We start from the raw sequence: 64,318 nt of genomic DNA, 5'->3' as shown, positions 1-64,318 counted from the left end.
TATTAAAAAGTTGAATTTGAATAGTTGTATAATGTAATATAAACGGTGCTGATGAGATATTTTGATTCTAGGGAAAAATAGGATGAATAGTGCATTAATATTAAATTTTTAAGTAAATTACAAATATATTATTATTATTACATATATAACTAATTTATATATAAAATATGAAAACAAAAATGTCGAAATTATATTACACATTTTATTAATTTATATATTTTTTTTAACTAATAAAATATTATTTTTTAATTTAATACAAAACAATATACATTGGTATGGTGAGGTATTTTCTATTATTTGTTTTTATTTATCTACCATATTGCAATCCAGCTGGCCGAACATATATTTTGAAACCAAATGCTCAAAATTAGTAACCCTTAATCCACATGGCTTATCAATCGGGCTGGACCAACCTAGTAGCAGCCTATAAGCACAAATCCAAGTGTAAACTCAATCAGGAAGGTGAGACGAGAATTATTTAATAAGTTGGACGTTGAGATATTTGCGAGAATGTCTGTAGAAAGAAAATTTATCATTTTCTTGCCGTTACAAATAATGGTTGTAACTCGGGATGTCGGCATTGAAAGTTTTTATGGATTTGATTGACAATTAACTCAGAATCACCAAGAATATAAATAACCTTAGGCATTTTTATCCAATAAAATACGAAGTCTTATAATTAAAGCTTCCTACTCTATTTTGTTATGTGACATTCCAATCTTCCAACTGTAGGATGTATAGCATTCTTTTACCGAAGGGGTTTGTTAAAATGACTTCTGCACCAGAACTATTTTCTTGTTGCGGAACCATTAAACATCATCGTCCACGGTACAAGATTAATATACTCCGCAGCCGTTGGTTCTTCCTCGGTTGGCCGGTGATGATGGGTGATAAAATATGCCAGCTTGTCCTTTTACTGATTTTAATAGAGTTTAAATTAGTGCGAAATGGATTAATTTGACCGCCCATTTCAAAAGTCAACCGTTAAGGATATGTCGATTGATTAATGTCTGACATCACAAATTACTAGAGTTTCCCGAGGTTAGATATAATGTCCCAACTTTGTACATGTATATATAAGGGCATAGCATAACTTTTCAATATGGGAAAATCTGACCTCTGTGCTACTCAAGGTTTTGCTCAAGTAATAAATGAACCGTTTTGTATTATCGTCTGCATCTTGAGCTAACAAAGACCCAATTGTGTCCTCTGTAGCCGAGATATATAATTTTAATGGCTTGTCATCCTGATGTGGGATGAGGACGGAAGGTGAAGACAAAGCCTTTTTTATTTCTTCGAAGGCTTGTTGTTTTTCACGTCCCCAGACGAAATCGTGTTTGTCTTTGATTCATAAAAGCTTAGTGAATGCTTTCATTTTTCCAGCGGCGTTAGATATAAGATGACATAAAAAATTTATTTTACCCACTAAGGATTGGATTTCTTTTATGTTCCTTGGTGGGCTAGTTTCACATACGGCTTTAACTTTGTTTTTATCTATTTCAATAAAAGTCCCAAAAACTTTCGGGCAGTGATGCTGAATGCACACTTTGTGGGATTCATTTTAAGATTATGGCAGCGCATTCTAATGAAAGATTGCTCCAGGTCGGTCAGGTGGGAGTCAAATGTGGATGACTTAACTATGTTGTCGTCTATGTAAACTTCAATATTATGTCCGATGAGATCATGGAATATCGTGTTCATGGCGTGTTGGTATGTGGCACCAGCATTTTTTAGGCCAAAAGGCATGATGACCCATTCGTAAATACCTAAAGCGCCTGGACATTTGAATGTAGTTTCAGATACATCTTCTCTAGCTATAATAATTTGATTATAACCAGAATATCCATTAATTAATGATCAAAATTTATTCCCTGCCGCAACATCTATTAATATATCGGCAATAGGCATTAAATATTCATCGTTAGAAGTAGCCAAATTTAGGTTTCTAAAATCTATACAAATTATGAGTTGGCCATTTTTCTTTATTACAGGTACAATATTAGACAACCATTCGGGATATCTACAAGTTCTAATGAAGCCGACAGCCAAAATTTTTTTGATCTCGGCCTTGAGCTTAGGCATTAGTGCTGGATCAAAACGCCTTAGTGGTTGCATATGGGGGCGGAAACCATTCTTGATCGGAAGCTTGTGTTCCAACAATTCCCTTGCTAAACCTGGAATTTTTTCAAAAGACTAAGCTAAACAATCATCATATTTATGTATTAAAGCGGTGAGCCGTTTTTTTTGCTCTTGTGTTAGCAAACTACTTACCTTAATAAGACGTGGTTTGACATCTGTTCCCAGGTTCACCTCGTCCAAGGGATCTTGAGCTTCTACCATATGGTACTTTTTTATGACACGAGAAGGATTATCATCAAGCCATTGTTTATTTGTGGCCTCAGTTTGGTGCGTAGCAATCAGTATGTCGGCCAGAGATGTATATTCGAAAGTATTTTTCAGCCGTTGGTACAATTCTTGAATTGCTACTAACATATTAATTTTTAGTTGTTAGGGTTGGTCTCACTTTGGGCAGTACATACCATCTTAAAACCATGAGGCATAAGTTGGCAAAGGTCCAATGGTCTGGTCTCCATGGAGGCCATTCTTATGACAGACTCTATAGTTTTTAGATATAACATCGATTCGTAAGCTTCGGTGTTGTATCCGAATGGTTTTGGATCTACGTCCACCATTTTGACCTTGTATCCATCCCAATACATTAATTTATGATTTAAAGTAGATAAAACACAATGAGCCGAATGAATCCAATCCCTTCCAAGTAATACAAAATATGTAGCGGGTGCATCGACAACAAAGAAGACAAATGACATCATCTTCGGTCGACATCAATCTCTGCAATCAACAGTCCAAGTGGCTCTGTGTGCTGACCTACAAAACTTGTCATTTTAATATCTGATTTCAGAAGATCAGCTTTAATCTTACCAATCTTTTGCAGTGTCAAACATGGCACAACATTCAGGAGTGCTCCATTGTCCACAAATACCCTATCGATGGGCCTACCATCAAGATGAGCCTTAATGTATAATGGTTTTAAATGGCTGGAAGAATCAGAAGAATGTGGCATAAATATATTAAAGGATGGGGAGTGGAGTCGGGTATCTAAGTCGTCTGCGGCTAGAATTGCCTATGGCTCTTCGTCTTCCGCCCATGTAGCGATTTCGGGCTGATATTTGTTGTAGGTTGGAACGGCTGCAACCATAGACATTTCGATAGTTGTGTTACCATCCTTAAATAGAAGGTCGTCCAATTGGAGTTGTTCCTCTGTCGTTGCAATGTCTGTGTTTAACTTCTCGAGATATTTCTCATCTTCGGCGGTCAACCCTTCTAGTCACATTGCATCCAAATCTCCCTTTGTGATATCTCCAAATTGGATCACAAATAAAGCAAGGTTATTAGGATTGAAAGGATCTTTGCCCGTGTCTTATGGTGTCATATTTTTCACTTATGAAGTTTCAGTAGAATCTTCCTTCCACATTGTGATGATAGGATTTTCGCTCTGTAATGAGCTGGCCTGATGGCCATTACTCATATCGCTCTGTAGATTTGGTAGCTATGCTATCAACCGATGTATGCACACTTGGTTTTCGGATTAAATCATTAGGTGGGGATTTTGATTTCTTTGGGGGCGATGTCCGAATACTGAGATGTTGAAACTCCCATTTTCTATTATCCAATACGACAACCATAACACCTGGTCGATTTTGATTTTCTTTGATCACTTTCTAGGTGTCGGGAGAAAGGTATAAGAATAGAACCAACAAATTTTCCTTGATGTTCCCTTCTTCGGGTTGCATATCGTCTTTGCAATCGTCGTAATTGTGATCGAGAAAGCTCAGGATATTGCAATTCCAAATCACGCCGGGACATTCTGCTTTCTATAATGTCACATTTCCCAATAGAATTGACATGTGTCCGTGGAACTTGTGATCGCGGTTGATACGCCTCCACATCTATTATATAATCGATATTATAATTTCTATTATTGGCAAACACCTCAACCACTGGTTTGATGAAAGTTCAGCGTTGACCCCGACCCCTCTAGGCAAAAGGAGTGTGATAATCATCATCCTGTAATGGTTTTTTGATGTGTGAGTTGGTGAAGCCTCGGCACGGACTACGACCTTTTTGGTTAAAAGGCGTTTGATCATTTCCATTCCGCGGAGGGTTTCTAACCTGCGGATGTGTTGTCTAGCGACGAATGTCGATGCCGTGATGATTGTTGATAGAACGCTCTTGTGGCTTACCGAGATAGATTATTCGGACAGAGCCATTATCGGGGTGAGAGCTTATTCTGCGTGCATCCACCATAAAAATAATTTCGGTAGTTGAGCGGTGGTTTTGAAATATCAGAATCTTCAATTTTCTCTTTGCCTTTGTTATCTCTGCATGGTGACCGTCCCCGGGGAGGTCTATCATCTTACAAGGATTATTCTTTTGGTGAGGTTAGTTGTACTGTTATAGTGGCAATTTGAACCTTTGGAAAATGTTCATTATCCACTTTCGTACCAGCAAGCTTGACACGTCCATTCTTCAGTGATTTCAGTTTGATTGTCTGGAAATGCAGACAATTTACAGTGGCATGTCGAAATGAATTGTGTCATTTACAATAGTTCTATTCTTTTATTTCTTGAGGCGAGGCCATTTTCTAACCCTTAGGAATTCGTATCAGGCCATCTTTCAAAAGTTCATAAAAAACGGCATCGGCCTATGTAACATCAAACAAGAAATTTACATTTTGGAGTTTGGGAACATCTTTACCCTTCAGGGGTTTAAGGTTGGAGCAAGTATACGGTTTACCTAGTACTAACTCTGTTGTTGTCTCCTCAATAACATCCGGGAGTTCGTATCCATCTACAGCCTCTTCTACTTCGATTACGACTACCTGATGTCCAGCCCGTTTACCTCTACTATCTTTTTCATGGAAAAGACGTTCTAGACGTGCAGCCTTAGCCGTCAATTGTGCCAGATTTTGAACTTTATGAGCCGTAAGCGTGTCTCGAACACGTGGCATCATGTTCCTAATTGCAATATTAGCAAGTTAGGACTCACTAATGATCATTGGCCGTTAAGCCTTAGTCTGTCTTAGTTTTTCGATAAAGGATGTGGCCGATTCTCTAAATTCCTATTTCGTTTCCATAAGATTTGTAAGAGTGGTTATCGGTATGGGGCTGTAAACTCTGTCATGAAATTCCCGCTCCATTTTAGTTCAGTTTTGAATGGAGTCAGTATGGAGGGATGAATACCATCTAAAGGCAGTTCTTGTAAGAGTTAACGGAAACAACTGTAGTTTGTAAAATTCATTAAGGGGTAATTCTCCAATTAGGATAGTAAATCTGACCACATGTTCAACAGACGATTGGCCATCTTCTCCAGAAAACATTAGAGATTCTGAAACTCTAACTTGTCGAAGTAATGGATAATTGCGTTTTACCCATTCTGGGAAAGGCTTCCGCTAGGCAAGACCGTGAGGCCCTTGGCCTTAGGCGCCAAGGTGTTGGCGTACTGCATCTTACACCATTTGCACGACATCTGGATGTTTTTGTGCAGGTTGTACCATAGGTTGTAGGTTCCACTATGGTGGTTCCATAACAATATTAGGTCTCTGAGCCGCGGGTGTCTGAGGCTGGTGAATGTAGGGCTCGGCTCCGGGGAGGTCCGTATGATGGAGTGATCCGTTGTTGATGAATAGGCTGTGGATATGGTTCGCCATTGTGAACCAGCGTCGGAAATAGCTCTAGGCATGTCCTGTGTTTTTTAGGTGCACTATAAGTTTGGGTTGAGGTGGCATCTGTAAATAATGGTACAGAAACTTACGGCCAGCATTGGGCATGATTTCCAAATTCAACCGAAGTAAGTGGCCGTAATTGGTATGTTCCAATATCGCCTTCGATCTACGCAGTCGGTGGAGTTGTACTTGCTATCCGTTAGGCTGTAGTCAAAAAATTGTGGATGAGTTGTTAGCAAATTCCTTCGGATAGTACTGTTATACTATCGTGGGTGGCCGGGTTTAATGCTTCCTGGCCATTAGATGGCGCCGGCCTTTCTACCCGAATCGGAGTGAATCTTTCCGGGATGGATGCTGGGGGTGGTGAAAGACCTGAGGATGTCGTTTGGACGACATCGGTTTCTTCCGCCAATATTACTGTTTCAGAACGAGCCATCAGACGGCACACAAGTCTTCATAAACGTAATTTGGTGAATTCAGAATTCGTGAGGAACAAATTAATTATTCCACTGGGCGCGCCAAAATGTTACTGTGGGTTAAAATTTTCCAACCGGATGATAACCAAGGGCTTCTTTCTGAAAGATTTATGAGTGATTAAATTTTTAATTTGTATCAAACGCAGTGCCCAGACGTTTGATAGTAAGAAACTAGGGAAGAAGAAAAAAATGTGAGAAATTGAAAATAAATGGCAGGAAATAAAAAGAAATAATAAATTTGATTGAGATGTTGAATTTAGGTTTTACAATGATTACAATGCCTATTTATAAAATCTAAATGATATGTGCGAATCAACGCAGCCCTCTACTTTATTAACAATGCGAAGAGATGCAACTCTTCCAAACAGAAATAACTACAATTAATTTATTTTCTAAATTTCTAAATTTAGAAACCAATTTCTAAAATAGATCTGATAAAATAAAATAAATATATTATTTTAATATTGGGGGCGCCTCTCTTCTGTAAAGTACGCCTGATTTTTGTAAATATATCTGAAAATATATTTATCCTTCTGAAATCCAAATTCACGCCTATCTCTTTGTAAATTAAATATGACAACGGCCGAATTATCTATAATATATCTGACCGAGTTATCTAAAATATATCTGAAAATATATTAGCCTTCTGAAATCCAAAATCACGTCCCTACCTTTGTAAATTAAGGGCGTGTTTGGCAATTAGCCCATAGCTGTTAGCTGATTCAATTAGTTGGTTTGACTAACTGATTCGATTAGCTGTTTGTATTAAAATGTTTGGTAAAACAACTGTTTGATATTAGCTGTTTATACGTAAAATGACAATTGAGGATATTTCTATTTTATTCTTGTTTCTAATATATTCAATTATGTTTTTTTGAGTTTAGAATGTTTAAAATATTTTTGTTATTAGTTATTGAAAATTGTAAAAGTGTTATAAAAATATTTATTTTTATTACAGTTAGATTTAAAAAATATTATATTTTTATTAAAATATATAAATAGTTTTTTTTATTGAAAATTATGTAAAATATAAAATAATAAATTTTTCGTGTATATATTTATTATGTTAGTTATCGATTAGTTCATTATATTTATAATTTTCAATAAATTTAATTTATTTAATTTATTTTTAGTATAAAATATATATATAATTTTAATAAAAAAAATAAATTATTAATATTTATATTTTTTATTTTATGTTGATTTTAATAAATTTATATATTTTACAGTTAAAATAATTTTTATATAAAAATTAATTATTTTAAATTTATAAAAGTAAAATTATAATATAATAAAATATTCTAATATAATTAATAAATAATCAAAATATATTTATTTGTGTAAAATGTATAATAAATTTTTAAGGGCATATAAGAAATAAAAATTTTTTTACAGAAAAAGCTATTTCAAAACGCGGGTAAGTTAGCTTTTCAGAAATTAGCTTTTTGGGTCCAAAAAGCTAATTTACCAAACACCTAAATTAGCTTTTTGACTGATTCAATAAGCTAACAACTCTTCAAAAAACTATTTTCCAAACATCCCCTAAATCTGACAACGCCCGAATTATCTAAACTATATCTAAGAATATATCAGCCTTCTGAAATCTAAAATCACGCCCCTCCCTTTGTAAATTAAATCTGACAGCGCCCAAATTATCTAAAATATATCTGGCCTTCGTAAATATTTCTGATTACGCCCGAATCTCCCAAGTACACGCCTAAACCTCTTGAAACATACGTCCATCCTTTTGTAATCAATTCACACCACCTACACAGCTATTCTAGTGCCGTTCTTTCTATCCCGACAACTTCTACATCAGCCAGAGCAACTTTCGCATTAGTGCAAACGACTTTCGCACCAATCCAAGCGACTTCTGAAATACTCGGGTGATTTCTGCATCAGTCTGGGCGACCTCTGCATCAGTTCAAACAATTTTTGCATCAGTCCAGACGACTTCTGCATTAGTCCAGATAACTTCTGCATTAGTCCTCGCAATTTCTACGTCATTCTAGACGACTTCTGCATCAGTCCAGATGATTTATGCGTTAGTCCGGACGATTTCTGCATCAACCTGGACGTGATTTGCATTTATCTGTGACCCGAAAACTTATCGCTTCAACTTATGTTTCCCTGGTATAATTTCGATTTTTTTATTATTGATTCTAAAAATCCCTTCTAAACTAAGATGTTTGATCCCTTTCTTGTTTATTCTTTTATTTAGTTTCATGGGATAACAAGTTTAAAAAGTAATTTTAGAATTAAAATTAAATTAGATAATTATGAGAAAGAAAAATATAAATTAAAATTTAGAACATTATTTTAAAATTTAATATAGTAGTCTCTGTTTACTTTATTGTCCCTATTTGTATATATACTATGTTAATTTTGAAATGAAATAGATCATACTTCCACAAAAAATAACATTGGTCTTACTATCCCACGTTGCTGGCGGATTCACTTGATTATAGTGAGGTCATATGACCCCACTTGATTTCTATATACATACATGTATTTATATATATATATATATATATATATTAATTATTTAGTTTTTTTTTTTAATCCAAATGCCCAAAATACGATTTTAATTATACATTCTTTTATATAATCATTTCAAGATACTTCTATTTTGATTTGATGTAATAATTAATTATGTAATATAGTACTCTCTGTGTCCCAAACACTCTGCAACATTTTATTTTTTATTTGTCCCAAACTCATTGCAATATTTCTAAATTTAGAAATAATTAATAATATTTTTATACATATTAATTTAATATAGACTTCACTTTATCTCATCATATCACTTAAATAAAAAAAAAAATAATCATTTCTCTCTCCAATCACATCACTTAATATCCAAATTATTTCAAATTATCATACTTAATACTCCCTACCTAAATTCTCGTGCCAAACACAAATATTGCATGGTGTTTGGAACGGAGGGAGTATTTTCTAATCTATGGATCGGTTTGGGTATTGATTTGGTCAATTTTTTCAATTTTATTTATTTGGACTGCAATTTAAGTTGGCCATTTGCATATTCAATTTTTTCCACTTTAGTTATTGTAATTTTTCTTTAATTTGTTTTTTTTTTTTTTAATGTTAAGATTACCGGTTTGTTTGTTTGGAACTTTAGATTGTGTAGTATATCTATTCGAATTGCCTTGTATGTTTTATTAAAAGAAAAAAAAAATGCCTAAGTGTTACAAATGGTATAATTTTTTACATATAAAAATGCTTAATAATAATTCATTAGATTGTGCACCCACTTGAAAAAGTGATTGGATCTGCCATTATCCGACATATATTAATGAACAAGTACCGCATATATCTTCTTGCACGTGAGAGGGCGTGTTGATTGACTCTTATATGTAGATAAATTAAGGATATTCGATGAATACTTTCGTATCGAACTGGAAAAGCAGCATGGATAAGGTGTTGAAAGAAATAATTTCAGCATGATACCTAAAATCAAATTATGTATAATTATATTAATTAGATAATGTAATGATATAAATTAACATTATTATTTTTTAGTTATTCAGCTATGTGCTGAAATTATTTTTTCAACATTTGATCCTCTCCCCTGGAAAAGTATAAATTAATAAGCGTGTAAACATTATTTGCTATAAATAAAAAATACATATTTTTGTTGACACTAGATAATAAATGAAACTATTGACAAAGAGAGCCATATATTAAGTGCATCTCCAATGCAACGTCAATTTTGACGTTGCAACCCCATTTATGCCGCCGACGGTCTCCAATCGGGTGCCAATTGCAATACCATTTTTTGTGTTTGCTACAGTACAACACCATTTTTGGTGTATTTTTTTTTTTTTAATTTTTAAAATTATAAATTTTACTTTTAAATTTAATTTTTATTTTTTAAAAATTTTATTTAAAATTATAAAAATAAAAAGTTGTTTAAAATAAAGGAAAAAATTGAATATTTGAAGAATAATAATGAAAAATGGAGTTACGATGGGAGTAAAATTACTGTAAGAACTGCATATTTGGAGTTAAAACTGGATAAATGGAGTTGATGTGTTCTAAGGAAGAAAATTAAAATAAATACATAATGCGATAATTGTAATTAATATTTTTTTGACAAATAATGTGAAAACATGCTAATCAAAGCGATGGTCTCACTCGAACCTTTGTTGCCATCTCAAAGGCATATGCAATTTCAATGAGCTTCCCCTCACTACCCTTCAATCCTCCAAAGCAAATCCCAAACGGCATTCCTCCATCGGTCGCATACCCAGCGGGAACGGTCACCGCCGGGTGCCCACCAATAGCGAAGACGGGGCACGCCCTCGATCCCGGCGTCACCATTGCGTCGAGTTCATGTTCCTTCATTAACTTCTCAAACCCGTTGCGCGAATAGTTTTCCAATCTTGTTAGGACAGCCTTCTCGTGCTCTCCTATGCCGTCCGTTTGCTCGGCTGCTATGAACGTTGCCTGGTCATAATCCCCGAGCTTCTCCTGAAAATCAAAGTTGTCCAAGAAAGACAACATGAAATCTGTTTTGACGATGTCTTGGAAAGACACTCTCTTTATCCATCAAATATATAATTGTTTTTTTTTTTTTTTCTACTGTTTGTACCATGATTATTTATATACTTAATTTATCAAAAAAGAATTTAATTTATCGTAAGTACGTACCAAGTCGGGATTGCTCTCATTGAAGGCAATCGCATTTAAGGATGTCTTGAAGTCAGCCATCATGATCGAAACCTCACCGCTATGATGTGGATCGAGGATTGATCCAACTTGAGCTATCTCCAAGTTGTCGATCACTTGTCCTCCTTTTTCCCTGTATTTCTTATTTGTGTTAATAGCTATTATTTGAGTCGAATCGAGTCAAATATTTCATCTTTTAATTCATATTGAGTTTTTATATAAATACTTTTGAATTTTTTTATATTATTTATGATAAATAATTTTTTCTTAAAAAATATTGTATCTCAAATCAAATACCCTTCTTTTTATTTAATAAAATATCACAGTAAATATCTAATATTTTACCATTCTTAACACTATTAAAAACTTCTATATAAATGGAGACATACATAATTGAATTTGACTTGTATCTATTGTATATTTAAAATAGACACTATTAGAAATATTTAAAATTGTCTCGAAAAAATTATCTCAAAATCTATATATATATACAAGAAAATTAATTAAATATTTTTGAAAATTATCTCGAAATTTTTTTTGCGATTGTTTAACCATGGCAATCTAGAAAGTCGTAGATTAGCGAGACAAATTTCTTTGTCAGAATTTATTGAAAATGCATATAACACTTTATATTTTGTCCATTGTATAAAATTTTTCATTCGTAACTATAAAATTTTTATTAAATATCTTCAACATTAGCTACAACTAAATGCACCTATTCTCGTATGAAATAGGAAAAATATTGTATAATTTCAAATTATAATACTCTATTGATATATATATATATATAATATCAGCAACTTATTCTTTTCAATCATTTTTAAGAAATCGCATGTTGCTAATAATAATGTAGATATATGTACAGCCGCGGATGTATTTGGGGCAAGGGGGCAGCAGCCCCCCTCCCCACCCTAGCTTCTTTTTTTTTTTTTTTAATACTATTTAATAGATTCTTATATATGTATAATACTAAAGTTAATTATAATAAGTTTTTAAAAAAAAGTGCTAAAAAATTCTATAATTTGTGTTTGTTTTGAATTTTAAATTTTGAATTAGGTTTTAAAATAGTAAAAAAATAAATGTTTGTAATATTTTGAATACAAAATTAATTTTTAGAAATATAAAAATTTGATTCAACTTTTTTTATTTTTTGGAATAAAAAAATAGTAAAACCCATTTTTTTTTTAAAAAAAAAAAAACTCAAGCCAAATATGTAAGAGAAAGAAATAATATTTGATATTTTTTTTAAATGGAATGATATATTTTAAACCTACTTTGTTAGAGTGATTTGTAATTTTTCAAAAATTTAAAAAATTAGCTCATTTTTATTAATTTCTGGTTCCGCCACTATATATGAATATTTATTTATTTTTTAACATCGTTTACGTTGAGTTTTCAAATAATTCAACTCTAGATAACAAATTAAAAAAATATATTAGATCAAGATTTTCTCAGCATTAGAAAGTTTAGAAATAATAAAAAAATTAAGTTTTCAATATAATGTAGTATTTAAAAAATATATATTATTAATAAATAGTATCAAAATTTGTAAAAATATATACAAAGGCATACCTAAATGTATTGATATGGCGCTCGAACGCAGTAAGTTCGTTGGCGTCGTGTATTTTCTCTACAAACGGATGCCGGACAACGCCTAACCTCTTCCCTTCGAGGCCATTCTCGTTAAGAAATTGCAAGTATCCGCCGGCCGGAATAAAATTTCCGGCATCAATAGTGGCTTCATCTCTCGGGTCGGGGCCGGCGATCACATCCAGCACGCAAACGGCATCCGCCACTGTCCTGCATATCGGTCTGCACGGCAGTGTTCAAATCAAACACGACCGACACATACAATGCAATAAAAATACAAGTTTTTCTGAGCATGATGGGGTAGTAATTATAATACCCGACGGTGTCCCAGCGCGGCGTCATCGGAATGACGCCTGCTCGGCTAGTGAGGCCAACGGTTGGTTTGATGCCGACTACGGAGTTGTGGTCTGCCGGAGTGATGATGGAGCTATGCGTCTCGGTGCCGAGCGCAACTGCCGCCATGTTTGCCGCCACCGAGATGGCGGGCCCGCTGCTCGACCCGCCGGGTGTACCCGACGGCGAGTACGGATTCTATATAAAAGATTTGTTAAAAGATAAAATCAATATTGATTAAAGTAAAGCCGAATTCTGTATAAAAAATTTGTCGCAAAATAGAATAATATTGTTTAAAGTAAAGTTGTTAAACAAGCCGAGCTGAGCTCAAAAATCTGAAGTCTATAAGCTAAAATAATTTTTAATAGATTGAGCTTGATATGTCTTATTTCTCATTCAAAATTTTATGCAATTCAAAATGTTGAATTTCAAAACTTCTAAACTTTATTGAAATGAAGCTAAAATTTTGACTATAGATACATTATATACTTTATCTATCTATTAGTATATTTTTTATTTTGATTTTTCCACGTAAATTGAGGTTAATTAATATTTATAGATATCTAATTGTAATAAACTAATATAATATGTTTGAAACATAATGTAAAAAAATAAAAAGTAAAGTATTTAGATATTTAATTGAAAATAATTTTTTTCTAAAAGCTAAAATAAGAAATTTAGATTTTGACAAGTTAAAATAAAAAATTTAGTAGTTGATGGAGGGAGTATATAATTTCTATTTTTATGTCCGCCCCAAAACAAATATATTACTTCTAATTTAATAATTATACTAGTTATCTAATATACTAAATACTTTTATAATTTACAATATATTATTTTTATTTTTTTACTAAGGCAAAAAATAAATAATACTCTGTTACCATTCAAAACACAAACTTTTAAAATATATATTTTTAAATAATAATTTAATATAATGGAGTAATCAGAAAATAATAATAATAATAATAATAATAATACAATCCGTCTATCAAATTCATGGTATTTTTTATAAAAAAAAAAAGAAAAAAAAATTGTACTTATTTACCAATTTTTTTAATTTAAACACTTTTAACATTCTATTTATTTACATAGATGCCATTAACATCAACAAATATAGATGTCAACGTGTACAAATTCAATCTGTCTAAAATTTTTCACCAACTAACTTTACGTTACAATCAATGGTAACTGGACCCCTTATCAATGGTAACTGGACCCTTATCATTTTAGTCTCGTAAGTAGAGCCTATCACAAATTATTTCTATAAATGAAGAATTTTTACTGTTTTAGTCCTCCAGCGCCGGAAACGTCCACGTGGCTCGCCGGAGGTGACGTGTCCGCCTGTCCGCGAGGTGTCGCTGACCTGGCGGGACACCTGGCGGACACGTCACCTCCGGCGAGCAACGCGGGCGTCTCCGGCATCGGAGGACTAAAACAGCGAAAATTTTTCACTTATGGAACTAGTTTGCGACAAGCTCCACTTACGGGACTAAAATAATAAAGGGTCCAATTACCGGACTAAAAAAACAATTTACCCATCAATATAATAATATTATTCAAACTCATACCCAACTCATATAGGTAATTTTTCATAGACGAGTAGCATCTATTTTTATAAAAATACTATAAATTGGTTATTAAAAATTTAAATAAATTCCAAGTGAAATATTTTTTTACTATTTTTATTTGTCTTACTTAAAAATATTTTAAACTTTTTATTTAAATTATACTCACCACGAATAAGAATAAATACATTTGGGGTGTGTTTGTTTGGAAGTTTGGATTTTTAGTTGGGATTTGAATAGTAAAAATTTGAATTTGAATAGTTGTATGATGTGATATAAATAAGATTGACGTAATATTTTGAATATAAAATTAATTTTTAGTATAATATAAAAAATAAAAAATAGGTATTTGATTTGATGTTTTAGGGGAAGAAATGAGATGAATAGTATATTTAAAATCCAATCCCCAAACAAACACACTCCAATGAAACTAATGGAGTATTATATAAAAAGAAAACTATAAATTTTAAAATTCAACCACAAGCTAAAGACTAAATTGACAATAAAATTTATTTATAAATTTTTAAAAATAAATTTTATTTTATTAATGTATTTCTTTAACACTCAAATTCAAAATTTCTACTATTTAAATTATATTTTTCTCAAATATGTATATATTCACAAAATACCAAATTATATATTATCTTAATACTTCCTCCGTCCTGACCTGCTGCAAGGTTGCCATTTACTTTTTACACATAAATTTTTAAATATTAGTATTATAATAGGTTGTAGTGAAAAAAGATAAAAATATCCTTATTAGTATTCTGTAATATAAAAGTAATGACATTAGTGTAATATAGTGTAAATTAAAAGGATATTTATTATATTAGGTACGTAGTACAATTACTAAATTAGAAAATAATACAAAAATAAAAAATGACAACGTTTCCATGCCACGGAGGAAGTATAAAATTTAAACTAAAACCTTACTCTGAGATAAGAAAAAACACATTGTTTTAGCGTAAACAAAGGAACCCAACCAAGGTGCTGGGTCCCGGAGCTGCCAAAAAAATATTTAACCATTCATGACGGCGTTTGAATTGAGAGGCAGAGTACAAACCACTCCTTGTCCGGCGCGTGCGCACCACCCGTCGGGAACTCCGGCGAGGGATCGGAACTTGTACCACTCACTCATACTACATTTTCCCAGAATAATAGCGCCGGCGTTCCTCAGCCGCTCCACAACTCCGGCGTCGCGCCGCACCTTCGATCCGACGAGGGCGTACGATCCGGCGGTGGTGCTCAGCTCGTCGGCGGTCCCGATGGTGTCCTTCAGGAGCACCGGAATGCCGTGCAGCCGGCCCAGCGCCGCCGGCCGGATCGCCCGCTCCCGGTCGGACTCGTCGGCCAGCCGTCGGGCGGCGGGGTTCACCTCTACGACGCCGCGGAGTGCCGGATTTAGATCCGCGATACGGCGGAGGTAGAAGTCCACTAGCTGCGCCGCCGTCAAATCGCCGGTGGCGAAAGCTGCTTGGATTTCGGCGATGGTAGATTCCTCCGCCATAAATTTGTCCAGTTATTCTTTTTCCATGGAACCAAAGCTCGATTTTGAATTTGAAGAAATGTTGGTAAGAGGTGATTGTGATAAATTGTACTTCCTTCTTCCCCAGTCCCATATATTCGGGCACAAAAATTGGCATAATATTAAATAAAATAAATTAAAAATACTCCACCTCATGGTGTATTGTTACCGTCTAGATTTTCCCGTAAATTTTTTAATATTAATATTATAATTGATTATATTAAAAAAAAATAAAAATAACTTTATTAGTATCGTGTAATATAAAAGTAATGTATTTGTAATATAGTGTAAGTTAGAAGGTATTTATTACTCCCTCCATCTTACATAATTTATCCTTATTTTCTATTTTTGTTCATCCTAAGTAATTTGTTCTTTCTTTTTTAAAATATAATTATACACTTTAATTACATTTTAAACTCTATATTTTATATTTTTTAATCTAAATTAAAGTATTTAGTTATCTTAATAGTATTTTATTGTAAAATATATATATATTTATTGAAAAAAATAACAATAATTTTTTTATTTGAACTAAAAAATAAATACACAATTCAATTTTTTTTTTTTTTTATAATTTGGGGACCTGTAGTCTGTCAACTAAGTCCGACAAGACTAATCACACTAGACGAACATGTGTGGCAGATAAGACTATAAAAATAAATACACAATTCAATATTTTTTTTCTTTTATAATTTGGGGATCTGTCGCCACTACTTTCAGGATGCATTTTGGATAAACGTCAGGCCGAACCTAATAGTCTGTCAACTAGGTCCAACAAGATAAATCTAGAATAAAAAAACATGTGTGGCAGACATGACATAGGACAATTCATTTTTCAATTTTGTTAGGGTGTGTTTGTTTGAGAGATTTTACCCAAAATTCACTATTTATTCAAATTTTTCCTCAAAAAATATTAAATAAAACACCTATTTTTTATATTTTAAATTATACTAAAATTTAAAAATATCATATGAACACCTATTTATATCACATTATACCATTATTTCAATTCAAAATTTTTATTATTCAAATTCCAACTTAAAATCCAAACCCAAACAAACACAACCTTAGTATATTACGTAACGTTAAATATGGATCAAAGCAACACTTTTTTTATTTATTTATTTATTTTTTTTTTGCACACATAACTATATATTTGAATATATGCACACACATATCTATATATTCTCTATTATTTATAAATATATTTAGTATTTCTATGTCGATTAAAAACTATTACTAACTTTTTATATTTAGTAAGTAGAGTAAAAATCTAATCTAATATCTAATTTCATAGTATTGTATTGGAGACGAAATTATTTCGCTGCTTGTTGACTTTTCAATTTTCTTTTATTTCTTTAAGATTTTTATTATTGTGGAATCCACTATTTAATAATAATAATATAATATAACATAATATAATTTATTTGAGTTTTTCTTCAATGATTTTTTTTTTTTTTTAACAAAATAGCAAAAAAATTTATTGTGATTCCCGAATTTGTTGAAAATTCCTCGTAGTTCTGAAATTCCAAAAAATTTACTTAAATTTACTTGTGGTTTCCAAAATGTTGCAAAAATCCCTCTTCCGTTATGATTTAACGGAGGTTGTATGTCATGAGCCTGAAATGCAATTTTTTGTCCATAAACTGATATATTTATGTATAAAATTACTACAATACCATAATGATACTTTTTACAATAGCTTTTCTTCCTCATTCTTCTTCTTCCTTATTCTTCTTCTTTATACTTTTAAAATTTAATCGCAATTCATTTTTTCTTTCATTTTAAACCCGTTAAACACAAACAAATTTGAAATCGATCTCAAATTTATAACACAATTAATCGATCGGATATGAAGATGGAGACGGAAATGTGTAAGTTATTGCTCATTGTCGATTTCTTCCTCTATTTCACCATACTCACAAATCTAAGAAATTAATTTGACATTCAAATTTGCCCATCTGGTTCCAAACTGCCGGTTTTTCGGTTCTTGAACCGGCAGTTACGGTTCAAATAGAAACCGGATTCAAACCGGTGGAAACTGTGAAGAACAAGAAGGAAAAAGAAGAAGGGAAAGAACATGGTACCGCTGGTTGCAGCGGCGTGAAGAAGAATCGGGGAAGAAAGAAGAATTGGGGAGGAAAAATAAAATAAAGTAAAATTGGAGAAAAAGAGAAAAGAAAGAAGAAAGAAAATTGAAAAAAAAAAAACCTGTTGTGGCTCTTCTGGTCCAGCCGGCTTCTTCCTCTTTATCTTTATCTTCTTCTTCCCCTTCTTTTCTTTTTTTCTCTTTCTCTTCTACATCCGCTTTTGTCCGCCGTTTTCTTTCTCTTCTCATTCTTTTCCAATTCTTCATTCTTTAAAGAAGAATTTGAGATAAAGAAGAAGGAAAAAATATTGGAAAAAAAAAAAAAAGAAAAGAAAGAATCGAGTAGGGCTGCGACCGCATGAAGAAAAATTGGGAAAGAAAAAAAAAATGGAAAAAAAAAAAAAGAGAACAAGCCTAGTACGTGTGTGAAGAAGAATTTAGAGAAGAGAGGATGGAAGAAAGAACAATCCGGTGCGATTAAGGAGAAAAAAAAGAAGAAAGAAGAGCAAGAGAGAGAAATAAATTTAAAAATATATAAATAAAGATATAACGGTTAAATATGATAAAATTTAACGTATCTAGTCAAATTTAGAAAGACGAAAAATGTGCAATATTTTAGAAACTACAAGTAGTTTTTTTCTTTTATAAAATTTTAAATTTTCAGAGAAATTAAAAAACCACATAGAAATTTTTTGTTATATTACTTTTCTTTGTTCATTTTAATACGACGAATCTCATCATTTAAAAATAATATATATAATTGAATTTGATTTGATTTTTTAAAATAATAATATTAATAGATTAATAGTAATAAGTTATAATATTATTTATTATTTTTTTAAAAGTATTGCTAATAATTTTAAAATAAAATTAATATGTAATTAAAATAAATATAGAATATGAATTTAAATATCGTAAAAATGACATTTTAATAAAAAAATATATAATGTGGATATCATTTTATATATAATATACTTTATCTAATACATATAAATAAAAAATATTTTTATTTATTTATAATTAATATATATTAATTTTATAAAAGATGAAGCGTTTTATATATAGATAAATATGTGTTTATTGAGGAGAGATAAAAAAATTAAAGAGTTTTGAGTGCGTTATGATGTTATATGCTATAAAGTTTATTGAGTTGATTTATATTTATTAAGTATAATTTAGATTAGTAAGTTTTACCAAATATAAAAATGTGTCATTTATTATGGAATATATTAAAATAAAATTTGTATTATGTTGGGTTGGCCCATGATATGTTTTGAGGCCTTGTGTATTTTTGTTCAACCACATAAGCTGCCTTGGCCCGATTGTTGGCCTAGTCCAATTCATGGCTCACTTTTCACCATCGATGAATTTCGACCGTTCGATCTTGTGATATTATGTGTACCATATGATCTGATTTAGGGTTTGATATGTGTATATGCCTATGTATTGCACCGCGGCTGTATTTCACTCCAGATTCTTCCTTTCTCTATGAACGTGATCTCTTCTCCAACTCATTATTTTCATCTGTTCGCTCATATGGGTAGCTCGATAGGGATTTGTGTGCGATTGTTCCAAAGATTGTAATAGTTGAGGCTTGTTAGTGTGATTGGTGAGATATTACCGTAGATTCGTGAAATTCTAACGATAGTGAGGGATCGATCGATTTAGTTAGGGTTTGTTCGATTTTGGTGAGATTTGGGGCTGTTCTCGACTGTTTGGCCACGCTGGGCTGAGGAAGCCTCCTCGCCGTTTCTTTCTAACAATAAGAGTGTGCTAGGGGCTGAGTCTCAAATATTTCTTTGTATTTTTGTGTTCTCTTTCTTTGGTTCGCTTCACTACGAGCAATATTTAGAAAATTCTTTTTGTTCGAATTTATTATCAAGTTTTTCATATAAAATCAATTAATTTAGCATTGCACCTTTACAAATAATATATCTCAATTATTTTAATTTTCAGTTCCTGTGACCGCTTCGCTACATTCTCACGCGTTATCTGCTCTTGTGCTGATGTGTTCAATGGGCTCAACTATCCCGAATGGTGTGAACACATTCAGTTTCAACTTGGTGTTTTATGTCTTGGCCTAGCATTACATGTTGCAAAGCCTTTTGCTATTACTGATACTAGCAGTGAAGGTGAAAAATCTCTCTATAATGCTTGGGAGAGATCGAACATATTAACTTTGATGCTTATGTGGAAGAGTATAGAAAGCAACATAAAGTCTACATTTCATAAAATTGAAAATGCTAAGGAATTTATTAAAGCAGTTGGAGAACACTCTCAAACTGCACATAAGTCTCTTGCTGGGATACTAATGGCTTCACTAAGCACCATGAAGTTTGATGGTTCGCGATCCATTCATGAGCATGTCATCAAAATAATGAATCTGAAAGCAAGACTGAAGTCCTTAGGGATGACAGTGGATGACAACTTTCTGGTGCAGTTTATCTTAAATTCACTGCCCCCTGAGTATGTTTATTCCAAATGAACTATAACACCATGAAAGACAAATGGAATGTGAATGAACTTCACAGTAAGCTAGTTCAGTAGGAAACATGAGTTAAGAATAGGGCTCTCATTCAATTAATCTTGCTACCAATCAAAGAGCTCGTAAGAGAGCTAGGAACAAGAAAGGGAAGGGCAAGCATGGACCATTGAAATGAATGCATCGTCTGTCCAAGCCCCGAAGAGGGAACTCAATAATGTCAAGTCGCTTTTGTGGAAAACCCAAACACTTTCAAAGAGATTGTCTGAAACGAAAGACATGGTTCGAAAATAAAGGTACTAATGCTTTTGTATGTTTTGAATAAATTTTAATTGAATTTTCTCATAATACTTGGTGGATTGATTCTAGTTGTACCACTTATATTTCCAAGTCCTTGCAAGGATTTCTTACGATCCAAACCACAAAGTCAAATAAAAGATTTATTTTTATGGGGAATCGAGTCAAAGCTACCATCGAAGCCATAGTGGCCTACCGTTCAATCTTAGATTCTTGAACCATTTAGATTTATTTAAAACTCTTTATGTAGTACCTTATATTTCTCGCAACTTGGTTTTTGTTTCTAAACTCGATTATGTTGGATATTCATTTAATTTTGGTAATTGTTGTTTCACTTTATTCAAACACAATCATCTCATTGTTTCAAGTGTCATTGATAGTGGTCTTTACAAATTTGACCTTGATAACCTCTTTGTTGAAACCCTTTTAACCCTGCATCATGATATTGGAACTAAACGTGGTTTAGTGAATGAAAACTCTGCTTACTTGTGGCACAAACGTTTGGGGCATGCTTCCGAAGAAATAATTATGAGATTAGTGAAGAATGAAATCATTTTGGATTTAGATTTCACTGATCTTGGTATTTGTGTGAATTGTATAAAAGGAAAACAAACAAAACACAAAAAAAATGTGCCACAAGAAGCACACAACTTCTTAAAATGATACACACTAATATTTGCATACCTTTTGATGTATCTTTTTTTGGAAAAGAAAAATATTTCATCACCTTTAGCGATAATTTTTCACGTTATGGTTATGTCTATCTATTACATGAGAAATCTTAGTTAGTAGACGCTCTAGAAGTGTTTATTAATGGGGTTGAAAGAAAACTAGATAGAAAAGTAAAAATCATCATATCTGATAGAGGCAATGAATACTATGGAAAATATAATGAATCGGGTCAATACCCAGGTTTGTTTGCCAAATTTCTTGAAAGACGTGGCATATGTGTTCAATACACTACGCCTGGTACACCATAACAAAATAGTGTAGCTGAAAGGCGTAATCGAACTCTCTTGGATATGGTTAGGAGTATGCTTTGTAATTCTTCACTACCCATATTGTTGTGGATGTATGCACTTAAAACTGTTATATACTTATTAAACAGGATTCCTAGTAAAATAGTTCCTAAAACTTACTTTGAGATGTGGACTGGTTGGAAAACCTAGTTTGAGGCACTTGCATATTGGGGTTGCCCGGCAGAGATAAGAGATTATAATCCACATGAAAGAAAATTAGACTCAAGAACGATCATTGGTTTTTTCATTGGTTATTTCGACAAGTCTAAAGGTTATAAGTTTTATTGTTCTAATCATAGTACAAGAATTATTGAAGCTTTAAATGAAAAGTTCATTGAGAATGGTGAAGTTAGTAGGAGTCAAGAACCTCGAAAAGTTGGCATTCAAGAAGTTAGGGTACACATTCATGTACCACTGAATCCTAACAATGTTGTTGTCTCTCTTGTTGTTGAATCTCCTAACACTAGACACGGACAACAAATTAACGATCTATTGACCCAAAATGAAAATAATGGACTTACAATAGATGAGCCATGTGAAATATCATTAAGAAGGTCTAAAAGACAAATACATCTTTCTATTTCCAATTATTACATGGTATACCTACAAAAGTTTGGATGTGATTTAAGGCTCAATGATGATCCAGTTTCGTTTTCACATGCCATGGAAAGTGATAATTCTAATAAGTGGTTAGATGCCATGAATGATGAGTTAAAGTGTATGAAACATAATAATGTCTGGGACCTTGTCAAGTTTCCTGAAGGTTGTAAACGAGTCGGGTGTAAATGGGTATTCAAGACCAAATGTGAATTAAATGGCAACATCGAAAGATACAAGCCTAGACTTGTTGCCAAGGGTTTTACTCAGAAAAATGGTGTTGATTATAAAGAGACATTTAAGATTTGTTTAGAATTATCATGTCTTTGGTGGTTTATTATGATTTAGAATGACGCCAAATGAATGTGAAGATAGCCTTTTTAAATGAAAATTTGGATGAGAAAATTTATAATGGAACAACTTAAAGGCTTTTCCATCGAAGGAAAGAAAAATATGGTATGTAAACTTAAGAAATTAATATACAAGCTTAAACAAGCTTCCCGACAATGGTATCTCAAATTTTATGATATTATAACTTTTTTTGGATTGAACAAAAACACTGTCTATAGATATGTGGATCGGAAAATCAATCCACTCTGACGTTAGATGGGCCAGCGGACACGGGTTCCATGCCGAGGGGAGGGGCACAATTTGATTGGCCGGCCTTCCCAGTCGCGTAATGGCTGTTGAATATTTCGTGACAAAAGTCAAAGTGGGCAAATGGACGGGTCAGTAAATGACCGTTCCCGAGGTGGGCCTGCAAGTCCACAGTGGGTATCACTTAGACACTACGTCGTTTCTCTACGTTAATTATATTTTGGGATCAGGGGTGGTACCGATAACCAAGCAGTTTTACGGGCTTCACTGGCAACTACTACCTCTGTGTCGGCATCCCAGCCAAGTCCCGCTTGCCGTACAACAAGATCACGCAGTATTGATTTTCATCCGCTTGAATTTTCCGATTGCAGTTTTTTTTTTTTTTTTTTGCACATTGCGTAGTTTTTCTTTTATGGCAATTCACCATATATATATATATATAAAAGTATCGAACATATTTGAATGTATAAAAATATCAATGACTTATACATTAGTAATATGAGTTTGTTGAAACAATTTTGTTAGAAACATCAGTGTTTGTAATAATTTATTTGATAAAAAATATAGCGAAAAATATTAAATTTATTTTATATAAGTATAATAATAATATTTTTGTTTAATATTTATTTTAAAATTTATTTTGAATTTATTTGAAAAGTAATTACTCCCTTCGTCCCATAACAAAGTTCCATTTTTCATTTTAGTCCGTCCCATAACAAAGTATTCATTTCCTTTTTTAGTAAATGTACTATCTACCTAACATTACAAATACTCTTATAACCTACAATATATTACACAAATGTCATTATCTTTATATCACACATACTAATAAAGTTATTTTAGTCATTTCTATTTTATTCCTACTATATCTCAATATAATACTAATATTTATAAAATTATGTACAAAAAAATAATGAATATTTACTTATGGAACGGATGAAGTATAATTTTTTTCATCTTAATCAACAAATAGAAAGTGAGAAGAATGAGAGATATTATATTGCTAAAAATTAATTTATAAATTTTGAAAATAAAATTAATATATTTAATTTATAATAAAAAAATATTATATCAAATTATATACATATCATAATGATATCAAAATTAAATTTTAATGAATTATTATATATTATATTGCTATATTTAGAAAGAAAAAATATATAAAACAAATTATATAATTTATAATATGATTATGAAGGATATTTTGGGTAAAAAAAATTAATCATGTCATATAATCTAACAAAGTAAATATAATATAATTTTATCTATTGTTTAATCTATCAACATAAACATTATATTAAGGGAGAATTGGTCTGCACTCCTTGTCAGTAGTGTAGAATTTATATTCAGTCCCTATTATTAAAAAGTTGATCTCACTCTCTCCTTTTCATTATTGATTTAAATTTTATCCCTATTTTTTTTATTTTTTCATTAAATAGTATAGTATAAATATGATGTACCCTTAAAATATATTTAAATACTTTTAACATTTTTTTATATACTTATAGCACATTCCACTCTACCTATACTACGTCTCGGTCTACCTAAATTGTTCTACTGATATACCTTTATTTATGTTTTGTGTACTTTTGTATGTGTATTTAAAAAATAATAATAATAATAATAAATAATTATAATTACGTTTTATTATGGAATGAAAAAAAAAAAAAAAAAAAAACAACTACATTCTTCTCATATCCCAAAGAAAATCATATACCCGTCATTCTCGTTCATGTACCCCAGTATATTGAAATTTTTCCTCCTTCAAGCAATCAATCGCTCTTATTTCCCCTCAAATTTATTCATATTCATTGAGATTTCTAAATTTGCACTAATATTATTGTATTATCGGAATCTAATTGTAAAATAAAATATACATAATGTAAAAATTATAATGTGACTAATTTATTGAAATACAATTCAAAATTAGTACGTAGAATTGAAATAAAATCATGATATGTATATATATATATATTCATTCAATCAATAGAAGTTACACATTTATATTAAAAAAAATTGCAATAGAAAATTAAATATATAGATTTTAAATACAACAATGATTATATATATCATTTTATCAATATGAGTTTACTTACTCTTTTAATTCTACCTATAAAATGAAAAAATTTGATATTAATAATTTATATTATTTTTGTACAAAATTCATAATTATATTTAATATAATACTCCCTCCGTCCCAAAAGAGATGTCTTATTGGATGTTGACACGGAAATTAAGAAATAATAGTATTTAATTGAAAGTGGGGTATAAAGTAGAATGTAAAAGACTAAAAATTTCTTGCTTTTTTAAGGATTTTAAAAGTAGGTTAGAGTAATAATTATGGGTAGTTTGGAAAAGTAAAAATAATTTTGTTATAAAGTGGAGACCACGGTTATTAAATAAAGGAAATAAGACAATTGTTTTGGGATAAACGAAAATGGAAAAATAATACAACTTTTTTGGGACGGAGGAAGCATAAAATATTACGTAAATATTATAAAAATATTATACATAATATAAACTTTATCATATGATTCAATAGAATATTATCACAATAAATATCTATCTATCTATATATATAATTATTCTATCAAATATTTAAAATCCTATATATAAGATAGAATTTTTTTTAAATATTAATACTAGTAATAAAATTTATTTATAGTATTTTATATATTTTAAATACTTACTATGTATAAAGGTTAGGGTTCGTTTGTTTTGTGTTTTGATTTGAAGGAATTTTTTTTTATGTGAAATATAAAAAAAAAATATATAGATAATATAAATATCATGAGTGTGCGTAAATATATTAATTTTTGTAGAAAAATATTTTGAAATTTTTTCAAAAAACAAACAAATCCTTATTTTATAGAAAATAAAATTTATAAGAAAATAAAACTAAATAATTTTTCCTATCAAAGATTTATATTAAATATACAGGTCATAATTTTGTATAATTTTTTTTTTAATCTTTACTAATATTTTTTTTATTCTAAAACGTGAAAATAAAATAAATATAAATATAATTTTATTAAAAAAGTAAATTAACTCTTTAAAAGAACTAATAAAAACAGATAGAGACAATTTTTTTGTGTTATTAAACAATTCTAATTATAACAATACACCTAAAAAGTAAATATATAAAAAAATAAATTATTTAAATACACATTCTAAACATTTATGCATACACCATTTTAACATTTATGCATATATCAGTTTAACATTCATGCATATATCCCACTGATAGAGGTAGTGGTCTCACGGAGTGCTTTAATTGTCTTCTTCGTTTGGAAATTGATTGATATCAACTACATTTTAAAATACCTACAGCTATATATAATATTTAATTAACCACCAATTATACATTGACTACCGGTGTTTGTACCTCGAGGATATTATTGCATATGTGCACTAAAGATATACCCTAGTGTAATTGTTATGTACTTGCAACATAAAGTCATATGCTCCGCTAACGCGTATATATGCCCTGGTTATATATGGTTGGAAAAATGGATCGTGTTTGGTTCAACATATTCAATTGCTCTTAGTAACCAGAGATAAATTCATCATTATTGTGTTCTCACGACTCCCTGACATGTAAGTAAAGAAAAGAACACATAATTACTATATATGGCCAAACAAGTAAGAAATGACGTTAAGTTTGTTGGTTGTTACTCATGCATCACTACTCTCACAAATTGATTATTTTTTAGACATATTGCGTAGTAATCCACACCGTAACACACACAAAAACATTTAGTTCACCAAGGCTGAGAGAAGAAGTGTTCTCACCAAGTATGCGAATTGGCTCTCTCCATTAAAATGACTGAAATTAACTACACTTGAAGATACCTGATAATACACAAATAATACCTAAGAAACCATTATTTATACCTCGCATGTAGGTGTTTGTACCCAGATCACATTTCTTATGTACCTACATAAAATATCGACATACCCTAGGGCGGATCTTAACTACTTATAATAATAGTCTCGTATGCTTCAGTAAAGAGTATATATGCTCCAATAACATGTGGTTGGAGAACAATCATTTTTTTGTTCAAAATATTCATTTGTTGACGGTAACTAAGGATGCGTTCATTATCATAGTCTTCCTGTGACACCTCAAATTGTCAGAAAAGGTAAACAACACATATTTATTATGAATGGTTAACCAAGTAAAAAATGACTTGGATAGGCTGTATGAGATATGTACTATTATAGTCCAACCTCAACTAGTAGATGTCTAATAAAGTCATAAGTGACTAAATTAAATTATATTGGTTGTTAGAGTACATGATTGCTATCACAAATTGAAAATCTTTAGATCTATTACATATTAATTCACATCGTAGCGCACACAATAATTTTTGGTCAAGGGCATCTAAGCATAGGGTATGACTCGGCTAAGCAGGTGAGTATTCTAGAGCAGCTATGTTGTACCTCCAACCTGGTTATATCAGGTACACCAAAACAGTTCAAACCGTCGGTTACGGTTTATCAAAATATCAAACCGAAACCGAACATTCTGAATGACGGTTTCGATTGCGGTTTAAAAAACTGACGGTTACGGTTTGAATCGCCGATTTATGTACATTCATTTTTAATATTTTTTTTCCTTTTTAAGTTTTTCTAAATTTAAAAATTTATTCAAAAATATTATTTTCTATTTTAATTTCATTCAAATATATTTATTATTTATTTATTATGTAAAATCATATAAATAATAATTGCTAGAATTGTTACAATATAAAAGTAATTAAAATAATAAATTTACTAAGTAATTAAATCAAATTAAATTTTAAATTAACATAAACAAAATTAAATTTTAAGAAATTGATGTGTATTTAGATAATAAGATAGTTTAAATTAAATATAATTGTATGATAAGAAATACAAAATCTAAAATATAAATAAATAAAATAATGTATATTATTATTATATAATTAATAATTATTTATTTTTATTAATATTAATATTATCTTTATTTTTATTTTTATAACAATTTAATTATATATAGTAATTTTAATTACATCCACTCTCCACATTCCACCGCAGCTACAGTTGCAATGGTTCGTTTTTTTTTTTTTTTTTTTTTTTTTTTTGTATTTTCTTCTTTTTGCAATTTTGTTTTTTTTCTTCTTTCCTCCTGCTTCTTCTTAACTGTCGCCGCCCGCCCATAACATTCTATAATCCACAATCGCAGCCGGTGTATAGGTTTAAAATTAAAAAGAAAAAATAATGGCTGAACCGCCGGTTGAAATCGTAAATCGGCGATTTGAACCAGCAGTTTGCATTTTGACAAATATATAAACCGTAACAAGAGGTTCGAAAACTGGTAAACCGGAGATTCGGAACTACGTGGACAAATTTAAACAAAATGTATTGTAAGTATATAAAATAAATTTGGAAGCATTTAAAGATATTTTAGAGGTACATTCAATTTTTACTGAATAAAATCTAAAATATGGACTAATATTAAACTAAATATGTAAAGGGGGGAATGCAAACCAATTGTTTTAAAATAGAGACTGAATTATAACTAAACATTACCTGTAAGGAGTCCACACCAATTATCCGTTATATTAATTAATCATTTGATTATTTAATTTATTGAAATAATAATTAGTATTATAATGCAATCTCCCTCCTTAAAAATTATTTATATTTTGGGGCTGGGGTAAGTTGACCCCTAGGCCCGTATAATTCCTCTATGAAATATCATAAAATAATTTAATTGATGCAATGTGTCATGTAGAATTATTATTATTATTATTATTATTATTATTATTATTATGCGTTTACAATGTGAGAATCCCTAATTGTTACTTTTCGAGTTTGAACTTTCAGTCAAATTTAATAGTTTGTAACTAGATCCGACAAGATAAGTCACACTAGACGAACCATATATGACAGACAAAACCTGAAGACGTCGAAGTTTGAACTCATAATTTCACGATCACGAGTTCATCCCCACACTTTATGATTTATTAATATACTTTATATTTTAAGATCAACTATAGTACACATTATATAAATTGGTGTTATATTTTGTACGTATTTGTATTATATTAATACAGGATAAAACAAAATATCTATATCATAAAATAACATTATAGAATATACTATTATAGTATTACAACTATTTGAGCATGTAACAAGAAAGAACCAAACACACACTTAACTATTGCCTCCCCATCCATTACATGAATATGAATGCATCAATATGAATTTATATGATCTCTTCTACTACTATTACATCCATCACTTGCATTTCGTCAGCCGGCAAGTCCCTCCGGCGCCGGAGTTCGCCTTCATGAAGTTCATCGCCGTTCGGAGGACTTGCCGCTTCGACCCCATCAACGCCAAGTTCATGTGCTGGATCACGGCCACCGGGTGGTAAGAAAACCCGATGCTGTTGTAAGAATTAAGGAGCGCCGTCGTCCCTTCCCTTAGAAGCGTATTGTACGGCTCCCCCCGGCCTGTTAACGCTTCTTCGAGGCTTATCTCCGTGCCGTATCTCCGTGCGGCGATCAACCCGAATGCCGCCGCCACTTTGGTGCCCGGCGCCACCACTCGCCAATGGCATCGATGCTCCGGCGCCATCCATTGCCTAGTACAAAAAAACAAAAGATTAACATTATCGCCATAATAGTACTCCTTCCGTCTCAAAAGTATAATCTTATTGTGTTGGACACGAGATTTAAAAAATATTGATATTATATTAGTAGTTGATAAAAAGTAAGGATAAATGACTTTTTTTCCCTCTGTGAGTATATTAGTGTAAAAAATAATGGTAATTGTGAAATAATAATGAAAAAATAAGGATAATTTTATGGTGACATGGTTATTTATAGAAATGAGACCATTGTCTTGGAACGGACAAAAATTATAAACAATACTATTATATTGAGACAGAAAAAATATTGTAAATAACTGAGAAAAAAAAAAAAAAAAATTCCTCAACATCAACATCTCTCTGCTCTATTCAATATATATAGATACACACTCATGTATCTATATATACACCCATGGTTTGTGTGGGCAGAAGATGATGTATTTGGATCCTCAACAGTTGTTCAGTTCTCACACACACATAATGTTATACATATATGTATACATATCTATACATACAATTTTTTGTATGTATAGCATATACACACATATTGTACCAATGGATGATCCGATCGACTACTTACCGATACGAACACGCGGAAACTTCTAGAACCGGCGGCGAGGGGGGCAACGGGGGAAGCTGCGGGGGCCGCGGGGGCAATGCCGGGAGCCTAACCGGCGGGGGCCTCGCCGGAACTCTCGGCGGCAAATTCGGAATCCGGACAGGCGGAGCCGGCCTAGCGGGCAGGAAGTGTCCCGGCCGGGCAGTTCTCGGGCAGAACGGCATCGGGGCAGCCGGCTGCGCCACCAACGGATCGACGGCATACATTTCCATGTCGAACAATTTTAGAATAATTCGAAGATGCTTCGGGGGTCCGGCAACGGCGCCGCAGCGGTTCGTTCCGCGGCGGTTTCCGGCGACCTGAGCGTAGCAGCGGCTGAGGTCCGGCGAGCCGTCGAATCGGAGCACGTAGTTTCCGAGCCAATTCGTCGTCTCTTCGCCCCACAGCGTGTACTGCCCGTCGCTCCCGGGGCAGGCCATTGCAACCTTAATACCTACAACAAAAAATAAAAGGATCGATCATTCCTCCATACCACGTGGTAGCGTTTTCGTGAAGTTATATAATTAAAGATTGAAAGAAGTTACCGTATAACGGATAGTCGAAAAGGGAGACTTGGCCGTCCCTGCACTGATCGCAGAAGACTGTTCCGGTGACCATTGCAGCTCCTTGAGCTCCATCAATGGCTGCTGAGAGAATTACCAGAGCTGCTAGGACAAGAGGATTACTGTGTCGGAAATCCATCGAATATTCTGCAAATCAGGACAGTGGAAAATAACAGAGATGTAAGAATGTATATATAATGCCATTGTTCAACTGCATCCATTGATGGACAGATTTGCAAAAATTTGAAAAACCAGGGAAAGAAGAGAGACGGGCATTAAAGGGGCAGCTGGAATTGTTAGGGCAAATAATCACAATCCAAAATGGTTGCAATAATTTGGATATCTTGTCTGTAATAAATGGGAAAATTTATTAACTCGAAAGGGTATTTGATTCATCATTTTGGATGATTTTGGTTCTAATCATTTTTTTGAAAGTGTTTGTAATTTGTCGAAGAACAACCAAGAAGATGAGAAGATTAAAATTTTAGACAAAAAGTTGGGTTGTTTTTAGATATGTTTTAGAAGTTTTATTTAATAGAATTTTTTGGAATAATAAAAAATTGAATAAAAAATCCATAAATGATGTGTGATGTGATGTACATATATGTTGAATTTTATGTTTAGTAGAAATTAGAAAATAAGGTGTTTACCTTGTGATTTTTTAATTTTTTTATTTTAATTTTGATTTTGATTTTCGGTTGGAATAGTTATTTGAACTAAGTAGTACTCACTCCGTTCCACATAATTTGTTTCTATTTTTTATTTTCGTTTATCCACATAATTTGTCTTTTTCTTTTTTTGGAAAATTGATTATACACTTTAATTATATTCTAAAATTTAAAATTTAATCTTAATCTTAATTTATAATTATTTTTACTAAATAATAATTATTTTTTCTAATATATTTTTTAATTACTTACTAATTATACTTTACCTCAGTTTTCATATCTACAGTAATGCTCATCTTATCCGGATGGAGTATTTTATAGGAATTTGGAAGATTGAATAGTAACATAAAAATAGTTATATAATGAATAAAGTCGTTTTTTTATATAAAAAATAAAAATTTTATACTATGATTTTTAAAAAAACTACTATAGTAATACAAATATTTTTTGAACTCTTAATGTTATTTATATATATTAATTTTTCAAAAAAAAAAAAGGGTCGTATTCAAATATTTAATTTTATACTCTAAACATGAAAATTTAGAAAAAAAAATATGATCCATAAATAATTAGTGATTAAAGCAGTTCATTATTTTTTAAATATATATATATATAACTTGTAAAACATACAGGAACATAAATATACCAGATGTAAGACGGAAAAATAGTACTCCTTCCATCCGACTCTTACCATTTGTATAATTTTTTTTTTATGAATGTTATTATAAAATACTGATGAAAGTATTTTTGCAATTTTTTTAATTTATACTATATTTTGATATAATAATTAATATTTAAAGATGAACACAAAAAAACAAAACATAAACGAGACCTTTAAAAAGAGACGGAGGTAATAGTATTTTTAAAATTATTCAAAACTTCCAATTCAAAACTTCCAAATTGATGTCAAAGCAGTATTTTGTTTTTAATTGATTGTATTTAGCTATAATTGGATAAATAGGTAATTGTGGACTTTTAAGTACAAAGTCATGCCTAATGGAAGACAAGAAAGTAGTTCTAGAGTAAGAACCACATGTGCTTCATCACATCACTGTCTACCTATAGCTTAGCTTCTCTAGCCATTAATCCAACCCCTATTATCTCTATCATTATTTTGATGCACAAATAAATATAGCAGCTCATAATTTTCACTGTTCGAATTTTGATTTTGCATTATTTTCCCTCTTCTTCCCTTCATTTAATGTCGCTCTTGTTTTTTCCAAACTTAGGCAACAAAACAAGACACCATAGGCATATCAGAATCACACACAGATTTCGAATAAAAGATGATCGATGCAAGAACAGAAAGGTTTCGAGACGTTGTACAATACCTCAGTTTCTCCAAACATCTCCCATGTCCTAACGAGAGCGCATTGAGAAACCAAACTGCGCCTGATGTGGGATCTAAATAGTAGACGAAGCGAAAAAAATGTCGATGAAGCAGATGTAAAACAGTTGATCCAAAGTATTTGCATGAATTACAATGGTATCTAACTAAACCTTGGTGTTTTGGTTCTATAAAACCGCATATTCCCTGAAATATGTAGTCGAGAACAGATGATGAAAAGCTGCAAATTTTCTTCTACAACACAAAACGACTAAATAGTCGTCGATACTAAAAGACTGTTGTTGCAGTGCTAAATTATAAAACACAACATGATTTATATTAATATAACACAAATATCACAACTGGACTGCTAAAGAGTCGCACAATACTAGAAGGGCATTGTTACCATGCTAAATAATAGACTAACTCGACTACTAGAGAATTATAAATGCTAACAACACACCTACAAATAAGAACTGACAACACACGTTTTTATTTAGGCGGCGGCTACAGTGTTGAATTTTAAAATTCAGCACTGTGCTGACAATATACCGCAGCACACACACGGTGTGCTATCAGACAGCACATGAACTAACAACAAATGCTATAGTCTTATACAATACTTGATATCAGCACACTACATATTGTTATACAGCACATAATTATTATTCACAGTATATGTTGTATATAATAAAACTGTATTTTGTTTGTATATATTACGGGTGCTGATTTTTCCTATTCAGCAACCATCCTCTACTAGAAATAGCAAATGCACTAACAAGTTACAACCATTCAACAAAATGCATATTCAACACAACAACAATTCATGGCGAAAAGCAAAAAGGTAGAATAGCAAACTCCATAACAGAAACTCCATCTACCGATGTTCCAAACAATAATCATTTCAGGAATCCAAAGTTTCACACCCAATGAAGAATGAATTCAACAGAAATATAAATAGTCGCCACGCCAAAAGTACAAATTACCCAATACAGAAGTAAATCTACATGTAAGTCTAACAAAATTGCTCTCTATTATGCACTGCAACGATCCAAAATGAAATGAAAGGGAAAGCCAAAATCCTATCAGTAGACCACATCAGTTTCTTTATCGAAAAGATTTTTATATTATACCGCTGCTGTCAAAACTTCTTCGATGCATCAACAACCCAGAGCAATCCATTCTCCCACCAACGCTCGCTTCAAATCCAGGGGATTATTTAGCCTGTTCAGTATGCCCATTTTCAGGACCAGCACTTTCAGATCCAGCAGCACTACGAAAGAGAGAGATAGAGAAGTTATGATAAATTCAACGAAACCTAACAATAATATCAACATTCGATCCAGAAAATTTCAAGTCACACACATTCAGCATGATTTCACAATTTTAATGACCACTGAATTAGATTTAGAGGTGAAAATTAAGTATACTTTAACTATGTAGTTTCTACTCTTAAAATTTGTAGTTTCTACACTTGAAATTATTTTATCACAACAATCAATGGGACAGATGAAAAGATGGTTATATTAAACAAGTACACAGAATCACAATTCATACAAACAGAGAAGAACATCCCACTAATGCAATCGCTACAGACTCCAGGATATACATATATATATATATATCTAAAACATAATACATATATCACTAGAAAAAGCAGTGGCAAGCAATTATCCATCGATTTCAACACAGCATTACCGATATGTCCAAGCCAATTATTTAAAAGCAAGAGCTATGCAAAGCCTACGAACTACGTAAGGAAAGCCAGCCTTCTTAACAGACAATGTTCGTTTGATGTCTAATGAATGATAAAGCTGCCCAAGATGGAAAAAGGCCACTATAACATTCCAAAGAAAGCTAACATATTTATATGAACGGATGAATTATAAACATAATATCAAAACAATGGTTGATCAAAAGATTTAAAACCAAAGAACAAGAACCTCAGATTAATATACATACACATATATAACTCCATCAGATCCTATAATCATGACTACACAAATAAGTGTATCGTTTCACTTAACATGAACCAAACATATTCAACAAAGTATTATATTCATTACTAGTTCAAAAACCGATGTGAGCATCGTATCCCTATCAAAAGTAAATCCAAAACTTAGTGAAAACACAAGAATGTGGATGCATACGAAACAATGTATCAATCAATACAATTAAATTAGGCAAGTGATGAAAGCCAACATTGTTATCCAAAATTCGTGTAAAGTTACATAACAAAAACACTTACCTTTGGGGACGAGAACCCCTAGACGGAGGCCTCCTCCAAGCCCCCACAGCCTTAGCCTCCTGGCGCATTTCATCTCTCCCATTCCCACTCCAAAAGCCTCTCTTCGGGGCCCCATCAGAATGTCCTGCAGAAACAACCTCCTTAAGCTTATTTGACTCAAGCTTTTCATCAATTTCCTTCCAATCTTGACCCTTCTCTTTCAGCACTTCCTCCCTCGGCCTAGCCTCACCGAACGGATTACTTCCCTTAGCCTTCACTGGACTAGCCGCGCCGCTCGCCGGCGCCGACGTGTTGCTAACAGGGACAGTCCTCGGCTGCAAATTCAACCTAGGCCTACCCCCAGCGCCGGCAGCCTCCTCCGGTTTCTTTCCCCAAGTTTCGGAATCTGCACCATCAAAACCTCCTCTCCTCTGCCTCAGACTGTCGAAAGCTCCGCCTGTTCTTCGTTCTTCTTCCTTCCTTTTAATCCAATTGTTTGAATCTGCGCCCCCGCCGCTGCTGTTGGAATCCGATCCGAAGCTTCCCCTTCTATCGTACCTCCGAGGTTCAGAGGGAACAAAGCTTTTGTTCGATGCCCAATTATCGACCTCATCGGCTCGCGATTGGTCGGAGAAGAAGCCTCCTCTATCGCCTCTGTCTCTCCTATCGAAGCCTGGGGATTTCTTCGCCGCCGCCCAATTATCGATCTCGTCAGCCCTAGAGGGCGCAATTTCACGATTCGCGTCGCGATTGAAACTTCCCTGCCGCCGCGGCTGCTCGTCTCTCAATCCGCCGCCGTAGGATCTGAATCCGCCGCCTAATTTGTTCCGATCGAGTTCCTCGGCGGTGCGCTGGCGCGGACCAGTAGGAAGCATCATAAGTTCGTCCGGCGTCAAACCTTTAGGCTGAGACGACGCCGCCGGCTTCTCCGCGCCGAACGTCGCGAATTCCTGAAGCGATAGTTTCTGCGGCTTCTTCTTCTTTGACTTTGTGACGGCGGCGGCGGCGGAAAGAGATGGGAAATCCGCCGTATCGCCGCCTTTGCCGCTACCAACCGCATCCTCCTTGCTCTGCTTCAGAAGCTCCGACTCGTTTTCCTCCGCATCCAACGCCCACGCGCCTGGCTTAGCCCACGCGCTCACGGTTGCCGCCATTCGTGCTGCTCTCCAGAAACTCCGATTGTGCGTTTTCCGGCGGTGTATTTGTGCGTATACTCCGTAGGTTTTTTACAAAGAATTTTGCGTACTTAGGAAGCGAATCGTCAGATTACTTATAGCGCTACGCAGGATGATTAAAAGAGTTTTGATCGGACGGCTGAGATTGTCGCCAGCTATAATCCAACGGGATGCGAGAAATCTGATGCAACGGACGGTCCGATTTCGTTTTATATCTTTATAGATACTTATATCTTTTTTTGTTTAGATTTGGTGAGCTGTCATGATAGCATTGGCTGCCAAGAAGTTACCAAATTAGCATGGTGTGTTTAATTTTATGTATAATTTTTTAAGAAAAATAAAAAAAAATGTTGGTTTGTATTTAAATATTAGATTGAATATAACCTTTTTAAAATATATATATTTATTTGAAAATTTAAATTTAAAATATCCAAGCAACTTAGCGTGTGTTTGTCTGGGATTTGGATTTTAAGTTGGGATTTCAATAGTAAAAAATTTGAATTTGAATAGTTGTATGATATGATATAAATAGGTGTTGATGTGATGTTTTGAATGTAAAATTAATTTTTAGTATAATATAAAAAATAAAAAATAGGTGTTTAATTTGATGTTTTTAGTGGAAAAAAATTGGATGAACAGTGTAAATTCAATCCAATCGCCAAACAAACACACGCTAATAATTCACACAAACAAATCCATATCCTACGGATATTTTTTGGTAACTTCTACTCTTTTTTATTTATTAATGAAAAATACAAATAAAACTAAAAAAAAATTAAAAAAAGGTAACCTTCTTGTGATGCCATTTATTATTTTTGGCATAAAATAATCATTAATGACAGAAGGTCTGTTTGTAGTAATTTTAATTTAAAATTACTATTAGTAGTGTTACAATCATAGTTTTATTACCTTTATTATTGTCTTTGTAGTTTGTATTATAAAAATTAATTATCTTTCACATTATCTTGAATAAGAAAATACCGTTATTAGGTATTTATTATCTTTATCAACAATTGAGTATTAAAAAAATAATAATTAAATATTATTCAAATTTTTAAAAATTTTAAAATTTTAAATTTTAAATTTAATAAAAATTATCTGTCAATATATAGTTATTTTGAATAAATTTTAAATTTTAAAATAGTAAATTATACTATTTTTAATATACTATTAAATTTTATATAGATTAATATTTAAAAATTAAATTATAATATTATATAAAAATGTTAGTAGACAATAAAAATATATAGAAATATGTATAAATAAATAAATAATTTATATATATTATGTAATAAAAATATATATAAATAAATAAAATGATACAAAATACGTAAAAAAATGTAAAAGGATACAAAGTACATAAAATTAGATGAAAGAAAAAATTAGTGTTGCTGATCTGGCCTTGCCCGTCTGCAGGGAAGGGATGTTATATTATTAAAATTAAGGTGTTAATATGTAAGCATTAGAGTCTTAAATCAATATTTTTGTGGAGAACATTACAGTCTTGACTTAAGCTTTCCAGTCGTATTTTTAATAGACTCGGGCTAACATCTTTTGAATAAACTGATGATTTATCATAATGACATTCTTAAATAAACAGACTTAGACTTGGTACAACTTGGACAAACTTATAGTTTATACATAAATTAAATTGATTAAGACATATAGACTCACAAAGATTAAGAAGTAAGAACTTTGGAACACTCAAAAAGATTACTTGCCAACTCGTACCTAGTTACTCAGACTTCACTAGAACGTTGTTGAATCTAGTTACTCAGACTTCACTAGAATGTAGAATACTTCTGAATCTAGTTACTCAAACTTCACTAGTATATAGAACACTCTTAGACCTTCAATACTTCTGGAATTCATAAAGGAATAAGGACTCTCTTGCTCGTTCCCCCCTCTTCTTGATGAAATGAAGGCCCTTATATAGGAAGAGACATGGGTCTTTCGGCAAATGAGGAGGGACTGAAGTGCAAACGTCGAGAGGGTTTTGTCCATACGCGGAAGGTGGTGGTAGTCTGGGTGGCCATCATTCCTTATTTGGTAAGTTGGACCTATGATCTTTGTCGGCTATACTTCATTTTCTGCCTGGTGAAACCTGTCAGGGTATATTATATATATATATATATATGTATAATATTTGTGTATATGGATAGTAGAGTATCGAAAGTATATATATGTATATAAATTATACTCCCTCCGTCCCACATAATTTGTCCCTATTTTCTATTTTCGTTCGTCCCACGTAACTTGTCCTTTCTATTTTTGGAAATATAATTATGCACTTTAATCGCATTTTAAATTTTAAATTTTATAAATTTCTTAATTTTAATTAAACTATTTACTTATCTTAATCTTAATCTATAATTATTTTTACTAAATAATAATTATTTTTACTAATACACTTCTTAATTACTTACTAATTATACTTTACCTAAATTCCCGAGTCTACAGTAATACGCTCATATTATATGGGACGGAGGGAATATAATATTTGTATATATAGATAGTAGAGTATTTGTACGTGTATATATATATATTTTTAATAGTAGGGATATATATATTATATAATATTTGTGTATATAGATAGTAGTTTATTTGTACGTATATATGTATTTTTAATAGTAGGGATATATATATCACATTTTTTTTTTATTTTAAAGTCTTTTTTCCCTGGTATGTTAAAATTTTGTCACAATTGGTCTTCGGATGGTTTCTTTCTTATGATGTGGAATGTCGTCAGCATCATTTTTTTTTTACATTCCACTATTACCGAACAATGTGTCGTTGGACTGGCTTGTTGAATTGTCTGACCCTAGCTACTCTTGTATGATTCGAATGGCTTCCTCTGGCGTTTTTGCGGCTGCGATGAGAGAAGCAATATGGGACCGTTGTTCTTGGAATTTTATTTTCGGATTAGTTGGCTTTTCTGCAATCTGCTTTGCGCTTGTATCTTGGGCAATCCAATACTCGATTTGGTATGGTTGTATGCTTTTGATAATCGAACATTTTCCCCACCATTTTACGTTAAACCTTCATCGCAGCACCTTGTGTGTATCATTATGAATCTCAAGGGTCCAAGAAAAAATCCAAGGGCCATAAAATTTTGTACAGAAGTTTGCCAAGGGGGTGAAATAGTTCTTTTCATGCTCGGTTGGACAATATTTGTTGGAGAATATATCAAAAGACTGTTGGATGATGGGTGGAAGAATTTCAGGGATAGATCCAAGGTATTCCCACCAAATAGACCACCAAATGGGGAAGGAATTTATGTTAACTGTTCGATCAAAGTAAATGAGCCATGTGTGGGTTTTTGATTTATTGGTGAGCCAGAGGGAGTTAAAACAGGCTTGTTGGTATTCAAAGTAGTTGTAGTGTTTTGGCGCAAAAGGTAGGTTAGAGAATCTTTCTGAGAATAGAATAGGTTCAGTAAGTGGTAAACCATACCAGTCAGACGGAGAGATTACTCGAAAAATTTTGCACTGGGAGTAAAGAATTTCGGAAGGGTTTGTCTTTGAAGTTTCATGTTTAATAACTACAGAGGCCGTGTCTTCGAGGATTGATTGGTAGTAGAGAATAGTTTTCCCATGGTCGAAAAGTTTGTAGAAGTTTTTTTCTCCAAAAAGTTCTTTCGGTTGTCTCAAAAGGGTCAAGAGAATCAAACCCCTTTTCGATGGTAATAATATTCTGGTAGGTGGATTTAAGGGACCATTCAGTTCAAGGGGATTGGGTGAGCTGGATTGTGGAAGTAGATGAAGAGGATTTTGCAACAGAGGTGTTTTCTGAGGGTTTTGTTAAAGTGGCAGCAACCTTAGGTTTTCTGTGAAGATGAGGTTTTCTTGGATATCTACGGGCTGAGGATTCAGGAACTTGTTGTAGAGGTTCTGGCTGAGGAATTTGTTGTAAGGTTTTTGGTTCGGCTAAGAGAGGGTTTTTGTCCGAGTCAGAAGTGTCATCACTGAGAGAAAAAGTATTGAAAGTTACCGTTATAGGAATTGATCGCTCATATTGTTGGGTCGCCATCTTCAAATCTCTGTTTTAGGGATTTTTGCATTGTTTTTACTGATTATGGCTTTGAAGTTGTTGTATCTTCAAGATCGTCTTTGGGTGGTATTTGGTGATCATCGTCAGTCTTGTCGATGTGGAGCTTAACTGGTTTCGGCGGCATCTGATCTGTTCTGTAAAAATTCTCAGGTTAAGAAATCAGGGATATAATTAATGTCACCTTTTATGTATTCCATGTCAAAGTCAAAAATGCTTATTATTCCTTGACAGCGAGCAAAGATTTGTTTTGAGGCAAGATTTTGAACGTCTTTCTTTAGGATTTCTTTTGTACTTTTGCAGTCCACTCGTAATAGGAATTTTTTGTTGATCAAATCACTTTGAAATTTGGATATACAAAGAACAATGCTTAGGATTTCTTTTTTGATAGTAGAATAATTTTTTTGTGTATCATTCCAATGAGTAGAAATAAATTGGATAATAACTTCCTTATTATCTTGTAATTGTTTTAGTATTCCTCCATAGCCAATATCAGAAGCATATATTTCAACTATTTTTTTGCAGGATTGGGTCAGCTAGATGGAGGCATGGTATTTCAGTAATTTTCTTTTTAATATCTTGTATTAGTGTTGTATGTATATTTGTCCAGGGTAGCGGATTTTTCTTTAACCTATCGTGAAGCGGCTTGATTTTTCTATTTATGTCTGGTTAGAAATCTAAGACATAATTTAGGCTTCCAAGAAATCTTTGTAATTGGTTTTTGTCAAGAATTTTATCGGGAAATTCATTGGCAAATTGAAGGGATGTTTCAATTGGTGTAATAGTGCCTTGTGTTATATAGTGTCCTAAGAATCTTATTTTTGTTTGAAAAAGACTTATTTTAGATTCGAAAATGACTAAACCATTTTTCTTTGTTATTGATAGAAAGGTACGAAGGTGTTTAAAATGTTCTTCTATAGTTTTTGAATAAATTAAGACATCGTCAATATAGACAATACAAAATTTATGGAAATCATTAAATGTATCGTTCATAATTTTTGAAATTCGGAAGGTGCATTTTTTAATCCAAAAGGCATTACGTTTCATTCATACTGGCCGAATGGAACAGTAATTGCAGTTTTATATCTATCTTATGGGGAAATTTGTATTTGCCAAAAATCCGATTTCATATCAAATTTTGAGAATATATAAGCATCATATAATTTTTGTAATAATTCTCTTTTATTAGGAATAGGATACCGAATCCATTTTAAAGCTGTGTTTAATGGTGTGTAATTTATTACTAACCTTGGAGTTCCTCTTTCAATTTCAGAGTCCTTGTTGACATAGAAGGCGGCACAGCTCTATGGTGATCTGGATTTTGATATTAGTTTTTTATTTTCTAAATCTTGTATTTCTTTTCTACGAAACTCTTATAATTCTCAGTCATTTGGATAGGTCGAGCTTTAGTTGGAATATTATCTTCACTAAAACTGGGTTTATAAGGAAGTGTGATAACATGTTTCTTTCGTTCCTAGAAAGCATTAGGAAGATTAGAGCATGTTTGTTGTTTTATTAATTCAAGCAGATGAGAAATTCTTTGTTTGGTTTCTGGATTTTGTAGTTGAGCTTCAATTCTTTTATAATGAATATCCTTTCTTAACTCATTTAGGGTAAACATTTTTTTATTGTACAATATTATGTATTGAAGTTGAATAGATTGAGTTGGCTTCTAGTAAGTTTATTTCAGTTGTTTGTGATTTTCCTATAACATTAAAATATAATTTTTTATTGTTTATTGTAAATGAGATCGATTTTGGACCAACTGTATAAGGTGTAATTAAATTTAAAAAAGGGGTTCCTAAGATAACCATATGATGTATATCTTTTACTACGACAATGAGGTTCTTAAATGAATTCCTTCATTTACTACAGAAGTTTCGATTCGAGAAGAGACGTTTAGTATTGAATTGTTTGTTACTTTTATCTTTGCATGGGTTTTTTTGAGGAATTTGGTTGGGGCAAATCCATCTTTTATACAATTTAGGTCGGCTCCGGTATCAAAAAGTGCTATAGTATCTAGAAAAAATCCTTTAGAGAACTCAATCTATATTTTTATGATATATCTTATGGATGTGATTTCTTTTAGAACAAAGAGAAAATCTTGTGGTATGTTTTGAATGAATTGGATTTGGTCTTGTATCGTTTCATTATATGTTTCAGCGGCATCAATATTGTTTATAATTTTAATTATTTTTTGTATTGTTTGTGAGTCCTGGGCTTGTTGTTCTTTTATTTTTTTGATTTCATATTTTAACTCTTTTATTTCCTTTTGAAGGGTATGGACTGTGGGATTTTTTGATATATTTTTTGTATTACCTAATATTTTGGTTAGGTCATACGTTTGTGAGTTAGAGTTATGTTGTTGTGTTGTTTTTTCTAGATGTTGAAGTAATTTTTCGAAACATGTCTTTTGGACATCTGGATTATCTATCTGTTTAATAATATCAATTAAGTTTTGTTGTTCTTGTGTAATCATCTTGATAGATAGATTTGTGCTAGAAGAATCTATTGAAGTTTCATCATTTTCTATGTTAAACATATTATCTTTTTTATCTTCATTAGATTAGTCAGAAGATCCTTTTTCCGTTTCGAATTCTTCTTCCTCAGAAGATGTTAAGAAAATATTATAAAGTTTATCAGTTATTTCATTATCAAGTTGTAATTCTTGAATCTTTCTTCTAAGTTTGCAATATTTAGCTATATGTCCTGTTTTGTTGAATCTATAGAATTTGATTTGATCCTTGTTTTTTCTTTTGTAGTTATCATTAAGAGGTTTTTTATACTTTTTTGCATTATTATAATATGTAGGGGTTTTAAAGGGTTTGTAATCTCGTTTGTGATAATCTTTTTTTATGATACTTTCTATTAGACTTAGACGTTTCTTTACAGTTACAATTTTCATTAGGGGGTTTAGGACTACAAGCTTCAAATTTCTTACAAAATGTTCTTAATTCTATTTTTTTTTTTTTTTTTTTGTCTAAGTTCTCATTTTAGGTGTTTTTGTATTTTTATATCTTGACATATACGAAGTGCTTCTTCTGTTATTATACTAATTAATTGTCCATAGGTGTAATTATCATAATCTATAATTTGTGATCCTGATGAAGTTTTTAATTTTATTTCGGACATTTTCTCCTAATAATGTTGGTAATCTTGCGAGAAATTTTTCTTTCCAAAATGGTTGGTTTGAGTCATCACGAGTTAGTAAACTATCAAGAAAATCTCTTTTGTAATCAGGGAAATCGCTAAGTTTTTTACATCTGAGGTTGGATAAGAGTTCAGTATTTCTATTTTTAATATGGGTGGGATCTCCTAAGAAATGTATTGATATAGTCTGGATTAAAGAGGATACGACATCTTGTATAGTATCACCTGATTCATTTAAGATAGGAGTTTCGTATTCATCTATTTTAATAGCATCTAATATATCTTGTTGTTGATTATAAGTGAGGTATGAATCCCACCATCCTTTTAACTAGCCTGAAAATCTAGTTATTAGAACTTCAGCAATAGCCCTATCTTGTATATGCCCTTGTGTTCAATAGGCATTAGTACCCATAGTCATTTTTTGTAACATAAGTATGATTTGATGTTCTCCTAAACCATCAAGATTCCAATTATATAAGGAAGAAGAATTAAAACGAGTTTGAGGGACAAACTAAAATACAGAGGTAAGAGGGAGTGGTTGTGCATCCCAATTTATTCCAATTTGATGTGAGGAAATGACATTTAAGCGAGAAGATGATGGTTTATCAGGAGCATATTCGGCACTGGTGGTCCCTATTCGTAAAAGTTGGGATTAAAGTTCTTTAATAAAATCGGATTTTCCTTGTATAAAAGTTTGTTTACTTTCTTTGGAGATTTGGAAAGGCTTAAAGAGAGGTTTTTTGGCAGAGGAAATGTGTAGATTTGGTTTATACAGTGTTGTGAATTGTGTATCTAAAATATGGGATTCAATTCTTTCCAATTGTTTTCCGATTGTATTTAGATGAATGTTGGTGTAGTTGGTTTGACCAATTAAATTTTTTATATTGAACTTTTCATCCTCATTAACTTGTTTTAAAGGGGCAATGTTTATTTGTTGATCTTTGATAGAAAACTTAAAAGCTTGTAGAGGTGGATGGTTGGTATTAAAGGTTTTTTCACCATTAATTGCTTCCCAAGTAGGTTTTCTTTGGGTAATAGGATGAAGGGTTTTTTGAACTGGATAAGTGGTTTGATAGAATTCAAACCAGGTAAAAAAGGGAACTATTATTTTTGTTTCTGAGATAAAATTATAAAATGATGTTTGTATTTTATTTTTATCATCAAGAAAGTTTTTAAAGAACCAGTTTTGCTTTTCATAATTTTTTAGAGAATAGTTTATTATAAAAATTGTTTTATCTATTGAAAATTCTTTTTCTATAGTGTTCAATTCGTTAACTTTTTCAGTTGTTGAAGAAAATGTAGGACTAGTTGGTTCGTGTTACAGTTCATTGTCTCTACAGGTGTGAATAGATTTAGGTATTGATGAAGAGAAATTTACTTCTTTTAATGATGAAGTTGGGATATCAGAAGTGGAAAATCTGGATGGTTTAGTTGGACTATTTAGTTGGGAAACTCTTTCTAAATCAATGGTATTTGTATCAAAATATGTAGAGTTATTCTCATAATTATAGTCTGACTTTGGATTTATGTGAAAAGAGAGCCTAACTTCTCCACCGCTACTTTGAAATATGGTTTTAAGATAAGGGTTTCGAGTAGGAAATAATGATTTTTCGGGTTCAACCGCGTCTTCTAAAACCCATTCATCTGGAAGAGAGACATCCTTCCACTGAATAGATTTTGAAACTACAGCGTTAGATTTGCTTAAGTCTGTTTGAAGAAGAAGTGTTTCTCCTCTCTTAATATGGAATTTAACTTTTGTAGCAAAAGCTGATAAAATGGTAAATTCTCTATACTATATCTGCATGGATGGATCCTTATAGTTATGAGTTTTAATTTGTAGTACTAAGGATTTTAATACGTTTTTATCACGCAGAGAGATTGTCATATTATGATAACAATCGAAGGAAATGAATCCTGTGCATAGGCTAGATTCAACTTAACTAAGAAGAGATTCATCAAAGTTAGTAAAATGAACATCTCTAAATAAAAATATATATAAATATATAAATTATTGTAAGTCCTGTCAAATAGTAAATATGATGTGTCGAAGTTAATTACTACAATGAATGATAAACAAAATAATTTGAATGATGAGATGGATATGATGTGGATGCTCTTAAATACTTGTCATGAAATAATAAATTATTTTGAAATGGAAGGAGTATTAACTAATTTATAGTTACTTTTCTACTTATTTCACTTTTTTTATTAATTATTTAATAATTTTTTTATACTGTACTAATTTATTTTTTACTTATCTCATTTTAATATTAAAATATTATTATTTTTAATTTTTATATCCAATTAAATTTATAGAATTTATGGGTGAGTTTCTTTTGGTTGAGTTTAAGAAAATTTGGTTTAAATTTAGTATCAAAATAATGTTTGATGATATATTTTGTTAGAGAAAAATGTGTAATATTTTGAAAATTGTAGAATCCAAAGAGTAAAATTTTGGAAAATTGATGTAAAGAAAAACACACCCATCAGATTTTCTTTTTCTTTTTATAAGAATATCCGTTACAATGAGTGTCTCTAATATATTCCTTTTTTTATATCTCTCGTTCATATCATATCCACGTCAATATTCAAATTACTTCTTTGAACACCAATTATAGTATCATTACTTTTACTTATTACCTTTACAAAATTTATAAAATTCATTATAATTATTTATTTTTATATAATTTTATTATCTAATAATATACAAATAATATTTATTATGTAATATTATATTTTATTTTTATAAAATATTACATAAATTCTTATATTATGAAATATTAAAATCATTCAAATTTGTAAAATCTGTGGCATTTAAAAATCTGAATGATTAAAATAAACTCGGATTAATATATTGCTCGAATAATTTTTCGTTTCCAATAGTTTTGTTAAAGAATTAGTTGAAAAAATATTGAATATAAAAATTTTAAATATTTAAAATATTAATGGTGCATTTGGCAATTAGTTGTTAGTTGATTCTTTGTATTAAAGGTTTGACATTAGCAGTTTATGCATAAAATGACTATTAAAGACATTAATATGTTATTTTTTAAAATATTTAATTTTATTCATTTTAATTTGAAATTTATGAGAATTTTTGTTATTAATTATTGAAAATTATAAAAATATTATAAACTATTTATTGTTATTTTTATTATTTAGATTTGAGAGAATTATTTTTACTAAAAAAATAATAATATTTTATTGATATTATGTAAAATATAAAATAATAAATCTTTTATATATATATTTTTATTATGTTAATTATTGTTTTAATATATATAAATAAATTAATAATCTTTGTTTTTTCTATTTGATTTAGTTTTAAAAATGTATATACTTTACAAATAAAATAATTTATATGTAATAATTAATAATAATAATAATTTTAAATTTACAAAAATAAAATATAATTTAATAAATTAAATATATTAAAAATAATTAGTAAATACGGCTATAAAAATATATTTATATGTATAAAATAAATAATTAAGTTTTAAGGGTAAATAAGGAATAACTAAAATTAAAATTAAAAAGCTCTTTCAAAACGCTCGCTAGATGAGCTTTTCAGAAATTAGCTTTTTGGACCTAAAAAGCTGTTTCAAAAAGCTAATTTATCAAATACCTAAATTAGTTTTTGACCGGTCAAACAGCTAAAAGTTGTTCAATAAGCTAAAAGCTCCTCAAAAAGTTCTTTCCCAAACATCCTCTAAAACTGGATATATAAAAAAATTATTGAAAAATACTTAGGTGAGCCATGATCTTTTGAAATAAATTTGAATTTGTATTTATATAGATAATTATTGATAATTTAAATTTTAAAAATTTAATTTTAAATTTTAAGTTATAATTAATTAAACAATTATTTATTTATTATTTTTATAGAGGTAATGAATTCTTGGTAAATTTAATAAATCGGTGTTTTCTAATAGACGTAATACATCTTTTTATAATAAAAAATGAAAAGATAATGAGATATGTAATAAAAAAAAAAAGGTAATTGTAACGGATGTTTTTATAATTAACATAAACTAATTTTATAAAAAATATGAAGTTTTAAATACAAAAACAAAATATTTTTTTAATGAAAAATAGAAATAAAATGGTTTTGAATGGATCTCGTATGATTTACGATGTTATAAGTTATGTAGTTAATTAAGTTGATTTATATTTCTTAAACATGTTTTAATTTAATAAAATTTACCCGAAATAAAAGTGTCAATTATTATAAGACAGATAAAAATGAAAAATAAAAATATATCAATTGCTGTGAAAAAGAGGGTATTTGTTAAAGTAATTGTAATAAAATTGTAGATTAATAAAGTTGTTTAATATAAAATTAATTGTGTATAAATTTAACTAACGACTATAAATAAATAATTACATATTTTTTTATGGATTGAGAAAATATTATTTCATATCTTATTTTTCATATAATATCACATTAAAATAAATAATTACATATTTCTTTTTATGGATTGAGAGTATTATTTCATATCTTATTTTTCATATAATATCACATTAAAATATTTTTTAAATAATATTATGTTCAAATCAATTTTAAATAGCAATGAAAACAAATTTCATAAAGAAAACATTGGAGTTTTATCCGTTGTAATCTTGATTGATACAATGTTATTGTGTATTTCAAAATACAAAATTTGCAAAATACCGTTACATTAGACTGACCTTTTTAATTATAAGATCATCTCCAACCCATCAACTCTATTTATTCAATTGTAGGTAATTTTACTCCAATCATAACTCCATTTTTCACTATTATTCTTCAAATATTCAATTTTTCCTATAACAACATAAAAAAATGGCGCACGATTTGACGTCGGTTCTCCAACCGACGCCAAATTAATGGCGTTGGATTGGAGATGACCTAATAAACACAAAAAGATTATGTTTTCTTTTATACTTTTTTCTTATACAGTATTTATATATATTTTTTTATAAAATTACTTTAACATATGTAGACACTAAAAATATATGTCTAAAATCAATTAGATATCATATATTTTGAAAGAAAATAAAATTCCAATAAAATAAATATATGGTATTTAATTATGCACATATGTTAATTTTTGTACAATAAATGTCAATTATTAATGCAAAAATATGCTTAAAATGGAAGATATCGTACAAATATTACGTGCATAAATAGAGCCATGATAAATTTGGCAGCAAAATAAATTAATATTGTCAATAAAGGAAGTGATCTTGTCAATAAAGGAAGTATATAAATTAATATCTTCCAAAAAAGGCAATGATATAAAGATTTTGGCGAGAAATGAAGGTGCACAATCAAATCCGTCAATAATGAAAAACAGCATCTGATGGAAAATGAAAGATTTTATAATCTTTCCATACACGTGACACCATTTGAAAAGGAAGCCAAGGCCACCCATCCCCTATAAATACACGTGATTTCATTTGGAACACCGAAGTTCATTTGAAGACTCGCGCAAGGGTAAGTCTCTTTAGACTCTCTGCAATGTTTTTCATTGTTCTTTGTGTCCTTCGAAGCGTTCTTCGTAAAAAAGTCACCGATGTGGACAAATGATCCAATATTGGTTGGCCAATCGATGAAGTTAACGTTCTTCGCCGTATGTCCGAGCCGGAGGAAGGATCAAAGCTCTCAAAGCCATCGAGGAATCCATCAAAGCCAATGAAGAGCCTCCAAAGCCGCTCTCAAAGCTTCAAGATGTTCGTCGCGTTCTTCATAAAAGGCGCAAACCAGGCCCTCTTCGATCCAAAAATCAAAGGGACACGCCGCCAAAAGCGTTATGGAGCACTAAATCCACCTCTTCAAGGATCAAAGCTTTCAAAGCCGTTGAGGAATTCGTCAAAGCCAAGGGAAAGTCTCCAAAGTTCATCCCAAAGCTTCGAGGTGTTCATCGCATTCTTCACCAAAGCAACAACTCGGCCCTCTTCGATCCAAAAGTCAAAGGGACACGCCGCCAAAAGCGTTATGGAGCACCAAATCCACCTTCTCAAAGATCAAAGCTGCGGATCGTTTAAAGAGGACATCAAATCCAAAGCTTATGATCAAATCACCCACACAGAGACCAAAGCCCTTCGAAAGCGGCAAAGACAAATCAAAGATCAAAGCTGCAGATCGTCCAAAGAAGACATCAAATCCAAAGCTAAGGATCAAATCGCCAACACGGAGACCGAAGCTCTCCAAAAGGCGGAAAAGGCAAACTAAAGATCAAAGTTGCGGATCGTCTAAAGAAAACATCAAATCCAAAGCCAACGATCGAATCGCCCACGAGGAGACCAAAGTCCTCCAAAAACGGCAAAGCCAAAGCAAAGGTCAAAGTCGCGGATCGTCTAAAGAAGACAAAAAATCCAAAGACGATGATCAAATCGCCAACGTGGAGACCAAAGTCCTCCAAAAGCGGCAAAGCCAAAGCAAAGGTCAAAGTTGCGGATCGTCTAAAGAAGACAACAAATCCAAAGACAATGATCAAATCGCCAACGCGGAGACCAAAGTCCTCCAAAAGCGGTAAAGCCAACACAAATGTCAAAGTCGCGGATTGTCCAAAGAAGACAACAAATCCAAAGACGATGATCAAATCGCCAACACGGAGACCAAAGTCTTCCAAAAGGCGGCAAAGCCAAATCAAAGATCAAAGCCTCGGATCGTCCAGAGAGGATATCAAATCCAAAGCCGACGATCAAATCACCTGCATGGAGACCAAAGCTCTCCAAAGTTCGGCAAAATCAAACTGAATCTCTTCGAAACTAAGTTGGAAAATAAATTGACCCGGAAGGAGAATCAAAGGACCCATTTAGATAATAGAACCCGCTTTAAATTCAAATCAAATATAATTTGTACAATTTTGTATTTATTAAAAATAACACAATTTGTTGTCTACGACATCCAAACTCAAAATTTCTATTATTTAAACTTTGCGTTTTTCGAAAAAAAAATTCTAAAACAATAGTCTAATTTTTTCGTTTTCGTCCTTTTTAAAATAATAGTCTCATTTCTATTTTCGGTAACAAGTTCTCCATCTTTTTATAAAATTATCCCCACAATAATTACATAAAATAGGGATATTTTAGTTTTTTAAAAATACTTTTACATACACTATCAATGTAATACTATTATTCCTTAATTTTCATGTCAATTCCAAATATCTTTATTATTTTAAAATTAAAAGGATATATTATTTTATTTATCAAAATATCTCATTATACGATTATTTTAATATCAAATTTAATCAAAATTTTTTCGAAAACCTATCAAAAGAAACTCACTCATATTACATAAAATTACAAAGTCAAAATCAAACACAAAAAAGGATGTATTTGTCCAACTATTTTTTTAATCGACGTAAATTTTAATGTATACTCCATCAATCAATATATTTATTTTCTTTTAAGTAAAAAGTATTAGCATTTTCTTTATTTTTTAATATAAAAGGTAAATATTAATATTATTAAATACTTTTGTCCGATCACATAGATATAAGTTTCGATGATGAAAAATCATATACATATTCTATCATTTTACAAATATTACTACTAATATTTAAGATAAAAAAAATTTATTATTACTTACACAATTTCATATACTTTAAAATAATACTACAACCAAAATACTAAACAAATAAACCCAATAGGTATTGTTTACTATTTTAGTTTGATATATTTTTTTATGTCAGTTACGAAGAATAGTGGCATGTTTGGCAATTAGCTGATAGCAACAACGGTTTCTTATTAGCTGTTTATACGTAAAATATGACAATTGAGGACATTTCTATTTAATTTTTTCTAACATATTCAATTCTGTTCTTTTGAGTTTAGAATGTTTGAAATTTTTTTGTTATTAGTTATTGAAATTTGTAAAAGTGCTATAAAATAGTAATTTATTTTTATTATAGTTAGATTTAAAATATAATACTCCCTCCATCCGCTTACAATGTTGACGTCTATTTTTGGCGCGGTATTTAAGAAATAATAGTATTTTAAGTATAGTGAGTAGTTAAAAGTGGTATAATGACATTTTTGTCTTTACTTTTTTTGTGTAAAAGTAATGATGTGATGTAAAGTAAGGGTATTTGATACTTAATGAAATGTTAACTTTGTAATTTGACGTCCCAAAATAGAAATATGTAAACATTGTAAGTGGACGGAGAGAGTATATTTTATCGAAAAATATAAATAATTTTTTCTATTAAAAGTGATGTAAAATATAAAATAATAAATTTTTTGTATATATATTTATTATATTAATTATCGATTAGTTCATTATATTTATAATTTTTAATAAATTTAATTTATAAAATTCATATAATATAAATTTTAATATAAAAATAAATTATTAATATTTATATTTTTTATTTTGTGTTGATTTTATTAAATTTATATATTTTTTAATTAAAATAATTTTTATATAAAAATTATTTATTTTAAATTTATAAAAGTAAAATTATAATATAATAAAATATTCTAATATAATTAATAAATAATTAAAATAGATTTATTGGTGTAAAATGCATGATAAATAAGGAAGAAAAATATTTATACCAGAAAAATTATTTCAAAAAGTTGGGTAAGTTAGTTTTTCAAAAATTAATTTTTTGGATCTAAAAAGCTAATTTACCAAACATCTAAATTAGTTGTTTGATTGGTCAAACAGTTAAAAGTTATTCAATAAGCTAAAAACTTTTCTAAAAGCTCTTTGTCAAACACTCTCTTATTAGGCATAAGTTTTTATGACAAATAATAATATACATATTCTATCATCTTACAAAAACTTAACATTCAAGATAAAATATTATTTTTTATATTATCTACACAATTTCATATACTTTAAAAAAAATATATCATAAACTAAAATACTAAACAAATAAATTCAATGGGTATTGTTTAGTATTTTAGTTTGATATATTTTTTAATGTAAATCATGAAAATTTGTGTTAGTATGTAAAAATAATTGCTTCCTTACTTTTTTGGTGTTTATTATGGGAAATTGTGCTAAATATCAAATATATTATTTTATTTTTTAATTTTTTATAATAATTTTTTAACTTTTGTATAAAATATTATATTTTTTATTATTATTTTTTAAAAATTGCAATTGAAAAATTATGTTGGGTGAACAAAACTAATATTATATATTGAATATTAATTTTTTTTAAATATATATTTATGCAGTTTTAATTTAAAAAATGCAGTTATTATAATATTTTTATTCTAATTTATAACTCAATTTTTTACTAAAAAAGAATATTTCACATTATTGTTTTCTTAAAAAAAAAATCACTTTTTATATCTACCATTAATATTATTTTTTATAAAAATAAAAATTAATAAAAAAATTCATATACAAATTTTATTTTATTTTAAAAAAGAACACAACGTCGTAATTAATATACCAAATGGTGTTGCACTGTGCCAAACTCCAATTATACGACTGCAGCGTCATTTTTAGAGTCGTGTTGGAGATGGTTTAAGCATGATTTAAAAAGATTTATGAAATATTATTTAATTAGTTTGTTATTATTCCCTAGAACATATGTGAAATCTTTAATTATATCCATATGTCTAGTTATTTTGTTAATTTTAGAAAAATAATTTACAAATAATTCAAAATAAAAAGTAAAATTAGTTTAAAAATAAAATAAAATTTCAAATTTATCCAAAAAAAAAAGTAAAATTATTTAAAAATTAAAAAAATTTAAAAATTACGAAAGTTCACCGGTTGAAGTGTTTTATGCTATATATATATATAAATATATGATATGATTTCGAGAAAATTAGAGTTTATAGAAACATTAAGATAAATTTTAGTAATTTATAAAAATTATTATTTTAATTTCAGTACTTTCATTTTTATTTTGTATGTATTCTTTAATTTGTTTTTTGTTATTTTTATTTTTTATTAATCAATTCTTATTTATTCTTATTATATATATATTTTTTAATTAATTTGGTTTAAAATATTACTATTTTAATACATTTTTTTTTTGAAAATTGAAATTATATTCAAATTTCGAGTCTTTTGTTTTTATCTAATATGAGTCGTTAATAAATAGTTTTAGTCCAACTTATATTTCCCTTCACTTTTAAGTATGAATTTTGTAATTTATAATTTTTATTACTTAATACTCTATAATATTTATTTTTATTTTTGTTAGTGTATTTATTTATTTATTTATTTATTTTTATCGATAGATATGAATTTTTTTTCAAAATTTATTGTAATGTTTCATTTAATAAGATTGTAAATAAATATTTTAAATCTAACTTAGATTTGAATTTAAAATGATATATAAATTTTATTTGATTTATAATTTACTTAATATTATTTGTTTGCTTCTCTTTTCGTTACTATATATATATATATATTATTTAACATGTTATTTGAACATTGTTTTTAACTGAAAGCTAACAATCATATATAAATGATAAACAAATTTTTTTCAAATTTATTTTAATTTTAATTTAAAAGTGATTATGAATAATTATTTTTTATTTCTATTATGTTTGAGTTTAAATTGGAGTATATATTTATGAAATTTTGATTTGTTTACTTAATATTCTTTATTTGTTTTAGTCACCATATTTTTAATTTTTAATTTACTTTTATATAAATTAATTTTTATTATCTTCCTAGAAAGTTTTATTATTAAAATAAAATTTAGTATTTAAAATATAAAATTAAATTAATATTACAATTTTTATAATAATGTAATAGGCTAGTAAGTAACAACAAACCCGCCATTACATTTTTACTTGCTCTATTAATTTTTTTAATAATTCTTTTATAATATCTTATTTTATTTTTTATTTGCCTATTTTTATATCTTAAAATATTATTATCTTTTTATTATAACATCAAAAACAAGAATATATTTTTAATAGATTTGATAATCAATAAAAATAATATTATTTTAAAAATATCCTAGCTATTTTTTCTTACTAATATCATATCAAATGTAGTATTATTATTTTTTTACTATTTTAAATATTTTTCAAAATTGGAGAAGGCCAACAATTTGTATAGGCTGTCTCTGTCAACCAAAACAGCCAATTGAACCGAAGCTATTATACAATTAAAACATGTAAAAAGGACATGGGTTCGACCTTCAGCAGTTCAGCTCACCTGCCACACATACTTCGCTTAATGTGACTTTTTCGTCGGGCTTGATTTGTAGGGTATTAAATTCGACCAGAGGTTTACAAAATATGCACTTTCAAGTAGCTACTGCGGGTTCCCACATTATCAAAAAAAAAAAAAAAAAAGACATGTAAAAAGGACAAGAGAATCTAATATCTATATATCTATCAATCATCATCATCATCATCATCTATCTACCAGATCTGCCAATGCCAGTGCCAATGAATCATCAAGACGACGACGACGATGACAAAGATGTTTCCGAAAACACACAATCGCTCAATGAATGAATGAATGAATGAATCAATCGAAGAAATCCGAATTGTTCAATGTGATATAATGTGCATCATCCAACCCTTTTGTTTGATCGCTGTCGTACCATGTTATGGTTCCTGCACAAAATGCTCTATTAATAATCTATCATCAAGCTACTAATCATGTAAACAAAGAATGACAAGAAAGCCTGGAATAAATATCAAAGGAATGAATAGTCAGTCACTCTAGCAATGTAATCGACATATTCGGTTCTGTTTAAGTATGCGGGAATGAAGCATCGTGAACTTGGTGTAGAGATCAACAATATATTGCTTTTATTGTAATGCTGGTACCTGATCCAACTGCAGGTTCTTCATCTCTCGTTGCATGAAGAATCACGGTTCCTGAGAGAACCGTAATGAATCCACATAATTCAGAGGTTATAGTACTGATGTTCTGGCCGGACCAGTCCTGCAATGGAAGGATTTATTACTCAATAAGAACCTAATGATACCCGACTTCAAGTGGCAATAAAATGAACAGGTTCAAGAGTGCAAACTATTTTATTACCTTGAACATTATAGCGCTGGCAACGATAGTCAGAGTTGTGAACATCACATAATATATAGGAGACACAATTGCGGCGTCGAAAGTGTCAAGTGCCTGAAAAAAAGGGCCGTAAAGATACAAATTCTAGAGAAAAAAGGCGAGTGTTTATACATACAATCGGAAATATAAAGAGGCGACCAGGATTGTTGTTACCTTGTTCAAGTAATTCAACTGAGTGACGACGCAGATTACAACAACCGAAAAGAAAAACCATGTCTGAGCATATTCGAATTGGTTTATCCCCTCCAAAGTGAGTTTTATTGCTATCCCGATCGCCTTTATGCTCACAACCTTCGTGATCGAACAACGTACATAAGTTTATCGTATATGGAATTGCAAGAGAGCCTCCAAAATTAAACACAAATGCAGGGAATTACCGTCAGGGCGCCCATTAAAGAACAAATTCCGAGGTAAACTAGTATGTTAGTCTGGCCGTAGAGAGGCTCGAAATGCAGCATCAGCACGATCACCACAGATAATGTAGCCGCCACATAAATTAAAAAAGCTGTAGAAACAAGCAATGAGCAAAGATACTCGACACAATTATAAAATCGGGGCGATAAAGAGCTGAAAAAACCGGCTAACCTGGCTGCGTTGCCAATTCCCAAACTTCTAGTACAGAACTCGGAGTATGTTCTTCCGGAGCATGGATTACGATTACTATAGATCCTACGATGCAAGAAATGCATCCCAGTACGCCCATCTGTCGCAACTGCTCCTTCAACATGAAGTGTGCCAGAACAGAACTTATGCCAAAAATGTTCGGAAAATATTATCAAGAAAACCTCACCAAGTTTAAATGTTCAACACAAAACAGCAGAATATCGAAAGGATAAAAACATACCTAACTATGATACTCAGTGCACCGAGTGGAGTGACAAGAACGGCCGGAGCGTAAATATAAGCTACAAAATTTGCAATCTCGCCTACAATCACTGCAAAAATGAGAAATTAGCAACTACACAGGAGTGAGGGGATCGAGCATAACTCGATAACTTACTGGATATCATGCCTGCCCACCATAGGGGTTCGAGCAAATAAGTATACCCACCAACACCTGCAATTTATCACGCAAACAGTAATTATACCGATGCAAACTGGCGAATATGAAATCTCGAAAAGTAAGAAGGTATAGCAATCAACTACCGTACAGATTTGATTACTACAATGAGGGACTTAGGAGAGCAAGGCAACAGATAACAATTGTAGCTACTCTCAATGCACAGAATATATTCGATTCTATCCGATTAGACCATAATTCGGAAGCAAATGAACTGAAATATAGGTGCAAGAATCAACAATATTGATAACCTGTGAAGCAAAATCGATTTGCAGAAATTCTACTATTGGTCATGAAATTCAAGCACAAATTCAAATCGAAAATGAAAACAAATCAAGCTAAATTGCAGAATTGAATCAAGTTTCTGCAAAATCCACCATTAACTAGTAGCAACAAACTTTCTCAGTTTCTCCCAAATTGGCTATGAAGAACACAGGCAGTATGTATGCATTCAGGAAATTATCAAAATCAATCGAATCAAAGAATCGAAGAAATCTCCATTGGAACAAACGAAGAATCAATCAGTTCAGATGCGGAAAACCTAGACGAATGCATCGAATCCGAATCCAGACGTACCTGCGCGAGTACCAGCTGCGCCGGCGCGGCGGAGGCCTTTCTTCTTCAAAATGAAGCTCGAACCGATGAACAAGCTCGACACCATTGCCAGTATTAACCCTCTGGTATTATCCGAAATTCCCATCTCTCTCTATCCACACATACACACACACAGACCGAATATCTTCTACATATTGAGCCAAAAGCAAAATTCAAACACTCAAATCCTGAATTTCCAATTCCCACACAAATCCGCGATGCGACAAAATCGAGTTCCCGCCAAATTAATTTTACCCAAAAAATAAAAAAAACAAAACAAAAGAAGCGATTTAACTGCAATCTACGGGGAACGAATTCGGAATTTCCACAATCGATCGGAGGACAAAATGAATATGAATGATTGTGCGACGATGCAAATACTCGTATCGAATTCGCTCTCTGTTACCATAAAATCACGAGAGAAAACAGAATTGGCAGTCAACTGCTCAGCTGTCCTTCAGATTCATCGCTGTACACATCTGCATATATAATATATATATATATTGGAATTATATAATGAATTCATGGATCCATTGCAGGGTGGGCAGGTGGACCTACTCGATTACCTGAGCTGGGCACCATCATCTATCCATACAAGTGGTTGATCGGGGCCTTCCTTTCTTGTCGTTTCCATGGATTGTTCTCATTGTCAAAACCCTAAATTACGAAAATGGGTAAGCAAGGATTTCGTTTTCTGCCCTAATTTCTGTCATTCACCATGGATGCTAGTCCCGCCCTGAATTCGATCAAATTTTTACAGCAATTATACTACTAAAAAATTTTCCCCTTTTCATTCACTTTATATACTCCGTTTTCTTGTTTCTGTCGATTCAAATTCCGTGGCTGCGTTTGCTTCTCAGATTGGTCATTGGAGAAAATGGGAAGTTTCTATTATCTTATGGCCGGCTTTAACATCAAACCCAAAACATTTTTGAAATTGGTTAAAGAGTGTGTTTGTTTGGATATTTGATTTTGGTTTGATTTTTAAATAATATCGTTTAAACATGAGTTTTTTTGAGATTTTAATTTAAAAATTTGAAAAAATAAATAAAAATTAGAGTGTTGAAAGTTATTATTTGATTTAATATTTTGTGAGAAAAAAAATATATTTGATACTCCCTCTGTACCATATATTTATTTGCTTTTTGCACATAATTTTAAAAATATTAGTATTATATTAAGATGTATTATGAATAAAATAGAAATGACTAAAATAATATGTGTGATATAAAGTTAATAATATTTGTGTAATATATTTATTTGCTTTTTACACATAATTTTAGAAATATTAGTATTATATTGGGATATAGTATAATTAAAGTAGAAATGACTAAAATAACCTTACTAGTATGTGTGATATAAAAGTAATGAGTCTACGATAATTTAAAATAAGTATAATTAGTAAATTATTAAGAATATATTAGTGAAAATAATAAACTTATAATATAAATTATTGTAGACTAAGATTAAAATAACTCATTAGTTAAATTAAAATTAAAAAAAAATCAAATTAGGAAATTTAAAATAAGATTAAGATGGATAATCATTTTTAAAAAAGAAAAGTGACATGAGATGTGGGACGGACAGAAATGGCAACATGGACATAGTAAGTAGGACGGATGGAGTATATTCTAAGTTGTAAGGGTATTTGTAATGTTAGGTAAATAGTACATTTTCTAAAAAATGAAATTGATACTTTGTTATATGATGTATTAAAATAAAAAAATGAATATTTTGTTACGGGACGGAAGGAGTATAATATAAAAATAAATATTTAATTTAATATTTTCCTTAAAAAAGTTAATAAATAGTGAAAATATGAAAAAATCATTCAAAAGTCTTTGTAAAAGAATATCGGATAGACTCATGATAAGCTCGAATAATTTAAGACATTAGTGTAATTTTATAGGAAAAAAATGTATTTTTAGTAACATAAATTAGTAGGTGCAATCTAATTTCATTACATCCAAATTGTCTTATTTGTAAATTTAATTTTTTTATTATAATTACCATAGTTTTCTTTGTCAATAATATCATAATCTATAATGGATAATTTTCGAATGTACATTAAACAATTTTTTATTTTTTTTTCATCGATCGCATTCATTTTATATTTACATCAATATTTAAAAGTGTTTCTTTTAACACATGTATTAATTTTATTATCTTAAATTCATTATTTTTATAATTTTATAGTATCATATTAATTTATTAATTATTTATTTTTATTGTTTAATAAAATATATAAATAATATTTATTATATAATATATTTTTTAATTTCAAAATATATTATATAAATTGTAATAATATTATGATATCATATCATATATCATACTCCCTCCGTCTCATAATAAAGTATCTATTTTTCCATTTTAGTCTGTTCCATAACAAAGTATCCATTTCCTTTTTTAGTAACAGTACTTTCTACCTAACATTACAAATACCCTTATAACTTACAATATATTATACAAATGCCCATTACTTTTATATCACGCATACTAATAAGGTTATTTTAGTCATTTCTACTATATCCCAATATAATACTAATATTTCTAAAACTACGTGCAAAAAGCAAATGGATACTTAGTTTCGGGACGAAGAGAGTATCATATCATATCATATATCATATATATATATACATATATTTGAGCTCATTGTGGCCCCCACCATAATGTAAAACAAGAATTTATAGGGGTTTTGAATTTTTTTTTAAAAGATTTGATTTGGTGAAAGATTTGATTGGTTATAAATTTTCAACTATTTTAAATTTTTTTTAAAAAACAAATTTTCATTGGTTATTGAATTTGATTGCACTACAAGAAAAAATTATTTTTGTAACAAAATATTTGTCTCTAAATCTACTTTTTCCGTTACTAATGACATTAGAGACGGAATTATGAATGAAATTACGTTAGCTATTTAAACTTTAAGGACGGAATTCCGTTACAAATACATTATTTTTTTGTAGTGATAACTATTACATGAATATGGGTCAATATATTTTTTTATTTTATGTCATATAATATGTGTATATAATTTATATACATTTCTTTAATAATAAGCGTATAATATTAATTTCTAATAAATTTTTATATGTATATTAGTAACGGAATTCCGTTCCTAAAGTGTGTGTAGCTAACGCAATTTCCTCTCTAATTCCGTCTCTAATGTCTTTAGTAACGGAAAAAAAATATTTAGAGACAAAAAAATTTTGTTATAAAATTGACATTTTTTTGTAGTGGTATATATATATATATTAAATATGGTGTAATTTAAATATTAAATTTATTTTTTTAATAATTATTTATTTTTATTGATTATTTGATAGAATCATTTTATATACTTAAATATTTGTAGATTTTGCAAAATTTTTAATTTTTAACAATTTTATTTTTGTTATTAATTGATCATTTATATATTTTAAGACATTAATATTTCTCATGATACATAATTATTGTTTTAATTAATATTAATGGCCCCAAATAAGAATTTTCAATAGTTTTAATTTTGTTTAAAAAAAATAAAAATTATTAGTTATAAAAGATCATGAATAAAAATATTTTTTATTTATGTGCAAAAATATTTTTTGTTTTATGTATATTACTATTATTTATATAATATTTTATATTTATCTTGAATAAACATTATGTATAATTAAAATATATAAAAATAATTATGTATTAAACTAAAATCTTTGAATATATTTATTTTGTATTTTTTGATATTCTAATTTTAATTATTTTATACTTATCTTATATAAAATTTATATATACTAAAATTTGTCATTTTACTTTTCATTGTGTAATTATTTTTTAATATACAAGAGAAATTAGTAACAATAGTTTAAATTATAAAAAAATTATTAATATTTATTTTCTTTTATTTATTTGTTGGTATTCGTATTTATCTAATATTATATATAATTCAAAATTAGACATAATGAATAATAAATTGTTATTAATATAAATTATATTTTATATTAAAAACATTTATGCATGATTATTCAAAATGGTGTGGGATTTACTTTTAAAAAAAATTTGAATTTTTAGTAATATTATTTTATTTTAATAGGATATGTGATTTGATTTGTTATTTTAAAATATGAATTATACATAATAATTATGATATATACTTTCAATCATTTGTTAAAATGAGATGTGAATTGTATCTATATATATATATATTTAATTTTTTTAGTTTGAGGGATTGAATTTTAAATATATTATTCATCCTATTTTTTTTCCTAAAAAATATCATATTAAACACCTATTTTTAATTTTTTTTATATTATACTAAAAATCAATTGTAAAATTAAAATTAAATTAATAGTATTAAATACATATCCAATCTAACGTTAACATTAATTATATAATTTTATTCATTAAAATTGAAATATTAATATAATATATTAATCATGTTAATGACATTTATATTTATATTTTAAAAATAATTAAATTATAATAAAATATTAACAATACATAATTATTTATAAATCAAAATTTTACACATTCAATTAAATGACATTTAAAAATATAAATTATAATAAAATGAAATAAAGGTAAAATAATTAATGATTAACAATAATAATCATAGCGTGAAAATGAGGAGTTTTTGTATTTATTATTCTTAATTATGATAATAGAGAGGAATCGAAGAGTCTTTTTTTTCCCTACTTTGTCTTCCAAATATGGCTATATATATATATATATATATATGTGTGTGTACACAATAGTTGATCTATTTCAACATTTTCATCAATAGTGTGTCTTTTATTGCAATGACATATTCGTCATGCTGCCCATTTTTAAATTTGGTGTAACTATCGAAGTTCTTTCCGGTAAAGTTTGTGCTCGAATAGTCGTGTCTAATGTGGGCGTCTGCAGTGGTGGACTGATGCTGATTCTATTTGTTGTGTGTGTTTTGCCGAGAATCAGTGGATGATAATGATATTTTTGTTCGAACTTGCAGATGATCCTGCAGTAGCAGCAGTTTAAATCAGAAGAAGTGTTAAAATTATTGTTATGGGTGTAGTGGAAATTTCGTTTTTTTTTTTTTTTTTTTTTTTTTGTTTTTTAAGCAATATAATGAGAAATTTGTTTTGTAGAGTATTGTTGGATTATATATATTTTTTATTTTTTAATTTATTGTAAGATATTTAGTGAAAGAAATTAATTTGATGTAAAACAAGAGAAAATATGATAGAAAGATGGTTGTTACATAGAGTCTTGATTATTTTTTATTAATAAATTTTTAATATGTTTGTATGGAAAATTAATAAAATAAATTTAAAATAAATGCATAATAATATCCAAAGTAAATGTATAAAATTTACTAATTTAAAAAATTATTATGCAATCACATATATATATATGTTTAAAAACAAGTGATGTATATATATGTATATATTTCTTTTGTTTTTGTATGTGAATTTTAATAATGATAGCCTTATGTATATATAAATAGTTGTTTGTCTGGTGCTGCGTGCGATCTGTCATTTGTCGTTGTCCGTCTGTTGCATGTGCTTGATCTGTTATCTTTCGTTGATGTTTGTGATTTGTCTGTTTTCGGCCCCGGTGGTCATATGGTTTTCGACTCCAGGGAGGATGTTGAGATATTTTAGATATTCAATTTTAGATTTAGTAGATTTATATCTAAATTTGATTTTATTCATATATTGTATTATTTAGATTTGAGTCTATCGAGTCTGTTTTGTATTGCCTATATATAGGCTCTTTATTTTAACGATTAATAAGAGGTCTTGTAATTTTGAGATCATGCTATCTGTCATCTGTCCGTTGCCTTGCCTGCATGTGATCTGAAACCTGTCTACGATATGCTATCTATCGGCTGCTTGTCTATTGCCTGAGCTATATGATATTTGTGTGCGATCTGTTGATAAATAATTTTTATATGTAATTATGATTATAAAGATATAAAAAACATTATATTAATTTTTTTTAAAATGTAATTTATTTTGCATTCAAAATTATTTAAAATAATATTATTATATTATACTATATCCGTCTCAGATACCATGTCTACGTTGCCGTTTCTGTCCGTCCCACTTACCATGTCACTTTCTTTTTTTGGAAAATGATTATACACTTTAATTTCATTTAAAACTTTTTTATTTTTTTTAAATTTTAATTAAACTAATTAGTTATCTTAATCTTAATTTATAATTATTTATATTATAGGATAATTATTTTTACTAATACATTCTTAATTATTTACTAATTACACCCTTCCTAAAATACCGTGTTTATAGTGTAGCAGACACGGTATATGGGACGGAGGGAGTAATATTATATTTAATTAAGAAATAAAAGTAAAATACTACAAAATTAAATATTTACGAAGATAGTATAATTCATTGGTATTATTTTATTTTTTTTATATTAATTAAAAATATATGTAATAGATAAAGAAATTACTATAAAAAAAATATGATTATAATTTTTTTCGTTAATTGTACCGTGCGTAGCACGGGTATTCTGCTAGTATATTGATAAATAACTTTTATATGTATTTATGATAATAAAGGTATAAAAAATATTATATTAATTTTTTAAAATGTAATTTATTTTGCATTCAAAATTACTTAAAACAGTACTATTATATTATAACATTATATTTAATTAAGAAATAAAAGTAAAATACTATAAAATTAAATATTTACGAAGATAGTATAATTCATTGATATTATTTTATTTTTTTTATATTAATTAAAAATATATGTAATAGATAAAGAAATTACTATAAAACAAAAAAATATATATAATTATAATTTTTTTCGTTAATTGCACCGTGCATAGCACGGGTATTCTGCTAGTATATTTTATTCCATCTCATCAATTTAGGTAAGATGTAATTAATAAGGGTGTATTGACAATTAATTGTTATCTGATTCGATCAGTTGTTAGTTGATTCGATTAGCTGATTCGATTAACTGTTTGTATTAAAGTATTTGGTAAAATAGCAATATGATATTAGTTGTTTGTACGTAAAATGACAATTAAAGATATTTTATATGTTATATTCAAAATATTGAGTTGAGTTTTTTCGATGGGTAATGTAATGCCCAAATTTCGAAGTGTATAAAATAATTTTATTATCACAAATAAATATTTTTATAATATTTTGGGATCAATAAATTAATATTTTGGAATAAATTTTATTCCTATTTTATATATTGATTTGATTGAAAAGATGTTAAAGGATAAATATAAATAAGAATAAATATAAATTATAATATATAAATATATAATATAATAATAAAA

At 29.9% G+C, this 64,318-nt stretch overlaps 4 protein-coding genes across 5 annotated transcripts; all 4 read right to left on the bottom strand.

Annotated features, from left to right (window-relative positions):
- Positions 1-10,316: 10,316 nt before the first annotated feature.
- LOC127253297 (probable amidase At4g34880) lies at positions 10,317-15,969 on the bottom strand. The gene is made up of 5 exons (XM_051277814.1): positions 15,463-15,969; positions 12,818-13,032; positions 12,484-12,723; positions 10,894-11,044; positions 10,317-10,713 (listed from the first exon to the last, which is right to left on the bottom strand). The coding sequence occupies exons 1-5, from the start codon at positions 15,904-15,906 to the stop codon at positions 10,360-10,362; spliced, it is 1,404 nt and encodes a 467-aa protein (XP_051133771.1). The 5' UTR covers positions 15,907-15,969; the 3' UTR covers positions 10,317-10,359.
- A 13,169-nt stretch (positions 15,970-29,138) lies between these two features.
- On the bottom strand, positions 29,139-33,523 carry LOC127253320 (uncharacterized). Its single transcript, XM_051277864.1, has 5 exons — positions 32,954-33,523; positions 32,785-32,857; positions 30,768-30,932; positions 30,205-30,676; positions 29,139-29,618 (listed from the first exon to the last, which is right to left on the bottom strand). The coding sequence occupies exons 3-5, from the start codon at positions 30,922-30,924 to the stop codon at positions 29,270-29,272; spliced, it is 978 nt and encodes a 325-aa protein (XP_051133821.1). The 5' UTR covers positions 30,925-30,932; positions 32,785-32,857; positions 32,954-33,523; the 3' UTR covers positions 29,139-29,269.
- A 124-nt stretch (positions 33,524-33,647) lies between these two features.
- Positions 33,648-36,243, bottom strand: LOC127253305 (eukaryotic translation initiation factor 4B3). Its single transcript, XM_051277826.1, has 2 exons — positions 35,029-36,243; positions 33,648-34,053 (listed from the first exon to the last, which is right to left on the bottom strand). The coding sequence occupies exons 1-2, from the start codon at positions 36,159-36,161 to the stop codon at positions 33,996-33,998; spliced, it is 1,191 nt and encodes a 396-aa protein (XP_051133783.1). The 5' UTR covers positions 36,162-36,243; the 3' UTR covers positions 33,648-33,995.
- An 18,426-nt stretch (positions 36,244-54,669) lies between these two features.
- LOC127253312 (probable magnesium transporter NIPA6) lies at positions 54,670-57,805 on the bottom strand. Of its 2 annotated transcripts, none has more exons than XM_051277849.1 (10): positions 57,596-57,805; positions 57,020-57,516; positions 56,384-56,440; positions 56,228-56,318; positions 55,969-56,129; positions 55,761-55,888; positions 55,537-55,674; positions 55,345-55,437; positions 55,128-55,245; positions 54,670-54,911 (listed from the first exon to the last, which is right to left on the bottom strand). In XM_051277849.1, the coding sequence occupies exons 2-10, from the start codon at positions 57,141-57,143 to the stop codon at positions 54,823-54,825; spliced, it is 999 nt and encodes a 332-aa protein (XP_051133806.1). In that variant the 5' UTR covers positions 57,144-57,516; positions 57,596-57,805; the 3' UTR covers positions 54,670-54,822. The 2 variants fall into 2 exon arrangements, with proteins under 2 accessions (XP_051133806.1, XP_051133797.1); XM_051277840.1 differs by having other exon boundaries at positions 57,604-57,805.
- Between the last annotated feature and the right edge of the window lie 6,513 nt (positions 57,806-64,318).

The sequence above is a fragment of the Andrographis paniculata genome, unplaced genomic scaffold (assembly GCF_009805555.1).
Source record: "Andrographis paniculata isolate CXL003 unplaced genomic scaffold, ASM980555v1 Contig12END, whole genome shotgun sequence".
Classification (NCBI taxonomy): Eukaryota; Viridiplantae; Streptophyta; class Magnoliopsida; order Lamiales; family Acanthaceae; genus Andrographis; species Andrographis paniculata.
This window is presented reverse-complemented; position numbering and strand designations above follow the sequence as displayed.

Bases quoted from the DNA above. Each gene is read 5' to 3' on its own strand.
- LOC127253305 (XM_051277826.1), bottom strand. From the start codon at position 36,161: ATGGCGGCAACCGTGAGCGCGTGGGCTAAGCCAGGCGCGTGGGCGTTG. The intron at 34,054-35,028 runs GTAAGTGTTTTT...TCTCTTTCGTAG, and splicing joins AGGGGTTCTCGTCCCCAAAG to TGCTGCTGGATCTGAAAGTG.
- LOC127253312 (XM_051277849.1), bottom strand. From the start codon at position 57,143: ATGGGAATTTCGGATAATACCAGAGGGTTAATACTGGCAATGGTGTCG. The intron at 55,246-55,344 runs GTAATAAAATAG...CTTCCATTGCAG, and splicing joins CCAGCGCTATAATGTTCAAG to GACTGGTCCGGCCAGAACAT. The intron at 54,912-55,127 runs GTACCAGCATTA...CATTTTGTGCAG, and splicing joins AGAACCTGCAGTTGGATCAG to GAACCATAACATGGTACGAC.
- LOC127253320 (XM_051277864.1), bottom strand. From the start codon at position 30,924: ATGGATTTCCGACACAGTAATCCTCTTGTCCTAGCAGCTCTGGTAATT. The intron at 30,677-30,767 runs GTAACTTCTTTC...TTTTTGTTGTAG, and splicing joins TTTCGACTATCCGTTATACG to GTATTAAGGTTGCAATGGCC. The intron at 29,619-30,204 runs GTAAGTAGTCGA...TTTTTGTACTAG, and splicing joins GTTTCCGCGTGTTCGTATCG to GCAATGGATGGCGCCGGAGC.
- LOC127253297 (XM_051277814.1), bottom strand. From the start codon at position 15,906: ATGGCGGAGGAATCTACCATCGCCGAAATCCAAGCAGCTTTCGCCACC. The intron at 13,033-15,462 runs GTTTGTACTCTG...TCTTTTATATAG, and splicing joins CACGCGCCGGACAAGGAGTG to AATCCGTACTCGCCGTCGGG. The intron at 12,724-12,817 runs GTATTATAATTA...ACTGCCGTGCAG, and splicing joins CCGCGCTGGGACACCGTCGG to ACCGATATGCAGGACAGTGG.